This window comes from Galeopterus variegatus, unplaced genomic scaffold, assembly GCF_000696425.1.
Source record: "Galeopterus variegatus unplaced genomic scaffold, G_variegatus-3.0.2 Scaffold92, whole genome shotgun sequence".
NCBI classification, from domain to species: Eukaryota; Metazoa; Chordata; class Mammalia; order Dermoptera; family Cynocephalidae; genus Galeopterus; species Galeopterus variegatus.
In genome coordinates, this window is record NW_007726203.1 from 979906 (window position 1) to 1042767 (window position 62862).

Sequence of the window (62862 nt, forward strand, 5' to 3'; positions counted from 1 at the left end):
GTACCCTTCCAAATGAAAATTTGTGCCATTACCAGAGTAGCCAGAAAGAGGTTGAAAACACTTAGGGGACTGGGTCGCCAGATTAAAGGCCAGGCTCCAGGCAGTAATGACAGTTTCTGGGGGATCGTGACACTTCCCAGGGGGATTGGGACAGTTTGGAATGGGATTGTGAGGTGACTACATTCCATTCCTTCCTACCAATACCAGAGTGACTGAACCACTGTGGGGAAGGGGAGCACAGAGCCAGGACCGAGGTCCCTGGAGACAGGAACCCAGGGGACCCAGGGAGCCCAGGAAGGTCTGGTTTGGGGTGGCAGAAGGCCAGCGCTGCACCCCGGTGGGGAGCCCTGGAAGTAACATTACCAGCCAAAGTCACCTGGGGACAGCTGGCAAGGGCTGGGGATGGGCTGCTAGGGGACAGGGATGGCTGAGGAGACTTTGGTGGGGGGAGTCAAGAGGTGCAGAGAGGTAAGCCCTGTGTGCTTCAGAAGTGACACAGAGTCTTGCCCTGTCCCACCATAGGAGGGGCTTCGGGCTGGGTCCAGGGTGCAACCCAGCATGTTATACCTTATTCTTGGCCACAGCCAATTTCCTCTGTAGGGTCTCCTCCAACATCTCAGGGCAGGGAAAAGGAAAAGGGGCTGCATCACCACCATCCAAGCACCGGGGAATTGCTTCCTTCAGCTAAGGGCGCAGATGTGCTACTGAGCCAGAGCTGGTGGGAGCAGGTAGTGCTAGGCAACAGTGAAGTGGGTGTGGCCTCAATGCTCACAGCCCATTGGTGGATGAGAAAGATGGAACTAATGGGGGTGTGGCCAGCACACAGGGAAGGGTGGAGTCACAATGAAAGCTGTGATCACTGGTCCCACCCACCCCAGGGAGGGCCCCCCTTTGGGAAAATGGGCAGGGCTCTTGCTTGGTGCCCATGCAGCTCCTTCCTGTGTGACCCTTCGTGGTGGTTGTTACAGAATTCAAAGTACCAGGCAGAGCAGAGAGGCCACTTTCCAGCCCCCGCCCTGGACCCATCTGTGCCAGTTCACCCTCTGACCCAGGGGCCTCAGACCCCAGGGCTCTGGAGGTGGGCATTGAATGGACAGCAGGGGAGAGTATGTCACTTCACAGTCCCTTTCCGGACTCCTCGCAGCTCTGCCCCAGACTTTCTCATCCCAGAAACCACCTCCAAAGACCCCCATCCAGTCCTGCAGGGCAGGGTTTTTGCTAATTCTCAGTAGGGACTGATGATCACACTTGGCCTACGTGGGGGACAGAGAAACCAGGGAAGTAGTGGTTGGTCACTCATGGTTGGTACTGGTGTGAGAGATCACAAAACTTGAGAAGCACTCACTGACGTCTGGGGTTCCCAGTAGTTGGTCTCAACCCATCCCATCCTCTTACTGGGTTCTTGACTCTGCCACAGGAAAGAATTCAGGAGTGGAGTCACAGGACAAAGTGAGAGCAGGTTTAATGAAATGAAGAAGAGATACAGACTTGACACTGACACACACACACACACACACACAGAGAGAGAGAGAGAGAGAGAGAGAGAGAGAGAGAGAGGCCTAGCTCCAGAGACTGAACAGGGCCCACACCAAGTTTAACACAAAAGCAAGCAGTACACACTTAAAGTTCACTACTGAGTGCAGGCTGACTCAAGAGGGTGAGCAGCCGCTCACTGAAGGTAAGTTTGATACAAAGAGAAAGAAATACAAGCTCCACAGGCAGAGTGAGGGCTGCCTCCAGGACAGTAAGCACCAGCCCCGCCTTCTGCTGGGATCTGGCTTTCATAGATTCACTGTCTAATGAATATTCAATAAAAAGTGTGGTTCCCAGGTGTGTAACATAGTCTTCCACATACTCAGTTGGTCTCAGAGCAGGCTCATTGGTCAAATCCTACAACAGGCACCAGACATATTTGAGAATATTCTGTGCTCTCTAGCTCCTGTAGTGGAAGGTCATTCAGCTACCAGGGTTACATAACCCCTCTCTACTGAGCATGCTCAGCCACTGGATTTGCATAAGCCAGCCCTTTGTGGTCTCATTTTCCCCATGTTGGTGCTGAAAGTAGGTCTAACTGGCAACAGTGGATTTCCTCTAGGGGAGGGCCTAGAGTTAGGGCCTGAGACCTTGAGGAGTGGCTGGAAACCCTGACACATGTCTGGAAACCTGGACCCAGGGAAACTGAGCATCTCCTGTCTCATGACATGGTTGGTGTTTTCTACAAGACATTCTGTATGTTCTGGAAATGACTGTAGAGGATTGAAGAGCCAGGCCAAGGTTTCCTAAAAGTCAAGAGTAAAATCTTCCTGAATCTCAAGTGCTTGGGAGATTATGTTTCCCCAGAGGGACAGGGCTGCTGATTGGTCCCTCAAGATTTGTGGCACATTTTAAAGCTGCAGGATGTATGTGCTAAAGAAGCAAGCTGAAACCTCTAAAGGTCACAAGTGGATTTGTCACATTTTTTCATGGTTGACCAGTGATACCTTTAGGCATGAACTTTATCTGTAAATAATTTTCTGATTTTTAACCATGTATTTTTAAAAAAGTGAAATAGAGCTCCCCACACCCTTATAACGTACACTATCTGCTTCTGTAGAATTGCTTGCTTAACCTAAGTGACCCCATTTTGCCTCGTCTGACCAGCAGACTATCCCCTGTCTGCATGAGAAACTGCTGCCCTTCTCACAGAAACAAAAAACAATTGCACAGAAACAATTGCCATACACAGTGAATTATTACATGGGAACAGGAACCATACGCAATGAAAACTTGTATGCTTGATTGCTCGAATGGCTCGTTCTTGGCCTTTGTGACCTGGCTCCCTAGCTTGTTTTGTGCACCTGGACAAACCCGTGTGCCAACGGGATGTAGTTTGTGACTTTAAAAACCCTACAAGACCAAAGTCCATGCCGCTCTTCCTTGGTTGCCCCTTGGGAGACGGACGCTGGCCAGCTGGAGTGAATAAACTGCCCTTTTCTGCGTGAGTGGCATGTAAGTGCATTTCTTGTGGGAGGGGGCCTCACAACAAAAGGAATTAGGAATCTCAAATTTTCCTGTAAGTCTTTTTAAGGTGTGGGTCATATGGATGACTGTGAGATGTCCACTGTAGGAGGGGTAGCCTCTCATGGCCATGACAGACGTGTCATAGTCAAAGAATGTGGACCTGGGTTAGGTCCAACATGCACTGGTTCAGGCCTTGGTGCCCCTTCTGGCCAGCGGAGGAGGCTGGGCGACCTCACCATTCTGAGCCATGGGTTTTCCACTTACAAAGTGAGGGCAAGTCCGCCTTTGCCCTAGGGTGGGATGAGGGGTGACCAGATTGTTTTGCTTTGCCCAGGTTTTAGGACAGAAAACCCCCCACCCCCTTACACCACCTCAGTCCCTGGCTAATGGGGCGGCTGGTCATCCTCTGGTTGTGTGTTTTGTACAAGTCATGTCTATAATGCCCTTTCTGTGGTATGTGACACTTGCCATGGACTCAATCAATACTTACTTTTTTTTATCATGACCACAACCTTCCCCCAAAAGTTCCCCTCTGTGTGAATTTTGGCTGTAATATCTGTCAATATGTTACACCTGAGAAACCTCCTATAATCCTATCTTTCCTCAGCGTCTTGACCCATATTAAAAGATAAATGATGGTAACTTCACACAATTCCTAATGAAACACTGTGTCCAGAGAGCTCCACACACCTGCTGCAGGGAACAGATGCCAGCTTCAAAGGTGGGGGTCCTGGAGGAAGAAAACCTGCTGGCCCAAGGTGCTGTGCCTGACCTCTTAAGAGTTTCCATTTCCCTGTGTGTGAAATGAGGGTGAGATGCCTGTCCTCCTTTCAGGATTGTTGTGATGCTTAGTGGAGATCCCATGGGCCCGCTCTCACTGTTACATTCCCTTGTATAGTGAGTGTGGGAGTCACGAGCGTGCTCAGCCAGGGCACCCACAGACTACTGTGGGCACCAGTGACACCATAGAGGCATCTGTGGCACTCTGAGGGACCTCAGCACTAAAGCCAGGAGAGAGGCAGGCAAGGAGTCCAGTGTGGCAGAAGATAGGAAAACTCAGGTGCCCTGGTATCCAGGGGTGTGGCCCAAGCAGTAGTGAATTTGGAGCCTGGTGCCCTGCTACAGGATAAGGTGAGACTGGCTGGCCCCTGACACGGGGTCTGTGGGCTCAGACCCTCATGCACCCAGAGGGATCCCCACACTTAGCTCCAATTAAGCTAGTTTTCTCCTCTAATATCTGGCCAATGACATACATTTATATTTATTCTTTAATATGAATTGTGCTGTGGATTGAATGTCTCCCCAAAACTCATGAAACTTGACCTCCATTATAACAGTGCTAAGAAGGTGGGAAATCCAATGATGGTATTTGAAAGGTGGGGCTTTGAGAGGTGATTAGATCGTGAGGACTGTGTCCTCATGAATGGATTGATCCATGCATGGAGTAATGGGCATGGTTCTGATGGCTTTGTAAGGAGGGCAAATGAAGAGGTCAGCTGTCTAGCTCAGCCATTTCTCTTGCCATGTTACACGATACTGGAGAGTCACCACTAAGAAGAAGGCCCTCACCAGATGTGTGCCCTGGACCATGGACTTCCCAGCCTCCAAATTGTAAGAAATACATTTCATTTCTTTATAAATTACCCAACAACAGAAAACTGACTAATACAAACTGTAAGAGGAATACAAATTGAAATTATTTATATATTTATGTTTTAATATAAGCTGCAAAAGAAATACAAAGCCACTCCTTTTCCTACTTTAAGGAAACATAAACACTTCTGATTAGGGGCTGGCTTTTACCTTCTACTGCAAATACTGTACTGGGAAGGAGTGAGAAGAAAACCATGATTTATAACAGGAAAAAACCCCAAATCCTGGAGGAGTGAATGTACAGGATCTGGGCTTTTTTCACATTTCCACAGGGATATAAATCAATTTAAGTACTTAAAATAGCCGCAGCAAGAGGGGGAAAAAGAGCTCAAGCTCTATTAGTTACCATGGGAATTACTAATTGAAGCACTTTTTTTGTCTTTTAAAGATCTTTGCCATTCTTGTGACATTTAGAATGATAAAATTAGGGGAGCCAGCATCTATTTCCTACCATTTGATAATTATAAAAATATCATTATGGAAGTTCAAATTAAAGACACTTTTTAAGAAGTAAAACCCACTTATTGTAGTAATGACATACTTATTAAGGAAATCCACCTTGGACAGAATTTCAGAAGTCAAGCGCAGGATCTTCAAAGGGTTCTGAGAAATTGGGGAAAAAGGTGTTTAAAATCCAAATGCTTCCACGGCATTTCAGTGAGAGAGTAAAACAAAGGCCACCTGGTCCCTGTCGTTCCCAGAGACAGCAGTTTCCGTGTGTCATCCAGAGAACTCTGTGACCTTCAGCAGGATGCGGACATCTAGGAGGCTGCTGATGAGTCTGCCTTCGGAAAATCACACAACTGACTGCAAGTGCTGGTCGAAAACGAAATTTCTCATGACACGTGCTCGTGCAGAGATTTTTTTTTTGTTGTTGTTGTTCTTTTTGAGACCAGCCACACTGCACTCAGCCAGTGAGTGCTGTGAGCGCACCGGTCATCCCTATATAGGATCTGAACCTGCGGTGGAAGCGCTGCTGCGCTCCCAGCACCGCACTCTCCCGAGTGCGCCACGGGCTCGGCCCTCGTGCAGAGATTTTTAAAAAATAATTGCTCAAACAGAGTTTGTATCACCCAAAGTGATAGTCCCAAATGTCACCTACCTGTATCTTATTGAGAAGTACTAATTCCATGTCATGCAAGTGCTCTTTGAACTACGGCACTCACTGCCTTTGCTAAAGCAGTGAGACTTATTAATAAAGAAGAAAATCTTTCTCTTAAAATTGAGAATTGGGGCCGGCCCGGTGGCGCACTGCTGTAGTGCGCCGCTTGGGAAGTGTGGTGGCGCTCCCGCCGAGGGTTCGGATCCCACATACAGACCGGTTCCCGCTCACTGGCTGAGCGAGGGGCGGGAGCAACACCGAGGGTTGCGATCCCGTGGCTGGTCCCGGCCCGGTATGGGCGCGACACTGAGGGTTGCGATCCGTTGCCGGACACGAAAAAAGACAAAAAGGAAAAAAAAAAAATTGAGAATTGTCCACATTAGCCAAGGGCTGGGGAAAAAAATGAAACTGAGAACTTCATTAATTTTTAGAGACAGCTAGAAACATCATCTATAAAATATATTCCTAGAAGTTTAGGTTTAATATAATCAAGGGACACCCTGCCAGTGGGGAGCGGATAATGTACTGCAATTAGGCTGGGTTCCACTTCAAATGCGACCAACTTTGCATGGAGTGATCTCAACAGGATGTAAAGTAAGAGAGATTGCAGGGACAGTACCTGGTTTCTCCTCCACAAGGGACAAACCATCTTTCTGTCTTGGCAGAAGATGGGGCAGACAGCTCTGGACATAGGCGCTGAAGACTGCTGCCTCGGCCTGGAGCTGTTTCCAAACAGCGAGGATGACCAGAGCTGGTGAGCTCCTGCCACAAGGCAGGGGCTTCCACACCCGCACACACATGCACTCACACACACTCTGCCACTCCAGATGCCGCAGAGGACACAGACCCTCCTCCCCCGTCATGCTACACCACTCCAGGACTGAGACGCTTTCCTGCCCACTTTGAATTTCTCAACTCAATTCTGCCATATAAGCAGTGAGAAGAGGCCTGAATTATTTATAAAGGTCAAAGTATACTCATTTTTAAAACATTTTTTGAGCATCTACTGCATGCTAGTCTCTGAAGACAGCAGGAAGGGCCAACCCAGAAGCCAATCGTTTGTTCACATTAACAAATGACATATAACAACATACAGTTCTTTGAGAAGATGCAACCTGACCTAGACCAGCAGTCAGGGAAGGCTTCCTGTAGGAAGTGACCTTGGCTGGGAGCTGTAGGAGGAGCAGGAGTTAATCAGATGCAGGGATGATGGGGGAATGGGCTGACACCACAGCAGGCCTCTGTCTGTGTCCGCTTGCCCCAGCCCCCTCTTGGGTGGGGGACGCACACTAGAGTATCGCAGGTTTTCTGCATTTTGTGCCTCTGTTGAGCATTGCTGAGCTCTCGATGGCTGTCCTCCACAGACCCCCTTCCTTGGGGGCACATCTTTCCCACAGGCCCAGCCAATGTCTCTCAGTCTGGGACCCCAAATGAAGGCATCTAGATCCAGGTGTCCCCCTCCACAGAGGAATCTGAGGGCATCCCAAATGGTATATCCAAAGCCCCCAATCTAGCTCCTTTCTTTCCCAGACTCTGGTTTTTGCACCAGATAATCCTTTAGTGGGTGGGGGGCGCTGTCATGGGCACTGTTTAGCTGCATCCCTGACCTCCACCCACTAAATGCCAGTAGCATTGCCCCCTCCCCAGTCATAACGATTAAATGTCTCTCTAAACATTGCACATGTCCTTGGGGGGCGGTTGCAGGGAATTGGCCCCAGTTGAGAACCATCAAGGGCTGGGAGGTGGAAGTGCCAGTACAAAGCTGGGAGGAGGCCCATCCCCTGCCTTGCAGACACTGCACCCCGCAGGCACACTTCAGCAGCCCCTCCCCGTCCTCACAAAGGGCAGCCTCTGCTTCACTGGGGTTGGATCTGCACCTGGTGGCACAGGACACTGGCCCTGGGATCACTGTTCTGTAACTGAGCCACCAGGAACAAGTTCCTCCATACCTCTGGACCTGTGCATCCTCTCCTGTCTCACAGTGCCCTGAGAGTCCCAAGAAAGAACATGTGTGGCCTGGCACACTGCCCACACACATATTCCACATGTGCCCCATCCTGCAGGTGCAGGGAGAGGTGCCGGGGTGCCTCTGCACCAGGGGCTGAGACCTGCGCAGCCTTGTCCTCACCCCCTGCCAGCCACCAGCACCAAGGGGCCTGCTCTGCCCTCACCTCTGGGTCCCAGCAAAGAGGAAGAACTGAACATTGACGTGCTTCCCTGTTGTAACCTAGAGCTTCAAGAAAAGGTAATAAATGCTTATTGTTCAATAAAATTAAAAGAATCCAGTAATACACAGGAAAGTTGAGAGTCTCTCTCCCAACCCCAGAACCAGCATTTCCTGAGTGGTTATTGTATGCTAGTCACCAGCCAAGCACATTTCATATCTTCTTTCACTCATTCACTCATCCATTACTCATTCGTTCATTCCTCAAGTACCCGCTGAGTACCCATGATGCACCTGGCTCTGCTAGTCCTGGGGACAGAGCGTGAGCAGCACAGTGCTGCTCCTCAGTGCTGCTGAGCCTTGCAGGAGAGAGGGGGATAAATACATCAAGGAACAAATAAATAAATGACAACCAAGTGCAGTGACAGCTGGAAGGGACAGATTCACTGCAAGAGAGGGAGGGAGAGTCACATAGCTAGGACGGCCAGTCGCAGCTCCACGTTTTCCCTCGTTGTGCCTGGAGCACGTGACACACAGGTATCACAGGGCAGTCTGTGGTGACATAGCCTCTACCCCTGCATGTGCTGGCGTCAGTTTGTGCTCAAGTTGCAGGCCACACTGGGAGACCCTCATTCCCTGGCTAATCTGCCAACTCACTGCACTGTTGGTAGCATTGTGCAGAAGTGCAGGCATCTTGCTGGGGAGAAACGCCAGGCTGCTGTGGGCCTTTCCCAGCCTCCCCCTTCCAGCCACCACACCCTTTACCCTGGAGAGAAGCCTCTAAAGGAGCATTTTCGACTCTCCCTGCTGGGTGCCTCACAAACGGCTCCCCAACAAGCCTAGCGCTGCTCCCATCCTACCTCTCACCAGCCCCGCTCCAAAAAGGGGATGCTGTCACCAACAATGATATGCAATAATCAGACTGCAGCTGGGACGTTTTGCTGACTGTCTCATTGTTTTCATTTGTGTGGGCTGAAGCAAGCACTTATGTGCCCCCGGAGAAGGCCACATACATGCTGGACACGTTGGGGGTGGGTGAAGACCCCACGCAGACCCACAGCATACCCTGGCCGCCCACTCCTTGGTGTCCTCTGAATGTACTGACACCGGGGGTGGGGGGGTGGGGACAAGTGGCAACCACTTGTTTCTATGTAAGGAAAAAGCCTCACATTTTTGGACTAATGGCTGAATGCTCATAATGCAAGATCCAGGCTGTGGCAGATTTACATGTTTATTGAGTGAGTGGTCCAAAGATGACTTGGACCCACTCCTATGGTTGCTGAAAGATTGGGGCGGGGTGTCCAGGTGCTCAGGTTTCAGGACACTAGGTGAAGGTGGAGGCGGGAGAGACCAGGCCTCAGGGAGGCACATCTGCTGGAGCCAAGTGCTGAGGAACAAGAAAGAATCCACTAGGCCCAAGTGCCCAAGGCAGAGAGGCACATTATCAAAAGGTCCAGGGCCAGAGGAAGATGACAAAGGACCTTTCAAAGAAGCAAAGAAGAAATCTTGGCTATTTGCAAACAGAAGAGGCTTTCCTGTGGCTGTGCATTTTCTTGAATGGTCTCCCTTGAATCTGACTCAGCACTCTCTCACTGGAGCACAGTGTAGCCCTGGAGTGCTGAGCTATAGGCATCTTGCAGGCTCTGGCCAGTGGTGTCCTGACCCCCTTCCATTGACTCCTAGGGTTGGTGACTATCTGTTAGCAGTTTGGGGCCACTCTAAGTTTGAGAGCACACCCTTGTTAAGGCAGAATGTGCCCCCTGCCTTCATTCTCTATGCTCCTGATGGTCTCTGCAGTGCCTATTCTTAGAGGCTGGTGGCCTGGGATACCATGAGGGTCAGGTATAGCCTGGGGCTGTGGTTTGGGGGACTTGATCCCCCCAAGCTCATGTTGGAACTGAATCCCCAATATGGTATTTGAAAGGTGTGACCTTGAAGAGGTGACTGGATTGTGAGGACTGTGCCTTTGTGAATGAATTAATCATTCATGGAGTAACAGGCTAATGATTTAATGGTCAGGAAGTAAGTAGACTGGGGGCTTTATAAGGAGAGCAAGTGAGCACTTTAGAGCACTCTTCTCAGCCCTCATTATGTGAATTGCCTTGAGGTGTCATGGGACTCTGCTGGGAGCCCCCACTGAGAGGAAGGCCCTCACCAGATGCACCCCTCAACCTTGGACTTCCCAGCCTCCAAAACTGTGAGAAATACATTTATTTCTTTATTAATCACCCAGTTTCAGGTATTCTGTTATAAGCAACAGAAAATGGACTGATACACCTGGGTGTGGCAGAGGTCACAGGGGCCGCTAAGGAGCTTTGGGTGGGCACTGCATCTCCTTGGACACCAGGTCAAGGAAGCTCTGTGCTGAGGGCAGGTGTGGCCCAGCCAGGTGGAAGAGAGGTGACAACTCATATGAGCTGGGGGAGGCATTAGAAGAGGATCTGCTGCCTGCTGAGGGTCCAGTCACCAAGGCCTGGCACCTGTCTGAGGAGGGGGTGGGACTGGGAGGTGCTGGCTGGGTCCTTCTGGGCAGCCAGGCTGGGTCTCAAAAGGGGTGGCCAGGAAGTTGGTTTGGGGTGATCTTGGCCAGTTGGGGGAGTGTGGCTCCAGGTTTGCATCTCTAATGCATGGGGGACTGTTAGGGCCTGAGGCCCCTCCTGCAGGTACCTCTGGACTCTCCTGCGGGCTGCAGGCTGCCCTCTGGAGGGGGCTACAGGGCCAGGGGGCTTCTGGGTGGCTCAAGTGGTGGGATTGGGAGCCTGTGCTCATCTTCATGCCCTAAGCCACATGTCTGTTTCTGCCACGAGGAAGTCAAGGATAGTGACACCTGAAACCCCCCACCCTGGGGTGTTCTCAGAGGGAACAGGGTGGGGCCTGGCTGAGAGACGGCTGCAGAGCTTGTCTGAGCTGATGTGCTACATGAGCCTCAGGCATGGCTGTGGTGTTGATCAGGCCAAGTAGAACTGGTGCCATCTGCAGCAGGTTGACATGGAGCTTCTCTGACCCGGACGCATTGGATGCTGGCATCTGTGGGGTGCGGGCTGGGCCCCAGGAGTGGGGCCTGGGCAGCCCCATGTGTTGAGGAAGGAAGGCAGGGCCCCCACCTCCACAGCTTCAGCCCCCCTCCTGCCTGCCTGAAGCCCAGGACACAAGAGCCCAAGGGTGGAGAGGACTCTTTCCCAGCATCGTCCTCTTCCTGGGTGGCTTCTGGGGGGTGCAGGAAGGCTGCTTGGGCCTGTGGGGGCTGAGATGGGGTCTTGGTACCCCTTTTTAGGCAGCCTTTGGCTCCGTCCACCCTGAGCCCCTCTCAGGCAGTGCTCCTTTGCCCAGCATTCCAGGGTTCGGGGTTGGATCTGAGCCAGGGTTCAGGTTTGGGGTTGGATCTGGGTCCCACGTGCCTTTTGTCTGCAGGGGAGGCTCTGGCCTTTAGTGTGGCCTGGCGGGGTCTGGACAAGCCAAGGCAGCACTGGCCCTCACACTGACTGGTTTGTGTTGGAGTGAGAGCCCTGGCTAGCTTACGCCATGAACACTGCGGTGGCCCTGAGAGGTAAGCTGAGCTGTTGCTGGCTGTGCAACACTCAGACGGAGCTGTAGGCCATGCTACCCGGGCTGGCCCCATCTCCAGCACCCCCAGGCACTGGCCCTGCAGGTGTCAGGTCTGACTGCCCCCGGGCCTTGGGACATTGCTACCCCTGTGTGTTCAAGGAGGTGACCAAGTCAGTCTGGGCTGGGGGTGTGTGGAGCTCAGTCAGCTCCTGCCCCTGCCTGGCGAGTATGGTCATCCCCAGACAGCTTGCTGCTGCCCTCGGACATGCCTTTTGCCTTGGCTCACACCGTCTCACTGGGCTCCCTGCTGCGGTCTTGTTGGTTGCCTTCAGAGATGGGGCTGGGGTCCCCAGGACTCAGGGGATCTTGGCTTCCCTTGGAATCCTGACCTATAGATCTGGGGTCGGAGTTTGTCCAGCAGGAAACCATCCTGTTTGTTTTGCTTTTCTGAGTTCCTGCAACCACAGTGCCAGGGCGCTCTGTGGGGCCAGGCACAAGGGTATAGCCACTACTGCTAGTTTGTGGGTGTCTGAGGGGCTTCCTGGGCAAGGTGGGGTCTCACCAGCTCAGATGGACAATGCTGCCACGCACAAGGGAGTGGTGGTGGTGGTGGGGCATGGAGAATCAACTCCATGAAGACACAGATCCTGCCCTCTGTGATTGTAGTGGAGATTGCAGGTCATGTCCTGGTATCTGGGTTTCCCAGTACCTGGGTGTAGCCAACTTGAAATTTTCTGGGAAACACCAGGCGTGCAGAGGTGAGTGACATCTGGGAAAAACGTGAAGGTTTCAGGTCTCCTGATGCCCCATCCCGCTCCTGCCAATTCTAGACCCTGAGAAGTGACCTTGAGGAGGGAGGTATGCACCAGGATGGCAGATCAGGTGCGTGGAGCCTGGCTTTTGAGACCCTGCAGGTGACAGAAAGACCTGGACTGCCTTCTTTGGACTTTTTTGTTTTGTTTTAAAAAGATGACTGGTAAGGGGATCTTAACCCTTGACTTGGTGTTGTCAGCACCACACTCTCCCAAGTGAGTGAACCAGCCACCCCTATATAGGGATCTGAACCCGTGGCCCTGGTGTTATCAGCACCACAGTCTCCCAAGTGAGCCACAGGCCGGCCCTTGCCTTCTCTGGACTTTGTACATGGCTGAGAAATTTCTTTAAATGTCTGGTAGAAATCACCAGTGAAACCATTGAGGACTGGTGCTTTCTTTTTGGAATTTTATTATTCATTCAACATCCTTAAAAGATAAGTATATTTGAGTTCAAATGATCTATTTCTTCTTGTGTGAATTTTGAAAGTTTGTGTGTTTAAATGAATTGGTCTTTTTCATTGAAGTTACCTAATTTGAGTCAGAATTTTTGTAGTATTTCTTTTCAATCCTTTTAACGGCCATAGGATCAGCAATGGTAACTTATCTTTCATTCACAATATTGGTAATTTATATCTTTATTTTATTCTTGGTTAGCATGTACAGAGTTTTATAAATTTAATTGACCTTTTTAAACAGCCACCTTCTGCTTTCTTTTTTCTCTATGGTTTTACTGTTTCCAATTTCATTGATTTCTGTTTTAATTTTTATTTCATCTGCTTGCTTTATGCTTAAGTTGTTTTCTTTAGGTTTAAAGTAGAAGTTTAGATTTCTGCCTTTCTACGGTATGGCATATAAATTTTATTATATCTAATGCTTTTTTATTTTATAAATTTTATTCTATCTAATGCTTTTACTGAATCCCACAAACTTTCTTATCTTTTTAAAATTTAAAATACTTTTTTCATTTCTTGAGAATTCTTTGACCTTTGTGTTATGTTGATATGTGTTGTCAAATCTCCAAGTATTGGGGGATTTCAGAGCTATCTTTCCATTATTGGTTTCTAGTTTAATTCCATTGTGGTTTTAGAACACACATTGTGGAATTTCTACTCTTTTAAATTAGTTAACTTACATTTTATGGCCAAGAATGTAGTCTATCTTGGTCAACATCCCATGTGACCTTGAGAAGAATGTTTTTCTACTGCACTTGGATATTGTATACAATAAATATCAATGAGGAAATAAAAAAGAAATAAACTTCTATCTTTTTTTTTTTTTTCCTTTTTGTCTTTTTTCGTGTCTGGCAACGTAACACAACCCTCAGTGTCGCGCCGGGTACCAGACCGGGACCGGCAACGGGATCGCAACCCTTGGTGCTGCGCCCGCCCCTCGCTCAGCCAGTGAGCGGGAACCGGTCTGTATGTGGGATCCGAACCCTCGGCGGGAGCGCCGCTGTGCTCACAAGTGGCGCACTGTAGCAGTGCGCCACCGGGCCGGCCCTAAACTTCTATCTTTTAAAAACCACTGTGTTAGAGCACAGCTTTGTAACATCAAGGTCAAGGGTTTGGTTTCCCGTACTGGCCAGCCACCAAAAAATATAATAAAACCACTACGATCTGGGGTTTTCTGGTACACGTAGCAAGCCCATTCCTGTGGCCCAGGGGTGGGTTCCCTTTGACCTGTTGACCTGTGACCTGCTGAGAAGCCTGACTGCCTCCTCTGTTCCCCTGGGCAGTCCTTCCCCTTTAAAGGTGCAAAGGCCCCACCCATGGCAGGGTCTTCCCTAAGTACTGGGTGCAACCCACGGTCCGGGTGTTGTGGCTGAGCCACACTGTCACAGCCTCCTCACTGCCCTCCCCTCCCGGGATGGGCATCTTCCCCATGGGAGCCCCCTGCCAGGCCATGCAGAGCAGCACAGGCGGGAGCTCATCTCTGGATCTCGCTTTAACTGCTGAGCCCTTGGAGGGCTGGGCCTGCCAGATGGTCTAGAGAGCGGTCATGAGGGGGGTGCTGTGAAGCGACTCCTGTGCCAGGGTCGTGGGCCCGTGCCCTCCCGTGGCCTTAGAACTGCCACAGCTGAAGAAAGATCAGTTGGGGGTGGTCCTGGGGCTCCAGCCTCTGAGTCCTCTTGAAGCTGCACGTTACAGATTCTGGAGTCTCAGCATGTGACTCTTGGTTCCAGTACCGGGTTTCCAGTGGCCTCCACTGGGAGGCTGAGTGGACCCTTCCAGCTGTTGCTGGGGTCCCTCCTAACTAGGTCAGCCCTGCAGCCGCCCAAGTTCCATGCTTGTGTGCAGACTTAGGCCCTTCCGCAGACACCCCATCAGCAGGTTCGGTCCTGACTGGACGTGCTTCCTATCCTGGTCCTCACGTGGTGGCCTCAGCTGTGCCTGCATCATCCCCTCCACAGCTGCAGACCATTTTCCTAAAGAGGATTTCTGGATTTAAAGACCTGCTGGCAGCTTCGTCCTGCCCTCAAGAGGGTGGCCAGCCTCCCCCGAAGTCCTGTCGATGCAGTCTGGTTTCACACGTGTGCCTCGAATACGCTGTGACTTCAGTCCTAAATGCCGATCCCAACACCTTTTTTATGGCATCAAAGAAAAAAAATGACAGATTCCTAAACATCTTACATGTGGCCTTAAAAATAAGTCCGAGAAAAACAAAAAACAACAACAACAACAAAAAAACCGAAAAAACGATTTAAAAAAAACCCACCACCAAGTCCAAGGATGCCCTGTGGTGGGGCTGTTGGCCGGATGTGCTCCAGCGGCTTCTGTTTCTCCTCCCCTGCCCCCCAGACCCAACATGAGTGCAGCCACACAGGCCGACATGTGGCAGGGCCACCGCTTAGATCTTTCCTTCTTGGGCAGTGCTTATGCCACAGCGAAACACAAATTTACTTTTTATAACATGGAACTAAATAACGATAGTTTGAAGAATTTTAAAAAGGATGGAAGCTATTGGAAGCTATTCGTGGCTTTCATAAACTTTCAGAGACTGATGAAAACACAAACCTGAAGTTGTCCCAATGGGCCAAAGTGATGAATAAATAAAACTGTGAATTTTGGCCGGCCCGGTGGCGCACTGGAAAGTGCGCCGCTTGGGAAGCGCGGCAGCGCTCCCGTCCAAGGGTTCGGATCCCACATACAGACCGGTTCCCGCTCACTGGCTGAGCGAGGCGCGGGAGCAATGCCGAGGCTTGCGATCCTGTTGCCGGTCCCCGGTCCGGTACGGGGGCAACACTGAGGGTTGCGATCCGTTGCCGGACACGGAAAAAAGACAAAAAGACAAAAAAAAATAAAAAAATAAAATAAATAAATAAAACTGTGAATTCTAAGGATGTAAAATGCAGAGATTTGAATCACAAACTTCTAGAGAACAACAGGAAACAAAAGTGCGTGAATAAAAAGGCTGATGCTGAAGAACTTTCTGGCAAGTGGCTTAACGCCCCCGGGCGACCCTCCACATGCTCCTCATACCCTCTTTTCTTGGTTGTGGGCTAAGGGTCTGTCAGGTGGGCATCTGACTGCTTTTCCATTCTGACTTGGGCCTATTCCTTCACTGCATGGCAGTGGATTCTGTAAGTTTCCTCCCTATCGGGAAAAGCGAGTTCCAGCTTTTGTGTGTCTGGAACTTGTTACGAGAGCCTGTGTTTGGACTGGGGGTGAGTGATGGAACCCCCTGACCCCCCATCTCATGTATGACTCACAGATTGATCATGTCCCCTCAGCCTTTATTTTCTGGACAGAGTCACAATATGTTTAGTGTATCGTCAAGAGGTGGCCATGCAGCCCCTGTAGTGGTCCCTGACTGTCCTGGGCTGGTGGCTTCTTGCAGGTGCAGTGCTGGGAACAAGACTGTGCTCCAAGTCTGGCCACCTTCCCTCCCTGCGCCGGCTGCTCCTAGAAGATTCTAGCAAGACAGTGCTGGGCCCAGGGTCAGCTTGCCTTGGCTTAGCATACGTGCCCCAAGGAGCAGAGCTCCACGGTGCTTCCTGGGCTGCCCGGGAGGCTGAGGTCTCAGCACCTAGTCACAGACGATATCTTCCCTTCATGGACAGTGATTTGCGACTTTTGTGTCTGTCCCAGGCAGCCTGGGGCTCTTGCTACAATTCACCCCTGCTGGTTTCCCACTTCCTCCCCAGGGAAGCTTAGTGTCGTGTAAACTTGGACATGTCACTGGTCCTCTCCCCGCATGAGCACTCAGAGAAATTCAGCCCCCCTGGGTCAGCAGCAGCCCCTTCCTGGGACAGATCTCCACCCCAAGGCCCCATGGCCTGCCCACAGACTGCCAGACTCACTCTTGGTCTGGGACTGGGAGTTTCAGAGAGTCCACCTTTGGAAGTGGATATCTCTGCATGCTGAGGCCACATAAGGGCACCAACACACGGCCATTCTGTGATTACCGCCGTGTTTTCTTTGCCTCCATCATAGAAAAGGTGATTAAAAATAAAGGACAAGAGAAACTCGGAGGAATGGGATGCACCGCTGTTCCTGCACAGCACCTGCGAGGCAGCTCCTCATCGCCCCTCCTCCGTGGCGGGTGGCTGCAGGTGGGCGAAGCTCAGGAAGACCTGCTCCAGTGAGATCTGGCTCACAGAGTAGTCGTCCACTCCGTACTTCTCCTTGGCTTTCTCCAGGATACCAAAAACCTTCAAGAGGCAGAAAAGCCCCTGGTAAGAGAGCCCCAGGTCCAAGTTCTTCAGCTGGCCCTGGGAGTCCTCCTGCAATAAGGGGCTGGCAAGGCCCCCAAGATCCTACCACTGCCCAGTCCTGCCCCAGACCCCAGTAAGAAGTCAGTCCCATGAGGTCAGTCTGTTCCTGCGGGGAGGATGCTTGCTGCAGGGGACCAGTGCGGATGGGGCCTGGCTTCCCACTGGCTCTGTTCCCAGCTCAGAGAATGACCTTGAGCAAGTCATCCCCTTTTTGGGCTGGTTTCCTTTTTTGTACCGAATTGCTTCCAACTCGAATATTTTGGGTATAAAACCCAAAACCTAGCAGATATTAGGATGAGTGTTACAGTAGAAGTAGAAAGTGATTCCTCTTTGGAAAGAGTCTGTACCATAGGAGAGACCCCTGCAGGGACCTTCTCTATCTCCAGCTAGTGCCTGGCGGGCCACATCGCTTACCTTTGCCCAGCTGAGGTCGTGGCCGGGCAGGTGGTAATGGACCATCCCTTGGTGCTCATCTTCCAGGACGCTGCCTGCAGGGAGGGGAGACCATGTTACTGTGGAGGCTGGGCTGGAGGGCCAAGGGAAGGTGTCCTGAGCCCCAGGGGTCAAGGATGTGGGACACGGCAGGGGTAAGGCATAGATACCCTCTGTGCAGCAGCTGGGAGACACTCAGGCAGAGGCCCAGGGCCCACCCAGAGGAAGTGGCCAGGGTCAGCACACACCTGGGAAGGTCAAGTCCACAAATGCCTTGAACTCCTCCAGTGTCTCCTGCTGCCCTTCACTCCGGACCTTGGCCCGCAGGGAGTAGCCGCTGCCAAATTTGCTCTTGAGGTGCTGGGGGCTGCCCAGGCACTTGAACTGACCCTGCACCATGATGGCCAGCCGGGTACACAAGGCCTCACACTCCTCCATGCTGGAGAGAGGGGTGGAGGCTGAGAGAGGGCTGGGGGATGCTGACACCCATCCTGGGTGTCAAAGCCTTGTGCAGACAAGAAGGTGTCAACGCCCAGATCAGGCCATTCCTGATTCCCATGCTCAGACTGTGGTCCATGGGCAGGGCCTGGGGAATCTCCTCGCAGGCTCTGCACTAACTGCTGACAGGTCTTCTGTCCACCCGGCCCCCTCCCAAGCCCACCACTTCCACAGCCCCAGTTCCGGCTCTTCCACAGATCCGCAGAGACCCAGGCTCTACCTGTGAGAGGTGATGACGATGGCCTTGCCAGACTCGCGGGCCCGTGCCACAGTGTCCCAGAGCAGGCGCCGGGCCACAGGGTCCATGCCAGTGGATGGCTCGTCCAGGAAGATGACCGCAGGCTCTCCGATCAGGGCAATGCCAGTGCTCAGCTTCCGCTTGTTACCACCGCTGGGGGTGGGAGGGTGCCAGGTGGGGGGCAAGGCTGATGGTTAGCATGGGTTCCCGGGGTCCCAGCAGATGCTCAGTGATTGCAGAGTGCCCAGGTGAAGAGGAGGCAGGTGACTGTGCCTAGACACCCGCCCCATAAACTTGGAAGCCCCAGAGAAAGCTGTGCCCAAGGGTCGGCCCATGCCCTATGTAGAGCAGGGACAATGCTGGTCTGTACCTACGGGTGGTCTTGTCTCCAGGTGACAGAAACCACCAGGGGAGCCCCTCTCACCTGGTGCTGCCATGGTCATGTTACCCAATCTCCACTTGGTCCTGGAGCCATGTGTGGGAGCTCTGGCTGCTGACCCATGTGGTCGCCCCTAGCTCTATGCTAAGGGAGACCCCAACTCCAGCCTGGGCAGGGCTGTCACAGCAGGCGGGCTAGGTGCGGGTCCCACCTGTACGTCCTGACCAGCTTATTGGCATGTGGCTCCAGGAGCAGGCCCCGCAGTGTGTTCTCCACACAGGCACCGATGTGGCGCTCGGAGATGCCGCGGAGCCGTGCATACATGACCAGCATCTCCCGGCCAGTCATGTGGTCCAGCAGGGCATCAAACTGGGGGCAGTAGCCGATGCGCTGCCGCACCTGAGATTGGAACACAGCCCAGGGAGGGAGCTGGATTACAGGAAGAGCCTCCTCCCTGCAGAGGTCTCTGGACCCTCCCTCCCTGGTCTCTTCCAGTTTGTCTGTCCATGGTAGTTCCATGGAGCTGGTGCACAGGCCCTGGCAGCTGCCTTGTCGTGCTGCTCATGAACGTGTGCTGTGCCCACTGTGATCCAGAGAATGGCCCGTTGCCCCATCCAGGGCACCCCTTCTAGCACACCTGCCTCACTCGCAGTGGGGCCTCCCTGGCTGCACCCACCTTCCCGATGTCAGCGCTGATGCTGTAGCCCCCAACAAAGGCATCCCCAGATGTGATGGTTTCCTCCCCAGTCAGCATTTTGAAAGTTGTGGTTTTCCCGGCTCCGTTGAAACCCAGCAAGCCGAAGCACTCCCCTTTCTGGACTGCCAGGGAGATCTTGTCCACGGCAAGGAAGGGAGCTCGCTGCTCATACACCTGCAAGGCACCGACAGGAAACACTGGAATGAGGAGGCCTGGACACAGACTGGTGCCTTGCAGGTGTATGCTTCCAGGGAGTGCAGGTGGACTCCAGGGACAGCCAGGGGCCAGAAGGGCCTGTGTCATGGTGTTACCTTGGAGAGCTCCTTGATAACGAGAGGGGTGTCGAGCAGGGAGTCCAGGCTGGGAGCCAGGATTCGGTTCCTCTCTTCTGCCACGTCTTGGTCCTCAGGAAGCACTGACGTCCGGTTGTACAATTCTGTCTAATTGTTCAAGACGAAGACCGCACGAGTGAATCCCAGCCCCAGCGGTCCTCTTCCGTGGGAGAAAGAGCAGGGGTGGAGGTGGGTGTGGGAGGTCTCATGGGACTAAGGTCTCCAAGGCTCCTCACCCTGTCCCAGCCCCTTGTTGTGACCCTGACCTTTCACAGGAAGAGGTGAGTGGCCTTAGGGGCTCAAATGAGCATCCTGGAAACACAAAAAACGTGAGGAGCAAGAACTGTGCGAACTCATGTGGAATCACACAACTCCGCTCAGGGACTCAAAAGGAGATTTTAATACACGCAAAGAAATGCCTTTTTAGAGAAGTCTCGATATTTTAAGGACGCCAGTTCACCACGGGTTAATCTGTGTATCCAGTGCAACCTCAACAGGTTTTGTTTGTCTGAGGGAGGGACCCACGTCCCCCACTCCAGGCGCTGGGTGGCCCAGGCAGAGACACTGCTGAGAAGGGCCACAGGCTCCAGCCTGACTCCACGGCACCAGGGTCCCAGGACTCAGGACTCAGACTGCCCTTGTGAGTGGCAAGGGCTGGGACCCCCTTCCTCGGCTGTGAGCACAGACTGTGAGGTTGGACCTTCGCCATGTTGGGAGGCTGAGGCCACATGTGTTGGCTACAAGGACACATGAGCTGCTGGGTGGAGAGGTAGGCCAAGGCTGCCCCTTGTCCCCGGGCCATGCATGGGGAGGAGCCACTCACCAGCTCCCGCCTCCTCTGGAAGGCACAGATGAAGGTCCTCAGTTTCCACAGCAGGTTGGTCTCGATGAGGAAGAGCAGGGTGAGGTAGGCACACCCTGAGGCGGCCATGGAGGCCACGAACCTGCCGACTCCCGGGGCGTGCCACGCGTAGAAGCTCTCCTGGTACTTGATATCTGTGTGGGGCGAGGAAACGCTGCAATGTGGTCTGTGCACCCTTGTCCTCCCGGTTTCCTGGCCTCCTCTCTGCTCCTTAGGCCACATGAGGCGCCTGTGCCCTGGTCCCCTCATGGAGGCCCCACATGCCTCTTCCTGGGGCGTGCCCTTTGTCTTTCAATGCCCTGCGGAAGCCTCAGGACTTCCCAGGCTTCACCGGGATTTTGTCACATGAGGCACCTGTCATGCCTGTGATGCAGGACCAATCCTGCTGCTCTCACTTGCTCACGCATGTGCCTGTCTCCAAGCCAGGACCGTGCTGAGATGTGAAGACAGAATGTCTGCCCGCCCTCGAGGTGCAGCGGCTTAGAGAGGGGACAGCAGGGAACGAGCAATCACAGACCCAGGGCCGGGGCAGTGTCGGGCAGGGCTAGTACTGAGATGGGACCTGCCTGCAGACAGGCCTCTGCTGAGCTGGTGCATTACGGGGACTGCTCCAGGTGAGGAAGTGGGGATGGGGGGTGTGATGGTGGCCCCCAAAAGATAGATTCAAGTCCTAACCCCCTGAACCTGTGAACGTGACCTTGTTTAGAAACGGGGCCTGTGAAGGTAATTAGTTAAGGGTCTTAAGGTGATGTGCCAGATTTAGGGTGGGTCCTGAATCCAGTGACTAGTGTCTCTATAAGGGAAAGACAGAGCAGATTTGAGACAGACACATGGGGAGGTGGCTGTGTGAAGACAGAGGCAGAGACTGGAGTAGATGTGTCACAAGCCCAGAAAAGCCTGGAGCCACCAGGGCCGAAGAGGCAGGAAGGGCCCTCTGCTTGAACCTGCAGAGGGAGCAGGCCCCTGCCCACACCTTGATTTTGCACGTCTGGCTTCCAGAACTGTGAGAATGCATTTCTGTTGTTTAAGCCCCTAGTCTGTGGTTCCTTGTTACAGATGCCCCAGGACACTGGGACAGGTGGGAGGAGCAGAGACCAACTCAGGGTCCAGAGCATATGGCTGGAGTGAGAGGGCTGAGTGGGACAGAGCGGGCGACACAGATGGGCACCAGGCTGCTCAGAACACAGAGGAGTCCCCTGCCGGGGATGCCCCTCGGCAGGCGCTGTCCCGAGGACACTCTGGCTGCCGGGTGGAAGGTGGGACACTCACTGAATTTCCTGCAGTAGTGGGCGGCGACCTCAGAGGAGGTGCAGTACCTCCTTGTCTCGTAGTTCTCATAGAAGCTGCTGACTGCCATTCCCAGGCAGTGGTTGGGCAGCACCAGGAACACGTGGTCCAGGGTTCTGGAAAGTTCTTCCAGTTTTACCGCTATGGTGGGGAGGTACAGACCAGTTAGCACTGGAGGACACACTATAACTGTCTCCTGAGGTCCAGTCAGGGAAGGCAGGTCCTCAGGCATCCCCCACAGATCAGACACTTCCAGGGGCAGGGCCTCTTCTGGGCAGTCCTTCCCAGCTCTGCCAGAACCACACAGGGGAGGGGATGCCCCAAAGCTGGCCGTGGCTGAGGCTGACCGAGCAGGGCCATCTTGGGTGGAGGGGCCAGAGAGTGCAACCTGGGCCCCGTGCCCACATTCTGCCTTTGTGCTCTGTGGGCGGCCGGGGCAGGGGTCTCCATGCTCCCACCTGGGATGCGCATGATGGTAACCATGAGGAAGGTGGCGATGCCCGACAGGATGTTGAAGATGGTCAGCCTGGTGTAGGCAGTGGCCGCCCCCGAGAAGAGGAAGTTCATCAGGTACATGAGTGGGATGATAGCCCAGCCATACAGCAGGAGCAGCAGCAGCGTGTCGGCCGCATGGCCGTCCCGTGTGAAGGCATGCACATCAAAGGCTCTGAACACCACCTGCAGTGGCACAGGTGAGGCTGGCTCAGTGTGCGCCATGGGCAGTGCACCACTCACAGGGCGGGGGAGGGGACCAACAGGAGCAGCTGAAGATCCTTAAACCCTCACCAGCCCCACAGGCCGTGTGCAGCCACCGTGGTGGCTTTCTGCGCTGGGATCCTCTCTGACCAACAGTCTCTCCTTCTCCACTTCACATGGAGCTGCAACTAGGGCATCTGGCTCTGCCTGCCCAAGAGGGGGCAGAGGCGGAAACTGCGAGGGAATTTCCAACCGTCCTTCTGGAGTTGGGGGCTGAGCTGCCAACCTATACTTCCCAGCTGGTTCTGGCTCTGTGCAGCATCCCCCAGGAAAGACCCTGTGGTCTGCAGGGGAAGGATCCCAGCACTGTCCAGCACTCACCAGCAGCAGCAGACTGGGGACGAGAAAGGAGATAAGGTCCCACACCAGAGCAGAGAGCCAGTAAGTAGCCACGTGGACCCCGCTCACAAACTGGACGTGCTTGGCCTGGACGGCCCTCTCACTGACTGCCAGGATGGAGAATGTGCTGGCCAAGAATGCCATGGCAAAGAGTAGGTTGAGAGCGATGTCAAATCCCTTCCGGCCCCTGTGGGGACAGGGCATGTCAGGGCAAGAGCACAGCGTGCCTGGACAGCGGGAAGAAGGGGTCCTTGGTCATTACTGTCCAAAGCATGTAGTGTAGTAGCCAAACTGCTAAAAGGGGTCATGGGAGACCACTAGAGCCATGGGGAGTCTCAGCACCAGAAAAATCCCCATGCCCTCTGAGAATGGCTCCTTCTGTCCTAATTGATGGCAGTGTCCCTCTCCGTCTCCTTCAATGAGTCTTTGAGCCACCCACCCTGCATACACCTAAGACGTTAGCATCACTGATCCCTCTGCCTTTTGCCAGGTCTCCTGTGGAGACCCTCCCCCTCATTCTCTGCACTGCTCCAGCTCAGACCCCTGTTGTCAGCTGGGGCAGGACTGGTGCAGTAGCTAAACTCCCCTCCCAAGTGCATTCTACATTCTATACTGGGTTGCTAGCAACACCTTCCAGAAACGGGCTCTGACAGCATTATTCTGTTGCTTTAAAACCTCCTGTTTCAACAAATGGTACTGGGACAATGAAATATTATTTGGCAAAAAAGAGAAAGGAACGAAGCAATAATGATAGAAGATGGATAAACCTTGGGCCGGCCCGGTGGCACACTGGAGAGTGCGCCGCTTGGGAGCGCGGCGGCGCTCCCACCGAAGGTTCGGATCCCATGTGGAGACCGGTTCCCGCTCACTGGCTGAGTGCGGTGCGGGTGCAACACCGAGGGTTGCGATCCCGTTGCCAGTCAGTAAAAAAGACAAAAAGGAAAAAAAAAAAAAGAAGATGGATAAACCTTGAAAACATCATGCTAAGTGAAAAAAAAGGTCACATGTGATTCCGTTTCTATGAAACATGCAGCACACCAAATCTGTAGAGATGAAGTAGATGAGCAATTGCCAGGGGCTGGGAGATGGGAGAACGGGGAGTGACTACTCATGGGTGTGGGGTTTCTTTTTGGGGGTGATAAGAGTGTTCAACAAAGCTGCATTGTGATGGTCCCACAACTCCGTGAACACACCAACAGCATTCAACTGGATACTATAAATGCATGAATTGTATGGTGAGTGAATGACATCTCCTAAAGCTGTTTAAAATAAAACAAAAAGATCCTTCTGCCTGGTCCACTGTCACCATAACAAGCCTGAACTCCTCAGCCAGCCAGCAGCCCACCAAGCAGGGAGCCCCTTTAGGCCCCGTCCCCACCCTGAAGGTCTCCCAGCACACTGCAGTCACCTCAGGGCCCTGCAGTCGCCCCCACCACTAGTGTTTGTCCTCGTCTGTTCCTGACATATCAGGGAGAACAGAGGACTGCCCCTGCTTCTCTGCTTCTGGGGCAGGGATGGGAGCGAAGAGACGGGGGAGGAAGACGTCACAAGGTCCAGGGCACAGTCGAGAATGGGGACAGAGACAAAAGTATCCTGTACTAACTGAATGCCCTGAGGCAGAGCGGCTGTTCTGAAGTCAGCAGAACTTCTGCTTACTCTGGTGGTGCCTAGAGTTTTGGGGGCTCTGTGACTGGGGTGAAGGACAACCAGCCCTGCCTGCACAATGGCATGAAAAGGTCACCGATGGACAGGGAGTTCTGCAGTCCTCTCCCTGCATCTCCTTGGCTTATGCACACAGCAGGGGAACTGTCCTGGTCATGACTGTACCAGGTCACTCCCTGGGGAGAGTAATGGGGTGAGGACAGGGCTGGCAGAAGCCAGGTGTGGATGTGGGAGGAGAAGGCACAGCCATCCACTGCGTCCTCAGAGGTACTGAGAGGACTGCGTGGGAGTGGATGGGCCCTCCTCAACTGCCAGAGGAAAGGGAGGGAATGGAAGGCTGGCAGCGTGTGGGCTGGGACCCCCTGGTCGAGAACGAGCAGCTTCTAGAGGACAGAAATCATGCTTCACCCTTCTATGGGTCCCTGCAGTACCCAGGCGGTCAGTCCTGGTGGGGGTCCTGCCAGGGCAGGCGGGGCAGGCAGGGTGGGGCACGTACTCGCTGAACTGGTCCTTGGCGGCCTGCAGGGTGCTCCGGGGCTGGGGGTAGTTGGAAACCACGATGGAGGCCTGAGGGCCGCACAGCAGCTTCAATAGGAGGTTGTCCACAATGGCCAGCGCGGTGGCTGCGGAGTGGTAGGCCTGGTTGTTGAACAGGGCAGTGACGACCGTCCGCTCGCCTACATCTCTGAAGGACGTTGCCACGAGGCACCGCTCGTTAAAGCCGCCCCCCTCCACCGAGGCCCTGAAGATGAGGAACTCCTCCAGGTCACCTGGGAAGCAACAGCAGAGTCAGGGGACGCAGGGAGATGGCAAGGGTGTGTGCTGCCTCCGTGTGGCTCATCAGGCTCTCGGTCACAGGTGTGGCCGAGTTGGGACTTGGGGCTGCAGGATTCCCGCCTGGGCAGCAGCACCTACCACAGGGCCAGCACGCTCCAAGCTGCCAGCACAGCCAACTTTTTCCTAACAGGAACCTAATTTTTGCCAAGAGTTTGTCCTCATTCAGTGTCCTGAACCTTAAAGCTGCTGATCAGGAAGTTGGGGGAGCAGTAAAATGCGAAAACCTCCAGCACCATCCCTTTAACCAGAAAATGGTCCCTGTTCCTAGAGACTCAGAGAGTTGTGAGTTTTAAGACATTGGAAGGAAACACCATGTCACACGTGGGCATATTGTGACCAGCCTCGTAAACAGAGAAAAGGTACCATAAAGATGATGAACTTTTGCATTTTAAGAAAGGTCCTGGAAAGCACAGCTTCAGTGCATGAGTGCCTGGCAGTTCAGCCTGGCGACGTGTCTGTGTCTCTGGCCTCCTCAGGCACTTCCTCTGACTCAGTGCTATGATTCTCCACCTGGGCCATGTCTGGAGGCATTTTTGATGGTCATGACAGGGTGGGGACAATGCCAGAGATGCTGCTAACCATCCTCCAGTGCACAGGGCAGCACGGAACCCTCCACCCCAGATGTCCACAGTGCCGCAGTGGACAAGCAGGCTCCAACTGCGCAATGTGGCCCCTGGCCCCCAGGGATGGCCCTTACCCAGCACCTCACGGGGCTCCTGCCCCTCACCCTGCAGCATGTCTTTCAGATGCTCCGACAGCTGCTGGTCCAGCCGAGAGGTCCCAGGGACTGAAAATGGCACGATGGTTCTGCCATACTCGCCCAAGGTCAGCTTCAGGATGGGGTCGTCAAGGATCTCGGAGGAGTAGTTGATGGCCAGGAGGGCCAGGGTGAGGCAGGTCAGAGGGACCAGGACCTGGGCTGCCACCATCTTCCACTCCCGCCAGCTGTACATGGCCTTCTTCAGGAACATGGCCCAGAATTGCTGGCAGTGGAGCGCAAGCTGCAACAGAGGAGATGCAGGCAACGATGACATCACTCAGGAGCCAGCGTCTGACCCCACCCACCAGCAGCAGGCCCTGCCCCCAAGTGGCACCAGCCTGGGGCCTTTGGCTCACATGAGCACAGGCGGCCACACCAGCAGCAATCGGGGCCACTCACAGGGGCTATGGGAGGAGCTCCGTAAATGACACAAGAGCATGTGTGTGCTGTCCCTGCAGGTCCCAATGTGGGCCTGCACATGGGCTCTTGGGGGTCTTGCACAGCTGTGGGGGCAGGGCAGATTCTTTTTTATTGCCGCAGGACATTAGGGACCCACTCCTCACCAGAGACTCCACCACGCCCATGCAGGAGGGCCCTGACCCAGCAAATGCATACCTAGCCAGACAGACCTCCCCACCCCTACCTGGACTAACTGCCCTTACTCTCCAAGACCTTCCCTTCACAGTCTTCTACGTGCTGAGAGTCTTGGGGATATGGGGTAAGGCCGACCAAGGACCAGCCCTAGTTCTGTCATCAGCTGGCCATTCGACTTTGGCCCAGGTCTCAGTTTCCTGTCTGTAAAATGGGAACAGTACTACCCTCTGCCTCATCAAGCTGCTGTAAAGCCTTTTTAGCGCAAGGCTGGGCACAGGGCAAGCTCTTGGTAAGCTGAGCCCTGGTGGTGTGGTGAGGAGACACTCCTTCTTATTCGGAAGTGCCTAAGGTAGGACATAAAGAAATGTCACCTGCTCGATTAAAATGCTCCCCGTTTCTCTTCTCCCTGTCAACCCACAAAGCATGAGCTGTAATCTTCCCTCTGCCTGGTGCACCAACTCTCCCAAAGGCCACCTCTGTCCTCATGGACCATGTCCCCTCCATGTCACCTTCCCAAGTTGGCCAGTGTGTAGCCCCGGCCCATGGAGCTCACCCCAGTGTTCAGCTTGATGGCTGCATGCTCCTCCTCAATGAGGGCACCAATGCCGTCAGTCGGGTCCATCACCCCGCACAGGTTGCTGTCCACGGCCCAGTCACTCGCTCGCCTCTCGTGCTGGTACTGCAGGGCAGGCAGCTGGATAGCTTGGATGTCCATGCTGGTGTCTACCAGCTTACCAACCCTGTGCCAAAACACAACGCACTAGTCACTCCAGCTCCCAGGGTGGGGGAAGTGAAGCTACTGTTCCACTGAGGAGGGGAGGAGAGGCGGAAAGAGGGCTGTCATCAGAGGTAGTGAAGTAGAGCAGCAGCTCAGATTCACTGGCTTGTCCATTCATTCTCTCATTCATTCATTCATCAATAAATATCGCTGGAATACCTTCTGTACGCAGCTGAGCAAGACCCAGGGGGAGAGACAACTGGATAGGGCCCCTACCCATAAGGACCCAATTCTCACAGGGAGGTGGCCCAGGGAGTCAGCATTCAAGAGGGACAGCAGGGGCCTTGTAGTGGATTGAATTATGTCACCCCAAAACTCCCTGAAGCTTGAATTGTGTCCCCAAGTTTTTATGTATTAGAAACTTTGGGCCGGCTCGGTGGCGCACTCGGTAGAGTGCAGCGCTTGGGAGTGCGGCGGCGCTCCTGCCGAGGGTTTGGATCCCATATAGAGACCAGTCCGCTCACTGGTTGAGTGCAGTGCGGGCGCGACACTGAGGGTTGCGATCCCGTTACCAGTCACGAAAAAAGACAAAAAGGAAAAAAAAAAAAAAAAAAGAAAAGAAACTTAGCCCCACTGTAACTGCTAAGAGGGTAGGAAATCCTATTATGGTAATTGAAAGGTGGCGCCTTGAAGAGGTGATTGGATTGTAGGACCATGCAGTAGTGAATGGATTAAAAATGGTGGTCAGGGGCGTGGTTCTGAGGGCTTTAAAAGAAGAGGAGAGTCTGTCTGTCTCTCTCTCTGCTCTCTCTGCTTCCACCATCTAGCAGTGTGAGACCCCTGGGTCACTGTTGCCACCACCAGATGGACTTTGGATTTCCTAGCCTCAGAAACTGCAAGCAAATAAATTTCATTTTCTTTATAAATCACCCAGTTCAGTGTGCTTTGTTATAAGCAACAAAAATAGACTAATACAGGGCTCAAGGTGTGATGGTGGCATTGGGAGGGCTCATCATGCAGCCAGCAACTGGCTATGGGAAGATGTGGGCCAGGGGCACTTGCTGCCAAGGTGAGAGTGGGAGGCAGACAACCATGCTCCAGGAGGGACAGCCCCAGAACAGTCATGACAGGGATGGGTGTGGAGGGAGGGCAGGTGGCAGGGCTCACAGATCCTGTGGCAGGTGCCTGGTGTCGGGCCATGCTGGAGCCGCACTGAAGCCTGTGAGCCACCAGAGATCCCCAGGGTTGGTGCTTTCATGGGCATGATATCCCTGTCATGCCCCGGTTATAAATGCTGCCTTCCTAGTGAGACGGGAAGGTTCTTAGAGGCAGGGGCCCTGTCTGGTTGTCTCTCTGCCCTGGACCTTGCTCGGCTGCACACAGGTGGGGTTCCCTAAATGGTCACTGAGTGGACAAAGGAATGAATGAATGAATGAATGAATGAGGAAGCTAATGAAGCCAATAGAATTCTTCTATTTTAATGCTTCTGACAGTAGCCCTCAAAGAAGAATGGATACTTGTCATGAATGCAGTGACAGAAGATTCAACATAGTTGCCATATAACACACTCTAAGTACATGCCCCAGAGAAATAAGACATGTCCACACAGAAAGTTGTACACAAAATGCTCACAGCAGCATGGTTCATAACAGCCAAAAAAGTGGAGACAAACTACATGTCCCTCAATTAATAAGTGGAAAAACAAAGTGTGGTCTATCCAGATAAGGAACTGCTATTCAGCCATAGAAAGGACTGAAGCACTGACACACGCTACCACACGCGTGAATCTGGAAAACATGATGCTCAGTGAAAGATGCCAGACACAGAAAACTAAGTCTTGTGTGATTCCATTTATACAGAATGTCCACAACAGGCAAATTCATACAGTCAGAAAGTAGACTGGTGGTGGCCAGGAACTGGGGCAGGTGGATGGGAGTGAGCGCTGCTGGGGATGGGTTTTTTTTGCGGGGGGGCGGTGAGGATGAAAATGTTCTGGAATTAACTGTGGTAATGGTTGCAAAACTGAGCGAATATACTAAAAACACTGAATGAATGTACACATTGAGAGGTGGTTTTTTTATGTGATGTAAATTATACCTCAATAAAGCTATTATTTAAAAACACAAACATGGGCCGGCCTGTGGCTCACTTGGAGAGTGCGGTGCTGATAACACCAAGGCCACAGGTTCGGATCTCATATAGGGATGGCCGGTTCGCTCACTGGGTGAGCGTGGTGCTGATAACACCAAGTCAAGGGTTAAGATCCCCTTACCGGTCATCTTTAAAAAACAAAAAAACCCAAAACACAAACACAAACCCCTCTTTCAGCTCCTGCTGATTATGAAACAGAGCTGAGGCTGTGGAGGACCCACCCGCCTGCCTCCCTTTTCCCGTGCGGGACTCACACCCAGAATCCTCCACCATCACCGGACTTTCCCTGTCTTGTTATCTTTCACGACCCAGGCCACAGACTTGGGTCAGAGACATCACACATTGCCATCTCACCAACATTCCCTTCAAATCAAAACTGCCCTGCTCCCATCTAATTTGCCTGGATGGGCTGGTCAGAGCCTCTAACTGCTGTTCTCCTGAGACTAGGAGCTAGGAGAGATCACCGTCAGGTGTGGGGCCTGGAGCTGAGGCACGAGGACAGGGGGCTAGAGGCCAGGTTGGGCCATGTGCTGATTGTGAGAGGGGACAGAGGCCTAAGACCCCAACAAACTCAGAAGGGGAAGGTCCCATGGCTGCTGAGACACAGCAGGAGCAACTCGGGCCTGATCCCCAGGTGCTGCTGATGCCAGGTTGTTCATGCTTCCTTTATTCACTGATGGCCACTCTGTGCTAGGCCTTGTGCTGGACAAGGGTCAGCGAGTGACGCCTCCTCGTGCCCAACTCCTGACCTGGTTTCAGTGGGTCTCTGTTCCTGAGTTGGGGCCTCCTGTCCCTGCTGGCTTCCCTGTGGCCACGCTGGCCTTTCCTGTTGGTCCCCAGATCAAGCACAATGTGGCCCTGCTCTTAAATCACTTGTTCTGTTGCCTCTTCTAGGCCATGGTTTCCTCAAGGAAAAATATCTACCTCACATTTATTTTTATGTCTAGTTCTTAGCACTATAACTGCCAAATTAGCATTCAAGAAATACCTGATAAATGCATGAATCACTTGGAGCCCACCCTGTATTTCTGAGGGTCTGATGCTAAATTTCACACTTTCGTGATGGATGTAGGTTTCCCCCAGGATTACCTAAACCTAAGAAGCACTTGGCCAGCCTCTGCTCTGCCCTGACACCACAGGGTAGATGGTCGGTCCCTCCTGGGGAAGCCCGCACACACTTCTGATGTGCAAGCTGCTGTTTCCCGTGTGTGCAAGGGTTAGTAACAATCATGATCCGAACTCAGGGCTCTGACGGCGGCCACTGCCCTGCCCCCACCCCAGGCTGCACCTCCCCGCTCACAGGGGTGTCGAGATCCTAACCAAGGTGCCTGCCGTATGGCTGTACTTTGGACAGCCCACCCACAGCTCTGAGCCTGAGGCTGATTGAAACCCGCTTTACTGACCGCAGGAAGACTTCCTCCATGGTGGTCACTGAAGCCCCAAAGCTGGCAATGCCCAACTTCTCCTGCTTCTTCTCCAGCTTAGCAAAAAGACTTTCAAACCTGAAAAAAAGACCCACAGCAATCAGTTGCTTCTCAGTGGCTTTCTAGACAATTTGTTCCTAAAGAATCACCTCTGTGTAGAATGGGGGAGGGGGAAAAGAAGGTTAATGCCTTGCAATGCCATTTAAAAAAAAATAAAAGTTAGGTTCATATGGTTTGGCTCCCTGGCCTTTTTTTTAAAAAAATAGGTGTTGAAAACATCCTGCCTCCCGCTGGTAGGAGTGGGAAGAAATGCACAATGTTGATCAAACCGCTGTGTGGCGCATTCGCCCATTACATACACAAACAGTGAAAAAAATCTACTCAAAGCTGCAGCTGTGGAACACAATGGACACTCTCCTATCCTGCTGATGGGAAGTGAGGCTGCTCCTCTTTTCTAGAAGATAATTTGGTAATAATTACTCCACTATTGGAATCTATCCTGAGGGGGGTCATTGGAGATCTGGACAAAGAGTTTTCCAGAAGGATGTTTATTAGCATATTTTGGGGGGAAAAACATGAGTGCATGATAACAAAGCAGATGTTAAGTTATGGTATACCTGAATCATGGAACATTATGCAGCTAAAGAACCACATGACTGAGTTAGACCTGGAGCAAGATTAAATGTGTTTTTAAGACATCCCAAAGCTTCAGAACATGAATGGAGTTTGGCTTTTCCATCCTACATTGGTAGCTCTGCCCTGTGTATAACATGGTGATGGGGCAGGTGCCCACATCTCAAATTCTGAGATCGAGAAGAGATACAAGTTCACAATTTGTATACAAACACAAATTCTTTGTGCCACAAGTAGTTCCAACAGCGGCTTCGTGCATTTAACCTGGTGTTAGGAAGAAGCCACATGCCATGTGTGAACAGCATCCAAGCACGGAACGCCCTTGATGAGTCAGGTATGCATTTCCCCTTCGCAGGTGCAAATTACAGTCCTCCCAGCCCTGTCCAGGAGGCCTGGCATCCCGGACCCAGCTGAGCAGATTCACCATGGGCTGACCACCCACAGGCCCAGGGGCTGAGAGAGGTCCACTGCTATGTACTGAACATGTGCTCCCTCCAAGCTCATGCAGAAGCTTAATCCTCAATGTGGCAGTGTTAAAAGGTGGGGCATCTGGGAGGTGACTGGGCCACGAGGGCACTGCCCTCATGAATGGATGATGGGTTATCATGGGGGTGGCACTAGTGGCTTTATAAGCAGCAGCAGCCCGTTGAGCACACTCTTGCTCAGCCCTCACCATGTGATACCCTGCATTGCCTTGGGACTCTGTAGAGTTCCCACCAAGAAGGCCCTGACCAGAGGCACCCCCTGGACCTTTGACTTCCCAGCCTCCAGAGCTGTAAGAAATAAATTTTGTTTCTTTATAAATTATTCAGCTTCAGTATTGTTATAGGCAACAGAAAACAGACTAATACACCCACTAGACTAATACACCCACTGGCCGAGCCAGAGAGGGCAGGGCAGGTGACTCTGAGCAGGGAGCACTCCTGGTCCACTGGGACCCCTTCCTGTGTCTGTACCTGTGTGTGCTCTCCTTGGGAAGAATAAAGGACAGCTCGGCCCCGGCGCTGCTCTCCTGTGTGGCGTTCGGGATGTGGTGGAGGACAAGCTGCGAGATGCTCTCGGGGTTGCAGTGTGGTTCCTTCACCAGTGTCATGTGGTAGCCCGCACCTGGAACATGTGGCTGAGCATGAGGCCCTCTGGTTGCCCCCCTCCTGCCCACACTGGGGTCTCTGGGCTCACATTGGGCAGACTCTTGGAAAAGAGGCTGGCGAGCCAGGGGGCTGCTGGGCCAGAAGGAAGCATCTCAGAGCTCCTCTGTGCTGTCCTGAGGGTCCTGCCTCCCACTCCCCAGCTGAGAAGAGACACTGGGGGACATGGGTGCCGAGCAGTCAGGAGTGACTGTGCAAAGCCAGAGTCCTCCCCTAACTGGGCAACAACCAGGGCAGGATATGAGCACCTGCAGTAACCCGTGTGTTTGAGAGCATCAACCCTGGTTGTTATTACTGTGATGCTCGCAGGAGCAAGAGCAGGAGGGGAGTGACAATGGCCATGGCGACCATTCTTCACAGCACTTTCAGATACATCTCACCTCCTTCCCAGAGTCACTTGTAGAATTTGGTATTTCCATGTCCACTTTGGAGATAAGGACACTGGGCCCAGAAGGAGCAATGGCTTGGCCTCCTGAGCAGCTATGCAGGAAGTGGCAGGTGAGACTCTCAGAGGCTGGGGAGGAGACTACCCCTTGTCCCCAAGACCTGCTCTCCCCCTTTTTGGGTAATGGAAATCCTGTCTTCACTGGGCATGCGGCCCCAGGATGAAGGCCGTCCTCTCCGGCCTCCCTCCAGCCTGCTGATGACCACTGGGTCACCGTCCAGACAGCGGAGCTGTCTGTGTGCTGCCTTGGGGAAGCCTGCAGAAGAGAGGCATGAACTCCCAAGGGTGTTCCATGGGGAGGGTTCTCTGTGTCTTTGCTTGGTCCCACTGTTGGAAAGGGGGGCAGGCTGACATGCCAACACCAGGTGGACCAGGTGGTGACCTTGACAAGGGAAATCACACACAGCAAAGCCAGGGGGCTGGGTCCTGACCCCATGTCACCACCTGCCAGTGCCGTGCCGAGCTGTGAGCCACTCTCATGTGGGAGCCATGATGTCAGCAAGTGTGCATGGCTTCGCCAAGGGCACTGCTGTCCTCAACAGCCCTGGAACTTGACCACTGTTCTTTTGGTCATGGCTGGACCAAGTCCTACCAAACTGAGACTCTCTGCTCCATCTGCTCCCTTCCTCTTACTTCTCATGATCCCCTCTGCCTAGGGCCTGGGTCTCCATCCAGAGGCAGCAGAACAGAAAGTCTAGAGAAGGCCCTTCTCTGCCTGATCCCAGGACCCTTCATGAAGGTTAACAGTGAGCAGTTCCCCCTAGCACAGGGGCCCAGGGACCCTGACCACAATTGGACGGAGGCTGGAATGCCCACCCTGCCTCCCGCTACTCACCATATTTCTGCTTGAGGAACAGTGACGACCCACAGCACTGCAGCTCGCCCTTGGCCATGATGGCGATGCGGTCTCCCAGCAGGTCAGCCTCATCCATGAAGTGGGTGGTCAGCAGGATAGTGCGGTCCCTCTTCTGCTGCTGAAGAAGGTCCCAGATGGCTCTCCTGGAGATGGCATCCATGCCTGAGGTGGGCTCGTCCAGCATCAACACCTGGAGGGCAGAAGGACAGCGTCATGACAATGGTGGAGCCATGTCCCAGGCCCAGGCTGGCTAAGCCATAGGTCCTTTGGTAGCTCGAGTTCTACAAAGATGCAGCAGTAATGCCCATGTCAGACTTCCCATCCAGGGCATCAAGGGCCGAGGTGCCCGGGCCACGGCTGAAGGGCCAGTGGCCAGCCCAGGCTGAGTGGGAGCCAGACCCTGCTGCTTCTGGGCCCCCTGTGCTTGGGGCCCCCGACCCGTGCTGCCTCAGGAGGCCGGGCCCACTGCCTGTACCTTGGAGCCTGCTATGAGGGCACTGCCGATGGAAAGCTTGCGTTTCATCCCCCCACTCAGGAACCTGCACCAGGAGTTCCGCTTGTCCTCCAGACTGAGGACATGCAGCATCTGCTTGACTTCTTCTGGGCACTTCTGGCGTGATAAGCCTTTCAGCTGAAACAGCAGTGGGCAAGGAGAGATGGGGCGGGAGCCTCGGATGGGGGCTGATCCTGTCGGGACTTCCTGGCCCAAGAGAAGTCTCCCCTTGCCAGTGCTGGTCTCAGAGCCCCGACCTCTGCTCCGCACCTCCCTTCCTCCAGTTTTTGCAGAATAGCTGCTCAGGACGGATCTCGATTTGCAGGGAATTGAAGTGCGCACTTGGACTGCCCCAGAAACCAAGCACGCAGCCAGGGAACCACCACCTACACACCCTTGTCGCTCACAGACTCACCTGAGCATAGAAATAAAGATGTTCAGCGACTGTCAAGTTGTCAAACAGGACGTCGTGCTGGGGGCACAGCCCCAAGCTCTTCCGGATTTGAACCATGTCTTGGGAAATTTCGTATCCACTGATATATGCCCGTCCACTGGTAGGGGGAAAGAGACCTGGGGCCGAGGACCCCCAATTCAGCATGAGCATCTCGCTCATCAGCCCTGGGGGTAATGACCCCCTTGCCTCACTCAGTTTTGCTTTGTTTTACCTTAAGTCCCTGCCTGTGAGAGTGTATGCCAGTGACCCCCATGCCCTACCATGGTAGGCTGCACTGAGCCTGCAGCTGGCCAGTGGGAGACAGAAGAGGGATGGGGATTGGCCCTACTACTAGCATGCACAAGCTCGCCAGGATCACATGCACATGCTCCCATGCATAAGTGTGTGCATGTGCTGTGTAAATCACACTCACGTGCCCCGCCCCAGACCAAGCCTGTGCCGCTGACAGGTGTCTCAGTGCTCAGGGAAGACAAAGTAAAATGTCAGAATTGCATGGGATACACCAGGGACGGCTTTCTAGGACAGTGTGTTTGGGACAAAATCAATATGAGGTGGACCTGCTCCGAGTGGTTTGAGACTCAGCCTTGTTCTTACTGATCCTGCTAAGCGCAGGCATTTGCAGACAGAGGCTGAGAGGAGGGCGAGGGTGACTCAGGGGCCTCCTGCACGTCCCCCTGTGGGACATCTCACTCCTTCATGGCTGGGAAGGACTGAGAGCCACATGAGGGGACAGTCCAGAGCTAGCTGTGGTGTTGAAGGGAGGGCCTGGCAACTGCAGGTGGGCATGAAGCCCCTCACCTGTGAGCATGGAAAGCGTGGTAGTCTTCCCCGCGCCGTTGTGGCCCAGCAGGACAGTGATCTGCCCCTCGTACAGGTTCAGGTTCAGGTCTCTGACAGCGGCCTTGTCCTTATTCCCCACCCTGAACACCTGCAGGGAGGGTGGAGGCCATGCTGGACTCCCGCAGCCCTCAGGCCTCATCCCCCAGGCCCCTCCTATCTCCTGCTGGAACCCAAGAGACCAAGCAAGCTCTGTGTTGCCAATCAGCAGAGCCTGCTTCCCGCTGCTCCCTCCCGCCTGCCTCCACACCAACATGTCCCTGACATCCCCGATGTCTCTGCAGGATTAGAAGGCCTGCAAGGCCAGGCCATCCAGTACAGCCAAGGACAGTATTTATTGAAAAGCTGGCAAGAGGCAAAGCCAGGACAGAATGTTGCTGACCTCCCCCAGTGTCTGCTCCAGGCTGGGTACTGGGGACACTGTCACAGAGCAGCCAAGCAGGAGGGAGCAAGGCCGGAGGATGGCAACTGCCTGGCTGAGGCAAGGTCTCGTGGCAGTGCTGACCAGTCTGACCTTACCGTCCCTGCCCTGCCCCACAAGGAGCTGGCACCTTGGACAGATGCTTGATCTTGATCCCGGCTACCAGACCCTCTGGTTCAGCTTCAAAGTACTCTGTTTGGAGCACCTTCTCGGGGTCATTGTCTTCTTCCTCTTTCCCTACGACCATCCTCGGATGGCCGCACCAGTACGAGGGCTGTGATGGAAGGCAGAATTGCTTCATTTCAGTTCATTTTGTTTGTGATAAACAAAGCAACAGCTAGTTGACACACAATGCGCACAGCAATGTGACCGTGGTCTTAACCCTCCAGGACCAGCTGCCCTGAAGACACTGTTCAAGGCGAGTCTGGGCCAGTTCCTCACTCGTTTTGTCCCTGGGAAAGCTCTAAGCCTCAGTCTCCTAATCTGGCAAATAGGCATAATGATAACTCACAGGCGTGTTGTGAATGTCAACTCAGATATGACAGAGGAAAAGGAGTTTGTCAACTATGAAATTTAATAGAGAGAGAGGTTATTGAATTCTCTAGTTCAGAGTGACGTTGGGGTCAGAAAGAGGAGGAGCCTGAATCTCCACGCCTGACCCTTTCTTTGCTCCAGCTGCACACGGGCCCGTGATGCTGAGGAAGAGAAGCTGAAGGGCCAGGCCTCCCTCTGTGATGAGCAAGGCTCTTCCCTCCTCTCTCCGGCCACCACAGCACACAAACCTCACATGCTGCCCTCGAGAGCAGGACAACAGGGACGGTGAACACGGGGGCCCTTGGAAAATCGCACCAGGCGGGAAGCCCTGTGGCGTAGGGGTTCAGCCCACCGCTCCATTCCCAGGGTATTTCCAGTGCTTGGCATAGTGTCCAGCACACACCATATTCCATTGGTTTTCAGGGACATATTTCTCATGGTTAAAGTGACTTTGAAATCAGAATGTGTCTTACATTACAAAATGCCACGGTTTAACTGTGGCATTTCTCTATCTTAGTAATGGACAAAGTTATGGTTGCCTCTAACAATCGGTGTCATCTTAGATTTGATGAAACACAGTAGTGGGCGCTGAATAAACATTTGTTGAATCAATGAATGAACAAAGAAGTGGCCCTAACTAACCATGGGTGGGAAATTGGCTAAGCATGCTCTGGGGTGTCCCCATGACAGAATATTGTGCGCTCATTATAGATGAGGATGATTTGTAAAAAGGTATATATTTAAATAGAAATACATTTATAAATAAATAAAACAAAATTTATAAACATGTTGGATAAGATCTAAAAACATATTTATAAACAGACACAGGCCTGGCCAGTTAGAGTGCAGCCTGTAACACTAAGGTCATGGGTTCGGATCCCCATACCTGCCAGCTGCCAACCCCCCCCCCCCAAAAGACACACATACACTTGTGTATATATTTGAGATATCTAAGATGTACTGTTAGGTTGAAAAAAAAAAGTTTTAAGCATTTTTTTACAACATGACCCCATTTTTATAAAGCAAATGTAGCTGTGTTATATGCACATCTACGTGTACTGCGTGATAGCAAATGCCCAGGAAACATTGGAAGATGTACACACCCATGCGTCAACAATGTTCAGCCCTGGTGGTGGGATTGTGCTATATATTACAGTAATGTGATCATTTTTACAAGAAACAGTATTATTTTGAAGGCAGAAAATCCAATATGGTATTTTTTATGAGAAAGGAGGCATGGGGTGGTGGTGGGGCAAGCGGGCAGCAGAGGCCATGTGCAGTGGTCCTGCAGGTGGCGGCCAGTGTGAGCCCCTTTACCTTAGCCTCTGGAGTGTGGGGTTTCATTTTGGGGGTGGTGGGTCTTTGTTTGTCTCTGACTCAATCCCAAGAGCCCTCAGGACATGCTGCTCCCTGAACCAGATGCAGGGCAGTGCTGTCTACACCAGCCCCACCCATGCGGGCGTAGCATGTCACAGATGCAGAGGGAGACAACTCCACCACCCACAGAGGTGGCCACCGTGCAGAGCAGGGGCATCAGAGCTCACCATGATGAAGAAGTACCAGGGTTGGGGCACGCCGAACTGCCCTGGGAAGACGGCCTCCATGTACCAGGTCACCAGGCCATAGAGCACAGAGTCCAGCAGCAGCATCCCCAGCACTTGGCCAAAGGAGAAGTCATCATCCACGTTGACAGGGCTCAGCAGATCTCGCCACTGGATGCCTGTGCCTGGAAGACATACCAGGACAGTGGCCTGAAGCTGGACAAGCTGGGAGGGCCCAGGACCCTGAAGCCCCTGATGGCACTTATGAGCACAATCGCCCTGGAATCATCACCGCAAAGGCAGCTTGACCCTTCTCTTCCTGGTTTATAACAAATCTGACAGCTTTCTTCAAGTCTTTAAGACAATAGCAAGTTACAAAATCAGTAGGTTACAGAACCAGCACCAGCTCATCAGCTGACTAGATAATTCATGACATACATACACATGTAACAGTATGTGAGTAGGGTAAGACCAAGGTAGACCAATGTGCATTTAATATGTCTTTTTGAAAAACAAATATTTCAGATATATAAAAAGCCCGATTTAATGGAGCTCATGGTATTTTGTCCTCTCTCTGGTTTGCCAACATCACAGGCTGTACAACGCCTGGGGAGCCGTGTGTGTGGCCGATCCCCTGCTGGCTCTCAGCCCCTCATGGCTGCTCCCCAGCCTTGCTGAATGTTCATTTTCAAACAACTAGAGATTTGTCTGTTTTAAGGAAAATTCACTATAGAACTTTGAGCAAAAGAGAGGTGCCACGCTGAGATTCTTCTTTCTAAATGGCTTGCTTCTTAAAAGTATTTGAGCTCTGGAAGAGACTGCTCATGTACAGTCTTGATTTTATCAACATGCCACTCCATAGAAACACATATGTTTAAAAGCTAAAGTGGCAGAAGACATTGCCAACTGGAGAAACAATTCTACCCAAAGATAAAGCGACATGGAATGTTCCTGTGGCCTGCTCCTTCCACAGGCCCCTATCTTCGGAAGCTACAACAATTGGAATGGTATGTGTCCCCCAAAATTCATGTGGTGAGAACTCAATCACCAATGCAACAGCACTGGAGAGTGGCACCTAATGCAGGAGGGAGCTCTCTTCTGCTTTTCTGCCATGTGCAGAACAGCATCCCTGCTCAAGGCACCATCCTGGAAGCGGAGACTGGGCTCTCCTGACACCAAACCTGCCAGTGCCTCGATCTTAGACTTTCCAGCCTCCAGAACTGTCAGAAACACATTTCTGTTCTTTATAAATTACCAGCCTCAGGTACTGTGTTATAGCAGCACAAGCAGACTGAGATGCATGGCTGGAAGAAACAAGTACATTCTACCTAGAAGAGAGAACACCCGCGTGGGGAGGGCTGAGTACAGGTCAGTCATCAGGAGTGGGTTATACTTCATCTCCTGCTGGGAGCACCAGAACAACACACAGAAGACCCAGTGCTGAGTGCCCACCACAAGGGCCAGATACACCACTTCCAGCCTCCCTTCCTGCCCCACTGAGAACCAAAGTAAGGGGGAGAGGCGGGGCTGTCCCGACCTGCATCCATTCCAACAGCTCATCTTTGAGGGGGTCAGAGCACCCAGAGATGAAACAGGGCCTGTGCTGAGAGGGAGGCTCCATCTCGGGAGGCTTCCCCACAAGTAAGAGGTCAAGCCAGGCACCTGCTGCCATCTCTTTAAAGATGAAGGCTTGCCTGATCACTGGAGTCTGAGGGTCTGCTGCAGGGAGCCCAGAGGCCAAAGTCAGCACCAAGAAGGGTTTTATTTATCCTCACAATATTATAAAAAATTATGAAATTTCACAAAAACCAAGAAAAACATTTCCTGATTTATCCTTTGTTTCCCTCTCAGGCCTCCCTGCGGGAGGTACTGGGGGAATAGCAGGAGGGGGAGACACTAACTCTACCCTCTACCAGGGGCTGGGGGTGATTGAACGTCCTCAAGCCTGTGGACGTGGAGATCTCTGGTGTGATCATTCTGATGTCTCAAGACGCGGGGAGAGACTTGGAAGTCACTGAGCTAAGCCCCATCCCTGGACACTCACAGGTACAGTGATCACTGCTGCTGCATGTTCTAACCCTCTGTACTGGGAGCTTCTGGTGTCTTTGGTCCTTTCCCCTAAAGGCTCCCTCCAGCCCCTGGGTCTGCCCTAGACACAAGCCTCCCCATTGTCTGGGGCACCTAGTGTGCCTGTCTGCTGATGATCCACCGCTTGGGTGTCCCAATTTGCTGGTGTGCCACTAAGTGAGCGTCTAACTGCAGGAGGCACTGCCCTGGACCTCCCTACTGTGAGAGGGAAAACACTCACCTTTGGCTTCAAATTTTCCTATGAGCTGGGCTCCCATCGCCATGGCAACATTGGACAAGAGACAGGAGAAGAGCTTCTGGCTCAGGGTCATCCAGTTGTACCGAGGAGCCACAAAGAAGTACGGGATATAGGTGAAGAAGTAGAGGAAGCCACCGATGGCTGCCGCCATGTTGGCTGCAGGTGAGAAAGGGGACATGGGGGTGCTGGGGACACGTGGGGCACTTGTGCTCAGAAGGGGCCCACTCCCTGCGGTGGAAAGAAAACCGTCCTGTCACCAGGTGCCCTACCCACTCCAAGTCCCAGTGCTGGGGAACTCCAGCTTGGCACGCAGCCTCTCCTCTTCTTGCTTTGCAGGTGCCCTGGGGTTGGCATCTACCTGGGGCAGCATGTACTATCCCCATGCCAGGGACCCCACCCAGGTATCTCCAGGCCCCTCCTCCAGGCCCCCCATCCACTGCCTCCCTGGCATCACACACCTGGTGTGACAACACCAAACCCGATTCCCGCCCTGAGCCCACTTCTTTTCTGGTCTGTCCATTCTTTCTTATTTCTTCATTCATTCCTGCATTCATCAGGTTCTCACTGAGCACCTACTCTGTGCCATGCACTGTTCCAGGCACTAGGGAGGCTGCTGCCTAGTGAGGCCACTCTAGGGCCTGGAAACTAGTGGGGAGACAGATGAGGTAAATGAGTAAGGAAGCAAAGCACAGAGTGCTCTCAATGGCACAGAACTGGAAAGATGCTCCAGGCAGCCAAGGGATGCTTTGAGGAGAAGGTGACATGAGAGAAAGACCCAAAAGAGGCAAGTGACCAGGTCATGGAGGTGTAGGGGGGACAGTATGGTTTCAGTCCATGTTGGTGGCAGCACTCAAACTCTTTGGTCTTTTTTTTTTTTTTTTTCCTTTTCCTTTTTGTCTTTTTTCGTGTCCGGCAACGGATCGCAACCCTCAGTGTCATGCCCGTACCGGACCAGGACCAGCAACGGGATTGCAACCCTCGGTGTTGCTCCCACACCTCGCTCAGCCAGTGAGCGGGAACCGGTCTGTATGTGGGATCCGAACCCTCAGCGGGAGTGCCACCACGCTCCCAAGCAGCGCACTGTAGCAGTGCGCCACCGGGCCGGCCCTAAACATTGACACATTTTATTATACAATATCAAAAAAATCACATTTGCTAATAGTATCACAAGTCTCATAAAAAACTCTAAGTATTGGGAAGCTGTCAAGCTTCTGGTGGTAGATTTGAGTCTATAAAATTATATTTTTTGCTTAAAAACTTGAATTTTATTATGGACATCAGAAACTACCAGTTGCTTTCCTTTAAAAGACAAGCTCCCATTTGAGAAAATGCCTACCAGATACCCAGGTGTGAATAACTAATAGTCTGATGCTCATTTTTTCAACACCAAAAATGGTGTTCCATGAAAAAGTGGCCAGTTTAGCTGGCAACTCAAACAACTCTACATGTGCTGTTATGCATACATCCTATTTTGTCACATAGAATACTAACAAAATGTATATTTAAGAGTCAAGATTTAATAAACTTAATCACTTCTACTGCTTCATCAAGGACATTCTTGAGTGAAGTGGCATTTTTGCTTGTTTGCTGTGTGTGTGGTGGTGATGAGCACATGACAACCAGCACAATCTGGTGCCTCTATTTGTGCTCAGTGCCCTGTGGTTCTACCCACCATTGCTCTTGCACCATTACTGCAAAGGTCAACATGGAAGGAAAGACAAACAACATCTTGATATTTCATCATTATGAAATAGTTCTGACTTTATGAACTCCCAAATGGGTTTCTTGAGGATCCTTGGGATTCTGCAGACAGCACTTTGAGAACCTCTGACGTAGGCAGAGGCAAAAGGCCTGAGCAGGGAGCAAGACAGGGATGGCATGGATGGGAGGAGAGCAGCAGATGACAGAGTGCTCATGGTCTGCACTGGGGAGGACCTTGCCAACCACAGCAGGGGCTTCAGGTTTTCCTCTGTGTGAGACAGGCATGGGAGGGTTTTGAGCAGGAGTGTGACAAGCTCTGACTTACATTTTAAGAGGATCACAATACTGGCTACATTGAGAAGTAACGGAGGTCAAGAGCGGAAGCAAGGGGACTGGGTATGAGGCTGTCACCGCCATCATAACCCAGTCAAGCAAGGATGGCGGCTGAGGCCAAGGTAGGGCAGTGGAGGAGGAAAGAAGAGAGTGGAGGCAGAGCAGACAGGACTGGCTGATGGACTGAATGTAGGGTGGGGTGTAAGAGAAGAGAGGAGTCCAGGATGACCTGAAGGCTGCTGGACTGAGGAACAAGAAGGAGGGAGTTCCCGCTTAGAGAGATGGAGGGATGAGCTTTTGAGGATAAGATCAGGAGTTCACTTTTGGATGCATTCTGACTGAGATGCATGTTAAGCACCTAAGGTATACTGCTGGGTATGAGTCTGAACTTCAGGAGAGAAGCCTAAGCTGGAGAACTAAATTTGGGGATTATCAGTATGTTCAAAGATGTCCAGGGGAGTCAGTGTGAGTAGAAAAGAGAAAGACTTCAAAACAAGAATGCCATGGACTTCGAGGCATAAATGAAGAAACGTTTCCATTAAAAAAAGAAAGATATTTTTCCCCACAAAAATGGACAAAAAAACAAGAACAAGTGGAAAAGTATAAGAAACAACTGGATAGTTCATGAAAGATAAGTATAGTCATTGAATAAAATCTCAATAGATGTGATACGTTCTAGAACATGCATAGTCAAAGAGAGAATTTGGGAATCAGAAGACAACTCTGAAGAATTTATGCCGAATTCAGAATGAAGAAATTTATTAAAGTATAGAAAAGAAGTTAAGAGACACGAAGAACAGACTGAGCAATACCCATTAGGATAGCAACTATAAAAAGCAAACACTCAGAAAGTAACAAGTGTTGGTGAGGAGGTGGAGAAAATGGGACCCTCATGCACTGCTGGTGGGAATGTAGAATGGTGCAGACACTGTGGGAAAGTCTGACGGTTCCTCAGAAAGTTAAATGTAGAGTCACCACATGATGTAGCAATTCCACTTCTGGTATATACCCAAAGAATTAAGAGTAGGGACTTGAACAGATATTTACACACCCATGCTCATAGCAGCATTATTTACAATAGCTAAAACGTGGAAGTAACCCACGTGTCCATCAATGGGTAAACAGGTAAGCAAAATATTGTCTATCCATATAATGGAATATCATTCAGCCTTAAAGAGGAATGGGATTCTGACACATGGTGCAACAAGGACAACCCTTGAAGACATTATGCTAAGTGAAATAAGCCAGTCACCAAAGGACAAATACTGTTTGATTCCATTTATGCTTGTATGAGGTACCTAGAGTAGTCAAATTCATAGGGACAGAAAGTAGAATAGTGGTTTGTAGAGACTGCGGGAGGGGGAATTAGTATTTAATGTGGACAGAGTCTTAGTCGGGAAACATAAAAAAGTCCTGGAGAAGGACAGTGGTGATAGTTGCACAACAGGGTGAATGTGCTTAATGCCCCTAAACTGTACACACAAAAAAGAAGTAAGACATGAAGGACAGACCGAGAGGCTCCAAGAAAGGTCTAATGGAAGAGAATAATAGGAGGCTGGCCGGTGAGCTCTCTTGGTAGACTGTGGAGCTGATAATACCAAGGTCAGGGGTTTGGATCCCTGTATTAGCTAGCCACCGAAAAAAAAAGCATTAGAAGAAAATAACAGGAAAAATGGAAACAAAAATCTGATGGACTACTAACTGAAATTGTGTTGAAATACTAACCGAAACAACACGTGAGTCCTCATATAAAACATTCATAAATAAAGGAAAATCATACCTGGACTCTCAGGAGACTTCCTACCAACAGCAATGGGTATCAGATGGCAACTGCGTTATCGAAGTGGCAAGGGAAAATATCTATCCATGGAGAATTGTACACATAGCTAAAAGATTATTCAAGAGTGAGGGTGAAATAAAAAGACATCTTTGCCTATACAAAGTAAAAAGGAATTAACCACTCACCAATCCCCATTAAAAGGACTATTCAAGGATGTACTTCAGCATAAAGAAAAGTGAATCCAAAGGAGTACAGAGCACGCAAAAACAGTGTGCACATAAAATATGCTGGTAAAGTATATAAATGTAAAACAGCAGCTAATGGCTTCTGCTCTTAAAGCAATAAAACAAACTAGACGACAATAAAACATTTGGGAGCTCAGAATGAGTACTTAGAGTGTGGTACGGTTTGAGTCATAGCTGAGGAGGCTAGATATGCTGAATAATTTAACTTTTTAGAAAATTTTAAAGGCAAGTATTTAAGTTAAACATTAAGGGTAATCAGTGAAGGAAAAGAAATAGAATTTATATCTTCCAAACCCTGGTGGTAAGGGAACTAGAGGAAACTTTAACAGTCCAACAGAAGGCAGAAAAGGAGAAAAAGAAAAGAAGCAAAGGAAAACCATACTAAACAGAGCACATGAGAATGAGGCAGCAGGAACAGCCCCAAATTTAACAGTCACCACGCGGCTAGGGGAGGATGGGCTCACGCGCTCTGGTCTGCGGCTCACCTTTCCTTCGGCTGCTCTGTGGAATCCCGCATGGCCATCCACGCGCTGGCCTTCTCGACCTCTCCTTCCCCTTCAATTCCCCTGACTCTTCCCCTCCCTGTACAACTCCACATGCTCCTCCTCTCTACTCTTTCCAGCTCTATCACTGACCTGTGCTCCGAACCTCTAGGCCTCGTCCTCAGCGGTCTCACCTGTGTGTGACTAGCCCTGGCCTCTTGTGTCTCTCTCTTCTGATAGCTTAGCCTCTGGGTTATTTTTTTTTTTTTTTTTGTCTTTTTTGTGACTGGTAAGGGGATCGCAACCCCTTGGCTTGGTGTCGCCCGCACTGCGCTCAGCCAGTGAGCACACCGGCCATTCCTATATAGGATCCGAACCCGCGGTGGGAGTGTCGCTGTGCTCCCAGCGCCGCACTCTCCTGAGTGTGCCACGGGGCCGGCCCTGGGTTATTTCTACATAGCTGCTCATTTGGACTCTTAATCACACACATCCTAAATGACACAGTCCTGTCTTCTGAGACTTGGATTGTCCCCATGGCCCTCTGGTTTCAGGAGAGCAAAGCGACTCACCTTTACTGAAGAAGGTGCTGACCATGAAGCTGAAGGAGATGGAGGAGACAGCAAAGCATAGCAAGAAGGCCAGCACCAGAGAGGGGTCGCTGCTTGACAGCACGGCCACGTCCTTCTTCACCTGCAGGACACATGGTTGTGGGCATTAGTGTGGCGGGGTGGGGCAGGGAGGGCAGAGACAGGCCAGAAGGACAGAGAGCAGGGACATTCCCGGTCCCCAGAGACACTGCCAAGGTGGGAGAGGGGCCTCCACCTCAGAAAGGGCACAGATCAGCAGTTCCCACTCACCAGGAGGGAAGACCTCCTCTGCATCAGTGGCTGGAAGACTTTCTTTCCTAAGAGCAAACCCCAATCATGGGTCTTGGGGTCCCTGCGGGGGCACTGAGGCTGCCTCTGCCTCCCCATCAGTTTCTCATCGGAGTCCCCTACCCCTCCCCAAGCCATGCTCACCTTGACGCAGAACAGCAGGGTCATGAAGGAGACCACGATGAGGAGGAAGAGGAAGAACATGAGGAACCAGGCGCCCCAGTGCAGCCAGCTGCTGAGCCCCATCATGCGCATGTACTCCTGGGGACAGGGGGAGAGTGTCACACTGGTGCCATCCTCATGGTGGCCTTTCCTTAGGGCCTTCACCTGTGGACATGCGGTGTCTGTACATGGACCAAGAGGGAGGACAGTGGATACCGTGCCGTAGGCAGATGTGGGGATGAGCATCACGTGTTGGGCTGGGGGCAGAAGGCCTGGGCCACCTGGCCACTCCACCCCACATCCAACAGCTGGTAGCCTTGTGGTGTCAGGACTCTCATCCTCTCCTGCTTCCCCAGACTACATGTTACCCCATCTGGGAAGCCGTCCTCATCCCCAACCAGGATTAACCAGAATTAACTGCCCCTTTCCCCTGATGCCACAGTGTCTACAGCTGCACTGTCTAGTATAGCAGCCCGTGGCCATGTGTGGCTACTTCAATTTCAATTAATGAAGATTAAATAAAATAAAAAATTCAGCTCCTCATTTCAAGTACACAGTGGTGACTACAATGGACAGCAGACACAGGACACATCTGTCATTGCAGACAGGGGGAAGGGGACCAGGACTGATCAAGTGCCTCTTCCACACCATGCACGAAGCTAGGCTTTGATTTTCCAATTCGTTCTTATACATGTCTCAAACCTCTAGAAAAATGGGAAAGTGAGTTCAAGGGTCTCTCATACACCCACCATCTAGAGTCAATAATCGTGTGACATTTTGCCCTCTTCGTTTGGTCTCTGTGTGTGCACACAGGTGTCTTCCTCAGCACCATGTCATAGTGGGCTGCTAACTACCTCATAACGGTGGACTGTACCGTTTTATTAAAGGTACTTAAGGCACCCACACAAATCATGATCCTCTTCATCGGCTCCCCCAGCCTCTTGTTTGCAGCAGTTCAAATACTCCAGTAATCACAGATTTGGTACTACTCAGAATATTCTAAATGTTATTTTACAGGCACTGAGGACATTTTCAGAGGAGGAACTTCAAATAAGTTTTGGGTAATGGCAGTGTCACTGGTATGAGTTTATAGGTAACACGATTCATTCATCCATACTTAATTCAGTCAGTTACATGACTTCATAGTGACACTTCATATACTTCTCAATTTCCCATTACATTATGCCTAACAGTCCATAACTACAGCTGTCCTTGATCTATATGCAATGTTAATGATCTTCCTGTTCATCTACTACTTAAACATTCATACATTTTATTTCACTGTTGATCTAATCTCTAGAGTGGCTGTCCAACAGAAATAGAACGTGAGCCACAGATACAACTTCAGGTTTTATAGCAGCCACGTCAAAAATGTTAAAAGAGACAAGTAAAACTAATTTCAATGATATTTAACCCAATATGTCCAAAATATTGTCTTTTCAACATACAATCAATATGAAAATTACTAACAAGATGGTTTACATTATTTTTTTTTTATACTAAGTCTTTGAAACCGGCATGCTGATGTTTTACACTTTTGGCACATATCAATTGGGTCTGGGCACGCTGCAAGAGCTCCAAGCCTTCTGTGGCTGGCTAAATGTGGACAGTGCAGCTCTGGGGCCATCTCAGTCCTTTGTGTGCTACACACAAAATATGGTGCTTTATCAGAGTTTTAAAAATCCACATATACCAGCCTGATTTCAAAGAAGCCCTGAGATGGGCTAGGGCCATGGTGGGCATCCACCCCACATCCCCTGCTCTTGTGGCTCCAGCACACAGGAGCAGCCCTGCCTGACAAAGGGGCAGCCTTGACGACTGGGCAGCCTCAATGACCGGGCAGCCTCAAAACGATGCCAATGCTTCCCTCGGACACAACTGCCTCAGGGCAGCACCATTCCTAGAATTGGCTTGCCAAAATGTTTTGAAGCCAAATGCAAATAGGGTTACCTTCAGTTTTCTCTCCTTCTCCTGCACCACGGTCCGGATGATGGTGAGTGAGGTGTAGGTGAAGCTCAGCATGAGCAGCAGGGGCAGCTGGTACTGGATGGCCATGAGGAAGGGGTCCGAGATGAAAGGTGGGTACGGGAACCTCTTTGCTATCACCGTGAGCTTCTGGAACAGCTGGCGTGCCGAGGCGTTGGCATGGTAGTGCATGATAGCTCTGTCCACAGCGTGCTGCACAGCCAGGAAGCCCTCCCGGATGTACCCTGAGTGCGGAAGCAGAGTGCGGCCCTGCTCGTGTCAGGAAGCCATGTCATGCTCCAAAAGCTGCATGCTCTGCACTGCACCAGGGTATCCCTGGGGTCCACAGAGGAGGGGCACATGACGGAACAGGGCAACTTCACCTACTGCCCCCCTCTGCGGCCACCTGGACCATCCAGTGGTCCCACAGGAGGAGGGAGGAGACTACTAAACACAGAGAGCTAACGGGAAGAGTGGGGCTCTTCTCGCGTCCAGTTTGTCATTCTCAAGAACGCACAAAAAAATCACATACATAATCATGTTTTAAAAACTCCTTGACATAAACTTGGCTGAAAAGACCCTGTATGCCCCAGATGGGTTTGGTGGGATTCTAAACAAGTAAAGAAGTTAAGCCGAAAATACACGAGAAAAGTATGCCAAAGAGTTAGGTTGGGGAAGCAGGGACGACAGAAAAGGCTTGAAGAGTAAGAGAGCATTTCCCCAGAGCTGGTGAGAGGGGCTGGATCCTCAGCGTCACCCCAGCAGTCTGGGAGCTGAGAGAAAGGACTGGATGGCCCAAGTGCCCGACTGTGACTTCAGGCAGGAGGCAGCTGAGTCCACAAAGAGGCTGATGCGCTTTGCCAAAGGTAGAGACTGAAGGAGAGAAGGGTTCAGTAACTGTATGAGTTTCCTGTTTCTGCTATAACAAATTACCACAAATTAGTGGCTTAAAACAACAGAAACTTCTTATCTAACAGTTCTGGAGGCTAGGAGTCTGGTACAAGCCTCACTGAGCTAAAACCAAGGTGTCAGCAGGGCTGCTGGGGGTTAGGGAAGAATCTTTCCCTTAACTTTTCCAGTTTGTGGAGGCCTCCTGCATTCCTTGGCTCATGGACCCTCCTCCACATTGAAAGCCAGCCATGTAGCATCTCTGGGATCCTGCTTCCATCACTACATCTTTCTCCGACCCTCTCTTCTGCCTCTTTTTTGTGCTTTTAAGGACACTTGTGATTACATTGGGCTCCCAGGGATAATTGACAATAATCTTGGTATTTTAAGGATGGCTGATTAGCAACCTTAATTCCCCTCTGCCAGGTAATCTGGCATAGTCACGAGTTCCCGGGATTAGGACAGGGACAACTTTGGGGGGGTCATTATTGTGCCAGCCACAGCGACTCTACACTCAAGTTATCATGGCCTGGAGGCCATCACTGTCAGAGACTCATGTGCTGCGTAATTTCTCTGTCCTGGCTCTTTTTGACTCCCCAAAATGGTCTGTAATAAAATTCTCAGAGACAAGGGCCTGGGGGAGTGATAAGCAGAGGACAGTGCTCCAACAAGGCCTGGGAGAAGACAGAGGCCAAAGCAGGAGTAGACTTAGCATCTGGAGAGAAAAAGGCAGCCTGAGGCCCCGAGGCCTGACCCTCAGGGACAGGGAGAGGACATGGGCTGCAGGGGTGGGGGTGTGTGGGTGCCCTCATTTACAAAACAGACTGATGTTCAGAGCATCTAATGTCTTCTAACACAGAACTCTCAGCTGCCTAGGTTCCAGCCTCCAGATGAAAGAGAAGCAATATGCCAGCTACACACTTAATGTGGGGGTTGTGTGTATGTTTCTACCTTCTCCCTCAGGTTAAATCTTCTTATGGTTGCAAAAGTAGTAAGTGCTCAATTAATGTTGCCTGTTGTGTGCCCAGGACAGTGCTGCATGGGGGTTTAATTCTTGTCTTCACAATGAACCTGCAGAGCAGCTAATATCCCCATTGGACAGATGGGGACACTGAGGCCCTGGGAGTTGAGCCATGTAACTGGGCTTAGGACCCTGGTGGTTTTGGCTTCAGAGTCGGTATCTTTTCACAACATCATGCTGCTTCCCCCACAAACTCCTGCCTGCAATTTGCTCAAGTGGTGTTTCGCTTGGAGACTCCACCACGCTGCTATGTGGTCTTCATCATCATAGCTTTGTGGCTGCTCAATATTCCCAGGCATGCAGCCATCGCCTTATAATCAATCATCTTCCCGATGCTGAAATTTTTATGACCATAAAGCTATGGTGAACATCTTTGTGCATGAGGATTTTCTCCTTCTTTCTAACTCATCAGGGGCATTTGAAGGTCTCAGGTGTGGACATCTGGGGCAGCTGGGGTGGCACAGGGCCAGAATTTGCTGGGTGCCTGCTCTGTGCCAGCGTCACGCCTTTCTACCTCTCTCCTGGGGTTCTCATGCCTTTCTAACTGACTTGTACGCTTCCTTTTTTTTATAACAAAAGACATTGGCCCCATGTCATTTGCCACATATGTTTTCCCTGGTCTCCTATTAACTTTTAAAATTGGTCATAGGCCTTTTTCTTTTTTGGCAAATTTTAAGTTTGCCCATACCAAAATCTGTCAGTTTTTTCCTTTCAGATTTTTTATGGCTTTCAAGCTTAGGACATTGTCCCCAACACACAGGAGGGAGCTGAGGAGCTACCGCCCAGGTCCCAGGTCTCAGCAGCCAGTGTCTCTGGCTACAGGCCACAGGCAGCCTGTGGGACCACCAAATGCACTTTCTCTTGAGCCCGGGGTTGGTGAGCTGTCTAGGGCCTCATTCTGGGGCTTCTCACACCCCACACCTCACCTTGCTCATCTCAGTTCCTCTTTCAGGGTTAAAATCTTGCCCTCGAGCATGGTGATGGCCCCGGCCCTGGCAATCACCATCTCTACACTCCAGTTGCATGCATGGTATGTCCTGCCTGCCTGGTGCTTATAGTCTCAGAGTCATGCTCCATAGAGGGACATGCCTGCATCTTCCAAAGAACCTCTAATGAGCTCTGTCTCCTGCCAGACTTATGGAATACTGTATTCTTCAGAACATTCTGGACTTCAGCCCAGAGCCTGCAGTTGGGTCTTGGTCTGAGAGCTAAGTCAAGTCCTGGGTCTCAGTCACTTCTTGGCCATCCCTAGCTTGGTTCCAAGATGTGCACACGCTTCAGAGAGGCCGACACATCAGCTGCCTGCCAAAGTCACATGGCACGGACCAAGCCATGCACAGACAGAGTATCAGAGTAACCAAGACCCAACTTCTATGACAGTTACGCTGGTTCATTTAAACCATGGATCAATTACACAAGGACTATAGAGCTTTAAAAGCCTGGAAAACTGTAGAAGGCCACACAGACGGGAAACGAAATCAAACCCAAAAGATTCTTAAAAACTGAAACTTCTTAAAAACTGAAAATATAAATGTTTCATTCACGAACATGTATCTTCTGGGATACAGGAAGACAGACACTGCTATTTCTAAAGATAATTTTAGCTTTTCAGAAGCCAGTTTTATTGAATGTTTTCTTTTCCTACAAACAAGAAGACTAAATGTTCCTTAAAATACTAAAAGTATTTCTGCAGAGAAATGCAAAGTGGGTTTCCACCCATGTAATTGTCACTAGTTAGCTGCCCTGGACTGGTGACACAGCCCCTAAGAGTGCTTCTCACCAGGTTCTCCACCATCAGGGGATGTCGGTTCCCTTGGTCCTGGGTTTGGGAAAAGTGGAAAAAGGGAGGCGGTGTGCCAGCCCTCTGTCTCTTTCAGAAACAAGGAGCCTGTTTGGGTCCACATGTAATTTCTTCGTGTGTAACTGAACCGTAGGTGATATTTCACCTGCAGAAACAGAGAAAACCAGCTGTTCTGAGGGAGCCGGAGAGAGAAGCCAGCCCCTGAGTCAGATGAGAGCGAGGTGGGGGACTCTCATCACCATGTTTCCATGTGAACTCACCGCTCCCACCCCTGGAATCAGGCAAGGGGCCTCGGAACGTCAGAGTGAGCGGCCTTGCCCCACTGGGAGCAGGGAGCCCCACAGGGGAACTTAGGGCTGTTCTCAGCCACTCGCCTCTTGCTACCTGCCAGCATGAATTCCAGGTGTGATGTGACAATGCCACTTGGGATCAGAGATGGGCCACCCGCACAACACTAGATGGACTGGAAGGTCTTCTAGTCTGAATGCCATCAAAGCAAAAAACTCTTTTTTCTTTTTTGCTAGATCGTATTTCATCTGCTACTTTCCTCTCTATCCTATATGACTCCATCCAAAGAGGCCAGGAGACCAGTAAGGCCTTTATTATAAAGTGAGAGAACGCAAAGGGACCTGAAGTGACTGTCTACAGGCAAGCACATTTTCTAAACTGTTCTGACCAAGGTTAAAATGTCACCAGGGCTCCCTTTGGTGGGGACCAAGATGGTGATATTGGACACCAGGGAGAGTCTAATATTTGCTACTAGGCAGGCAGAGGTCTAAGGAAAAGCAGCCGCTTTTACAGGCTGCAACAGGGAGCTGTGGCTTGGCCGAGGTTGCTGTGACCGCACCACAAGCTGAGTCTCACCGCCAGGGGCAGAGGGTCCTTGCTGTGGTTGAAGGTGTGCTCAAACACCACTGCGGCCAGCACACTGGAGGACTGGTTGTCATACCTAATGTAGTCCTCAAAGTCATTCTCGGAGGTAAAGCCGCGCACTGTGGAGAGAGAGCATCCAGCGTGAGCTGGCCCATCGTCCCTTCTGCTTGAAAAGCCGGGAGTTTCAGGTCATTTGCAGATAAAAGACAGCACACTTACAAGATTCTCTAGAGCTCAGTAAACCTTTTCTAAGACTCAAGGTGGCTCTTGTCCTTGGCAGAGAGACAGGATGCCATGCAGACAGGCAGGCAGCTCTGTCAGGGCTGGGTCCCGATTTCTGAGCAGAGCTGGGAGCCGGGCTGGCAGCAAGGCTGAGTCCCGCAAACCTATAACCCACCCTGGACTGAATTCCGCAGCTGGGACAGCTTCTCTGTCTCGTAACCATGATGGTGTGTTTTAAAAATCGTAGTGGACACTAACTTACAGTTTCTCAAATTATTTCTCTATCACCCAGACCCCATTTTCCATAAAGGGTTTCATGGTAATCATTTAGTGAGGGACCAAAGAGCTTCCTCTAGATGTTTGCCACACTGAATTAAACGAGCCACAGGAGGCATACACCAACATGAAGAGGCGCAAAAGGGACAATATTTTTTATCCTGAAAACAAAGACCTAGAAAAGATGACCAGCATGTATGTTGCGGCCTTTCCCTCAACAGGCGCTCTGATCGCTTTCTTTAAAGCTGTCCTCCTGAAACCACATCCCCAAAGAGGCGGCATGCACTCAGACTGCACTTTGTTCTTGTAATTAAAGAGTTTCCTCAGCTTGACCTCCCCCAGTTATCCCTGTAAATTCCTGTCCCCATCGTTAATCATCAGAGGCGGTTCCAGAGCCTGGTATTGCTAAAGCTGTCATAGTCCTTACTGTGCTGGGCCCTTGTGGCTCTGGACAGATGGGCAGCTGAGCCCCTGATGCCCATTTTATAATGAGACATGGACACAGAGAATTTCAGGGATTTGCCAGGCCAAGAAGAGGAGATGTGAGTTTGGAGACAGGCCATGGCTCTTAACTGCATCCTGGGGCTTGAATCCCATAAAGCACAACCCCAAGGAGATACAGTGGGAAAGAACCCCTACTGAGGCCCTGACTGTGCCTCCTGGGGCCTCACCTCTCATGTTGATCACCAGCTCCCTTCTCACCATCTGGGTGATGGTCTTAGCAGCATCGCTGTGGGAAGGGACGTAGGCGAGCTCCCAGGTGTCTCCAGGCGGAGGGAAGGTGAAGAAGAGGGGCAGCTCCTGGATGGACTGGCCAGGGTAGATGGTGGCGTTGGGCACATTTTCAGACTGAATCTTCAAGCGAAGCCAAATCAGGATTCCAGAAAACAGTAATGGCAGGAAGAGTTCCAGGACTGTCACTAGAATCTTCCGCTTCTAGAAGAGAAATGACAACTGCATGTTGATGGAGTGGGAAGCAGAAGCTGTAGTGCACAGATGGCCCCTCCCCGAGGGCGTCCCGGGAGCCCCTGCCACTGCTGACACAGTGGTCACCCTTCTTTCGGGGGTCTGGACCCACCTTCAAAGTGTAGTTCTTCCAGAGCAGGAGTGTCAGCTGCCTGAGCACTGCCATCTTCTTGCTGGAAGGGACACCCAGCACTAGTTATAAACCAAAGACAGAAACTTTGGGCACATGATGGAAACATGAACAGTGGGTATGTAGGAAAGAACCACAAACCCTCCTCCTCCCACATGGTTCTGTGTCCCCTTAACCCCAAACACCTCGGAGAGACAGGTGCAAGGCCTGTGCCACCCTGACATTTCAAACACCCTATTTGTATGTCCAGAGAACACACACTCTTTCTGGAGACCGACTTGTCTCTTACTGAATGTAAGATCAACGGCATGCTGTTTATGTGCACTGAGACTGCTGTAGTGGTATTTATCATTTGATAAACACTATTCAGATGGTCTCTGTAGTTATTATAAATTTGATACGTATGAACAAAACATTCAGGCTTATGGAATTCCCCTCCCTAGCCAGCTTTATTCTCAACCAACAGAGAACCAGTAAAAGAAAACCTAACTTACTGTCCTGGCTGCAGGTGATTTCCAAGACTTAGGAGGGCTGTGAGGGAATAGGGAAAGAGAAGGCTGGAATCGGGTCCCTGATTGGCCTTGCAGACCCAGCAGCAGGACGGGGTTGGCAGGTGTGAGGGTTGGACAATTGATCATACTCTCTTGCCTTGAATCTAAGGACTGGTTTTTCCTGCCGTTCTTATGAGTGTTAGTATCTGAGCCTCTGCTGCATGATACTAGACATATTCATCTTTACCACCTGTCAGAGAAAATGCATCCCCAAAAAACCTATCCTACATCTCATATGAATATAATATTTAAATCTGGCACCTGTAACTGGGGAAAAAAATCTGCCAAGAGATTATCCAGTACAAGTGATAGGAGAAATGAGAGCTTAGATTTATAAAAGGTATCCCTTCATTTTGGTAAATCTGTTTTACTAAATTTCAAACATAAGAAACAGAGATGTCGAGCTCATGTGCTAGAGAAGTAGGTGGTCTGAATTAGCTCATGGGCAGACCCCACGACACCCAGGATACAGGAGGACCACCTTCTGAACACCGAGGGCATGGAGCTGAGGTGTGCAGAAGCAGCTGCCCGACCTAGAGAGGGCAGGGAAGGCAATGGAGGAGGGGGAGCCCCAGAAAGCCCCTGAACCTTGTCCACTCACTGAGAACTGTGGGAAGAGCAGAGAGGGGACTTTCCAGCTAAGCTTCCTTCAAGTAGAGAAAGTATTTGTAACTCACAGTGGAAGAGTTTCAAGTTCAGTTAATTAGCCTCACTTTCATGGCTAATACGAACCAAACATCATCCATCAGTCAGGATGGATCCATAAGACAGCACAGAATACAAAGAACTAGTGAATCATTCATTCATTAATGGAAGCTAACACTACTACCAAAATGACCTGGCTTGAGATTCCAGTGCATGGAGTGAGGGGGTTATTTGTTTTGTAAAATGACCCGTTTCACTTTTGGCTTCAGTTGGTTGAAAATCATTTCCATTAAGCCTCTTTTTTAAAAATTAAAACTCTTGCTTTTTAAAAAAAGATGTGGCTATTGATATCTGAAAATACTCAAAATGTATGCTTTAAAGGGTAGTCAATACATATTTGTAAAAAACACAACTGCAAGAAGTTAGTTACAAATTATTTAAAAATATGACTTGTAAACACATGCCAAAAATGTGAAGAAATTAAAGCTAAATAGTATGAAGTGCTACTAAGTGGCAACTTAATGAACTATCCCAATTCTTTTAAAATAAATAAGGTGGAAAAACTGTTATAAAATCAGTTGCAGACAATTAATAACTGAGCAGTAATTTAATGATACGCACTAAGGCCTGTGGTTTCCAAAAGGTTTCTGGAAGCAGTTTAGGCACAAAAGAGGAGGGCAGCACCTCCGGTCGGGGCTAGTTGTCCCTGGGCAGCTGGTTTAGCGAAGGTGAACTTTTTCTCTCTACCAAGAGAAGGATATGAAAAGGTCAGAGTTCAGAGAAGTCTTCTGGTCAGAGAAATAGACGACTTCCTTTTCTGGAAAAGTCTGGCCAAGAAAGGAAACATCCCCATGCTTAATCCCATCCTCTCCAGGCCCAGGGTGGGGAGGGATAGGCATAAAGACAAACCGTCCACCTTCCTACACATGCTCGAGAAGCAGCACCAGAGAACTGACCTGAATCCTGGGAGAGGCTCGGGGCAGCAGCTCTTCCTCCGAAGCTACGGGAGAACTGGCTGGTTGGAGGAGGCCCTGTGCAGAGGGCTCCGGGGTGGGGCCTGCAAGCCTCTCAAGTGGAGCAGGGCGACCCTGGGGCTCAGGAGCGTTGAGGCCTTGTGGGACATCAGGGGAGACGTGGGGCTCACGGGCATGACTTTTGGGCACCTTTGGGCAGGTGGAGGGTGCTTGAGCATAATTTGGGAAATAATCATAAAACACCTTTTACCAAGTTAGAAGATAAAAAGCAAAATAGATTGCAAGTCTGTTACTTAAAACACAGCAGATCTGATAACAAAGAAATACGGATTTAGAAAACAGGTACCTCACAGGTGGCTCTTTATTTTCTTTTGATAGATTAAAATACAAGAAGCTTTTATATTCTATACTGTTATACTTATAAGTAGTATACTTCTATAGCCTGCTAACCCAGCTCTGGCTTTTATAGACGAAGAACCCAAGAAGTACCTGGCCCAAAATCACACAGCAAGAAAGTTGCCAAGATTTGAACCTCAACCTCCTTTAACTCCTAAGTCTGTGCTCTTAACCACTACAGTACCACATCCTTGTATATCCTTTAAACAGTGAACACCTTTATAAATTTTTTATATATTGCTCCTAGAACATAACATTAGAAATCAGAAGGAAAAAAATATCCTTTTTAAGCCCCGCCACCTTCATTTATTTATCTCTGCACCCTCCCAGTGCCCAGCTTGTTGCTTTGTGCATGTGAGGCTGTATCTAAAGTTTCAGTGAATGCTACACTTGCATCGGTTCTGTTTGAGCAAAAGGAATCTAAAGGAGGAGATCCCAGAATTACAAAATCTGGGAAGCTTCCTGGTTACACAAGCAAATGTACACGAGGGAAGGAAGTTAAAGTTCCTTGAAACACTCAATACTACGGGGCACAGAGAGTCCCCAGGCGGCTGGACCCCTTCAGCTACTCTAAGGTGTACATGCAGGACACCGGCCACTTGCAAAGGTGTCACCAATGCCTGACAAGAGCATGTCCAAGAACTTCCCCTTGAAGAGGGCTTACTTCACTCCTCCCTGGGACACAACCAGGAAGGGAAAGGCAAATGTTTTTCCCCACTACTAAAAAGTCTGTTTGCTTACTGTTAAAATATTAAACATTACACAATTCGTTGAGTATTTTCAGTGTTTGTTTTTTAGGTGAACAATTGAATCAGTGCAGAGTGAGCACACACTGCAGGCTGCTAATTTCTGAGAACTCTCTTGATGGCACAAAGGATTCCTCTAAAAATGGTCTTTCCAGTAACTGTTGTTAGCCTAAGAGTTACTGGTGGTGCCAATGAATGAGCACCCGTGGTTCTTCTGGTGACCACTGCTCAGCAGTGAACTGGAGCAGTACCAAACACAGCCACTGTATTTTTGGGTGGGTTTTTTTTTTTTTTGCGTCAAGAAATTTGCCATCCAATATCTATATGCCCACTCAAAAGAAGTTTTTATTTCTGCATGTATGCAGCAGAATGGTGTTAAAACTTCTAGAGGTCACCAGCGGTGAGCAGGCTCAGGACCAGTGAGAGAAGTGAACAGGGCCCTAGTGCAAGGCACGAGACCAGTCATGTCATGTGTTCTTGTTATATTCTGAACTTGGGTGCATCTCCCTCCCTGGAAGCCTGTCTGCACAGGCCTAGAGTAAGACACTCATGGGAAAAAGAGGGTCTCAGTAAAGTCACAGGCAGACTCTGGACATTGCACAAAAAGTCAATGACCACAGCTCTGCTTAGTTTACCTCAGGTGTACAACACAGAGATGCCCTTGTTGGCAGCACTGGCCACACTTAGCACTGTTCCTCCGGGGTGAGGACATACTTCAGCAAGGAAAGCATTTCAACGCTGACAAGGGGAGTCTCCAATGGTTGGCTGGTGTCAAGGGTCTGCGTGTATGCATGCTGAAGAAAGTATGATAGGTACTTAATTGATATTTGCTGGAAGAATCTGTGGCCTTTTAGGGTACCCAAGATAAAAAAACGTTTATTCATTCAACAAGCATTTGTCAAGTGATTACTGTGTGATGGGTACTAAAGATTTTGAAATGGAAATGATAATGTTCTTAACCCAGGGAGTTCAGTCTTTGAATGCCTGTATGTATTGTAACAGCTGTAACTGAAGCTAAATATCACGAGATTCTGGAAAAGACAGGAATTAATTGTGTGTGTGCGTGTGTGTAGGCAAGTAAGGCAGAGAGATGGCCCTGGAAGGCTGCAGGGAGGAGTGACCCGGGAGACCACCCTCAAGTTACTCATCAGTGGGGGTGGGAGGGGCATTACGGGATCATGGAGAAGTGAAAGAGTGCGTGTGGGGGAGGGCAGCAAGTTGCTCTGACGGCCGGAACATGGACACAGGGACACAGGAGAGGCAGCAGTAAGGAGTGAGCCAGAAAGGCCAAGAAGGGGGACTAGGGTACCTCCAAATGGGCAGTACCATTTACCCAGTACATGATTTTTCTTTGGTGAATACAGGAAATATTTGAAAATGTCTAATTCAATGGATCCTGCTGATGAAATGCCCAAACACCAGTAAATATTGGGGAAAAAAAAAAGGTCAGAAATAGCAGGCATATTCATAGAGCATGGTCGCTGCCCTTGAATCCTGACAGTGGTCACCAAGAAGGGTGAGCAAGAAAATATTCGGCCATGAAAAAAGGGTGAGGAAATCTACTTATGAGTATTTTCCTTTAAAAATGAGAGAAAGATTGGCTTTACTGATATTTAATACACGGATGTACCCGGGCACTCTCTTTGGCTTGTGTGTCAGTGGCCACAATATCCAGCTGAGGAAGAGGAGCCTGGTGACATGCAAACATGACGTGGGCATCTCAGACATGTTGGAGTTTACATGTTTTAGGATATCATGGCTGTGGTCAACTTAAAAAAACAACAAGACCCTTAAATAGCTAAAGCTATACAATACTTTGAAGTGATATGAGAAGTGACCACAAATATCTTTTGTGTGACATGAAGGTTCACTGGTCATGTTTGACTTCGTATTACGAAGAGCCTGAGAATTTCAGAAGGAGATACAGGTTTTCTTTCATGAAAGTTCCAAATCTGGAGACTTTTTTTTTTCTAGTGCCAAAAGACTACAGCAGTGTGTCAACTATCTTTTTTCTCTTAAACACACACACTTGAATCTGTTCCTTCAAGGAAAAAAGTGACAATATGTGAGAATTACAGCTTTTCAAAATAATCTGTGCCAAGAACAGAGCATTTGTGAATATGGATGCTTCGAGACGTTTCCACAAGTATGTGAGCTCATTGCCTAGGCTGCTACAAGAGTACCATCTACATAAACACTTATATCTGCATACCAAAAAACCTTCTGCCCAGAATTTCTACCTTCCCTGATAGCTCCTGAACACAGACCAAATTCACCAAAGGCCCTCGCATGACTGGTAAATGGAATTGAAAAACAAGTGCCCTGAGTCATAAGCACAGTCTATGAGCCTTCAAGGGGTGTGTTGTGTTACCCGTAAATGCCACAGGAAGTGGGATCTGAAGTAAACAGATCTTAGAACCAGACCTTCAAATGCTGGGATTTGGGTTACACCAAGAGTTTATAAATGGGATGTGGACTTGACCACGACTTTCATTTAAAAAAAAAAATTTATAATATAGTTTTGGTACCATTAATACACTGAAAAAATTTAATAGTGTTTATTTCACCTCTCTGTTTTAAAAGATCTAATTTCTGTACATGCCTAGGTCCATAACGTAACAAGACTGGTATACAGCTATAATTTATAATTAAATTACATATGTGGGGATGCATGCTCAAATTCTTTTACACGCAGCAGCACACAAGAGAAAAGTTTGAGGATGACTTGTTTACACAGTGGCCCTGTGTGGATGAGGTGGGAACAAATCCACAAGCCGTGGCCACTGTCCAAGAGCCCCAGCAGGCTGAGTTTGAAGCTGTAGTTGTCAGGTGGAGACCTACCTCACTGGTGCTTACACCTACCACCATCGGCTCTGTCCAGGGCTGGGGTGGCTGTCTCCCTAGGATCACGTGGCTCTGGGGTTATACTGAAGCTCCTAGCAGGGGTTGGTAGGGTATATTTCCAAGCCGAAGATGTGGTGCAAAGGGGGCCACTGGGAGAGAGTTCCATGCAATGTGCCTCTGTGCTTTTCTAACTCTTGTATCTGGCTAGCTGTGCGGCCGGCCTCTCTAGGTGTAGAAAATGAGGTAAGGAGGCAATCAAGAACCCCTAGAGAGAGGTAACCAGGGATCTTCCGTAACAAGCAAGGTAGCAAGGAGCTCATTACGGCTCCTGCAAAGGCACCTGTCTTCCTGTTGACTCCAAACTTCTCCAAATGCCACAAACACCTCTGAGCCCATCAGGGGAATGGGCACTGCAAAACTCCTGGGACAGGAACTGTCATGCCTTACTCTTTCGCACACAATGTGGGCCTTCAGTGCTTTTGTCTGCTTACAATATCACCCAACATACCCATCTCTACCAGCTGAAACCCTACCTATCATTTTCCAGCCCACTTCTAGTGCCATGCCCTCTGTGAAGCAGCCTCTGATAAGTCTGGTTCAGGGGTTCTTTGTCTTGGCTGCACACTGTTACAGGGTCTGAAACAGAAACTGATGCCTGAGGCCCACCCGTGGAGATTCTGGGCTCTGGTCTGGGCACAGAAACGTCCCCCCAGGTGATCCTAACATGCAGCCTGGGTTGAGACCTTCTGCTCTTGTTGAAGCCACTCCTCCTCCACCTCTGGACACCTGCAGCACCTTTTCTAAATGTGTCACGTGGCACTTTTCTTGTTCTGTCTTATGTCACATTTGCTTGTGAATAAATCATCTCTTTAGCTCCATCCTAAGGTCCCCAAGGGCAGGGACCATGTCCAATTAATATTTCAATTGTGCACAGAACCTTACCTAGCAGGGCAGTCTCCAGAGTTCTAGAACAGACTTAATATAGAGGAGTGTACCACCATCTGGGGAAGCAGGGCTGGAGAAGGAACTGTAAATTAGGGAGTCTTACCTGGACCTTCCTGGTTGAGACTAAGTCAAAATAGGTTCCCATGAGACTGCCTGGCACATGCACTGTGGAAGGCTAATGTCTATTTAAAAACAACTCAAGCTACCCTCTCCTGTTCCAAAAGGCTGTCTTGTTGGAATGGTGGTAGATCACCTTAGAGAAGAAAAGATGTCATCCTGTTTGTCAGATATAGTAAGCAACAGTTCAATTAAAAATAAAATTCTCTAGGTTAAAAAAAAAGTGGGGGGGATTCCCATGACACCCATTTTTGCCTTTTTTCCTTTCTCTTACATTTCCTACGAGGCAAACTTTCTACAAGAAAACACGCTCAGTCTTTCCAAGTTTACAAAAAGCAGCACCAAAACTTTCTAAATAAAATGATACGGTTGCTCAGGAGAAGCACTCTTCCAGTGCACCTTGCTTGGGTCTGCATGCTGTTACAGGGTCTCAACCATGCATTTCACAAGCATTTCTTGAGTGCCTGTTATGTATCGGGAATACAAATACCAACAAGATCCAATCCATGTCTTCAAGGAGCTCACAGTCCAGGAGGACAACGGGCAAACAGAAATAACCCTCTAAGGTAACGGCTTTCATTCCGCCACTTACAAGGAAGTGAGGAGGGGGTATTCATTCATGCAACAAATGATACCAAGCATCTGCCCTAAGCCCTTGTGCAGAAGACAGTCTCTGCCCTCATGGAGCTTGGAGCCAGCTTAGGAAAGAGCCAAAACACGTGGAACAGCAACTCACAGGCCCATACGTACTGACCGTGGGCACCAGGGAAAGGACCTTAAGGTTGCTGCAGGCCCCTCCGCCTAGACCACTGGCTCTGCTGTCATGTCCCCAACCCAGGGGAGGGCGTCGCAAGCTCCCACCACATATAGTAGACCACCGGACCTCTATTCTGGGGCTCACTGGAATGAAGGTGTTAGCCAATATGGGAAGCATGCCCGCCCCTCACCTGGAATCCCTGCGGCCCTGTCTGCGCTCCCAAGCGCGGACACGGGACGCCATGCTCGGAAAGTGTGCCCCACGAGCGCCAGCGCGCCATTCTGACATCGGGGCTCCAACATTGCTACCGGCTGTCTACCTCCCGGCCCCACACAAAGGATCTGCAGCGACCCCAACCCTCCTCGCGCAGCCGGCCTCGGGCCGCAGTGACAGGGACACACCCAAGGGCTCCGTACGCCCGAGCGACCTGGCGCTGCGGGAGATGCACCTGCCGGAGCCGGCGCGGGAGGAGGGGCGCCGCAGCAAGAGGAACCGCACGCCAGGCCGGGGCTAGGGGCA

The 62862-nt window shown here is 50.9% G+C and overlaps 1 protein-coding gene across 6 annotated transcripts; it reads right to left on the minus strand.

The window, feature by feature from the left end:
- Positions 1-13822: 13822 nt before the first annotated feature.
- Positions 13823-60163, minus strand: ABCA3 (ATP-binding cassette, sub-family A (ABC1), member 3). 6 transcript variants are annotated; one of them, XM_008581907.1, is made up of 33 exons: positions 56521-60162; positions 56186-56307; positions 54351-54430; positions 53944-54208; positions 52766-52893; positions 51881-52046; positions 48177-48436; positions 46209-46325; positions 45759-45879; positions 40631-40804; positions 38326-38507; positions 36378-36521; positions 35788-35917; positions 34951-35105; positions 34518-34673; positions 34022-34232; positions 32550-32700; positions 30940-31038; positions 27221-27407; positions 26011-26314; positions 24973-25246; positions 22797-23001; positions 22178-22397; positions 21702-21860; positions 20394-20566; positions 19550-19678; positions 19218-19412; positions 18753-18940; positions 18145-18315; positions 17675-17865; positions 17409-17482; positions 16785-16931; positions 13823-14705 (listed from the first exon to the last, which is right to left on the minus strand). In XM_008581907.1, coding segments are annotated over exons 2-32 (5142 nt in total). In that variant the 5' UTR covers positions 56187-56307; positions 56521-60162; the 3' UTR covers positions 13823-14705; positions 16785-16799. The 6 variants fall into 6 exon arrangements, with proteins under 6 accessions (XP_008580129.1, XP_008580122.1, XP_008580136.1 ...); XM_008581900.1 differs by having other exon boundaries at positions 13823-14860; XM_008581914.1 differs by lacking the exon at positions 13823-14705 and having other exon boundaries at positions 15993-16931; positions 54351-54411.
- Positions 60164-62862: the final 2699 nt, after the last annotated feature.

What these genes read in the sequence shown, in the direction of transcription:
- ABCA3 (XM_008581907.1), bottom strand. An exon ending in GCCAAGGACCAGTTCAGCGA is followed by an intron (nt 23,002 to 24,972) that starts GTACGTGCCCCA and finishes CTGTCCCCACAG; the next exon opens with GGGCCGGAAGGGATTTGACA. An exon ending in AAGCTGGTCAGGACGTACAG is followed by an intron (nt 18,316 to 18,752) that starts GTGGGACCCGCA and finishes TCCCACCCCCAG; the next exon opens with CGGTGGTAACAAGCGGAAGC.